Below are 72,089 nucleotides of genomic sequence, written 5' to 3' on the forward strand. Positions count from 1 at the left end.
ACGATAGGTAATGACATTTGTACTCTTATTGAAAATGTACTTTTTGTTGATGGTTTAAAGCATGGCTTATAATGTGACAAAGATTTTAGAGTTATATTTGATAAAAAAATAATTGCATAATTGAAAATGGTAGTGATAGAAAAGTTTTGTTGGTTGGAAATAGAGATAACAATGTATACACTACTGATTCAAAGGATTGTCCTACAAATAATGAATGTCTTTCGACTTTGCATGATAATTCTTGGCCTGACATAGAAGATTAGAACGGGCTAATATGCACTTATTTCAAATATCTCAAAAAAATTCATTAGTTGCGGGTCTTCTTAAATTTAAATTCGAAAAACATAAAATTTGTGAGGATTGTTAAAGGCTTAAGCAAACCAATTCCTCTTTCAAATTTAAGAATGTGATTTCTACATCTTCAACTATTACAAATACCCAGTTAGGAAGACTATGATTTTTCGAGATTTACTTGGGTTTCGATGATAAAACATAATAATGATGTCTTAAAAAGAGTTGCTAGTTTTGTAAAAAGAGTTTTTTTTAATTATTAGGAGTGTTAATGGAGGAGAATTTGACACTTTAGCATTTGAAAAAAATTTGTGAAGATAATGGTTTTTCTCATGACTTCTCGACTCCTCGACAAAATGGTGTGGTTGAAAAGAAAAATCATACTTTACACGAATTTGCTATATCAATGTTAAACGAGTATGATTTACCAAAATATTTTTTTTTGGACGGAATCGGTTAATACCGCTTTCAAATAGAGTTTTAATTAGACCCTCTTTAGATAAAACTCCTCATGAATTTGGCATAATCAAATCCCAAATATTGGGTATTTAAAAGTCTTTTATTTCGAAAAACTGGAAATAGAAAATTTTGGTTCTATTGGTATTTTTCTTCGTTATTCGTGTAAAGTTTATAGAGTTTTTAACGAGAGAACTTTAGTTATTGAGGAAATCTATGTATGTGTATTGTTGAGGAAATCTATGTATGTGTATTGGATGAATCTTGTAATAATATTGGTAATGAGTCTATTTATAGTGATGATTGAGAAAAAAACTCTGTAGTTTTACTTGTGAGTGACAAAATGAAAGAAACTGTTTAAAGTAAAGCAAAAGTAAACTGAGATTAGAAGGAGGATGAAGGTTCTTCATCAATGCTAAAAGAATGGAGGTATGTCTTATCTCATCTCAAGGACTATATTATTGGTGATCTCGAACAAGGTGTGAAAACTCGTCCTTCTATTAATTTTTTTTAATAATCTTACATTTGTTTCTCAAACTGAAGCAAAAAAATCTTAAGGATGCAAAAAAAATTATGAGTTTTGGATTTTAGCTGCACAACAACACTAAATCAACTTGAAATGAACAAAATTTGGGAATTAGTCCCAAGCCCTCTAGTATTTTCATTATTGGAACTGTTTTTAGAAATAAAATTGATGCAAATTGGAATGTCGTTGGAAATAAAACTAGACTTATAGCTCAAGGTTAATGTCGGGAGGGAAGGTATAGACTATGAAGAAACTTTTGCGCCCGTTGCTAGATTAGAAGCTATTAGAATGTTACTCGCTTTTAATTCTTACGAAAATTTTATATTGTATCAAATGGATGCGAAAAGTGCGTTCTTAAATGGTTATATTATGGAGGAAGTTTATGTAGAACAACCTCCCGTATTTGGAAATTTTTATTTTCCTCCGATGCATATAAGTTTTAAAAGGCTCTTGATGGCTTAAAACAAGCTCCAACTTGGTACGATAGACTTATTAATTTTCTTAGTGGTTATGATTTTAAAATGGGTAAACTCGACACTACTCTTATTGTTAAAATTAAAGAAATTGACAGGCTACTAATCCTTCTTTATATCAAGTGAGTTGATGAGTATGATGGGAGGGCTTAGTTTCTTTCTTGGAATTCAAATCAAACAACTCAAAACGGTATCTTCATAAATAAGAGAAATACACACTAAAGATTTACTCAAGAGATTCAAGTTCAACGAAGGTAAGATTGCAAAAACTCCAATGAGCACATCCACTAAGCTTGACAAGGATGAAAACGGTAAATGTATGGATATTAAATCTTATAAAGGTACGATTGGGTCGCCAGTAGACCCGATATTATGTTTAGTGTATGTTTTTTGTGCTAGGTTTCAATCTTGTCCCAGAGAATCTCATTTACATGCAATTAAAAGAATATTTAAATATTTGCTTGAGACTATTAATTTAGGAGCGTAGTATCATAGAAAGGTTGAGTTTAAATTGGTAGGATATTCTTATGCGGATTTTGCTAGAAAATTACTTGATCGTAAAAGTACCCATGGAACTCGTCAATTTCTTGGCAGTTCATTAGTTTCTTGGTTTAGTAAAAAGCAAAATTCGGTTGCCTTAGCTACTACCGAAGCGGAATATATTACGGTTGGCAGTTGTTGTGGTCAAATTCTTTGGATGAAACAAACTATTGGTGATTTTGGATTAAAATTTGATAGTGTGCCAATATTTTGTGATACTATTCTGCGGTCAATTTAACCAAAAATCATATTCATGGTTCTTAAAACTAAACATATTGACTTGGACATCATTGTATTAGAGAGCAGGTACAAAATTGACATATTATTCTTGATTTTGTAAGCTCTACTAATCAATTAGCTGATATTTTCACTAATCCAATAATTTTTTTCAAAAATAGGCTTGAGTTTGGTATTATTAGTTGTGATATATCTTGTTGAATTTTATAATCTTGTTTATAATTTTTGAAAGCATATTCTCATCGAGCCATTATGTCATTCTTAATTTATTATTTTTCAATTGTTCTTTTTTATGATTACAAAGCGGATGAAAATTAAGAAAGATATGTTCTAAGTTTGTTGCTTTGCAATTTATGAATCACTTCATTGTTTTGATGTTTCATAATTTAGTGAGGCATAAATACAGACAGAGAATATGCTCTTGAGTGAATTTCAAGTACGAAATTATTGATAATATATTAAAATGCATTGATATTATTATTTGGACATATGTATTATTTAGGTTTATGAATTTCCTACCATCTTTCTTGAAATCATCGTAAAAAAAAAAAAAGGCGATTGTTGGCTTTTGGCCCACAATCTAATTAATTGATATTTTGATGATAACAAGCCTACACTCCCGTAATCTAATTAATTATGTTTTGATGATAACAAACCTATACTTAATTATTAACAAACTATCTCTATTTTAAATTGTATATGTAAGGTTGAGAATACGATTTCAACCCCTTTTTCAATCACTCAAAACGAAGAAAAACGAAGGAGTTGCAGTCGAAACAAAATACCTGACGTGATAGTGTGACGGTAAAATTAACATCATGGACCAATCAAAATATGACATTTATTACAGGAGTATCAAATGGTGGAGTTTCAAATTACTTTTTAAAAAATAGAAATAAAATTACTTATACATCCTATATAATTTGAATTATAAAAAATATTGATAAAATAAAAAAAAAACCAAATTCAAATTGATTTTTATACTATATTATATTATTATATTTTAAAAAAACAAAATAAAATAAAACTTTAGTGATCTACTTTCATTTTTCTCCCCACCATAAATATAAAAAGATAATTTAATAGTTCACCTCTTTTTTTTTTTTTTTTTTTTTTTTTTTTTTTTTGGTATGGTACAGTATTAATAACTATTTTTGCCACTTCTCTTAAAACTCATTCTCTTCTCTATATTTTAACACATCATTTCCATAGTTTTTTTACTAGAGTACTAGAGTGTTCATGGTGACTCTCCGTCTTATTTGAGTGATCAAATTATGAATCTACTGTTTTTTTTAGAGAGTTGCGGTGTGTTACTGCAAAATTCAAATACTTGTACCAGTTTGATCATAAGTCGTGGAAATGATTGAGTTTGCTCTTGAATTCGTAAAAAGAGCAGTGTAGCGGTTGGGCTCTTATTCGAGGAAAGAGTAAAGTTTGTTCACGCTTTGAAGTAGGTGGTCGAGTTTGACTAACCTACTAAAAAACTATGGTATTATATTTTTTAACTCTTTCCTGTTTTATCTCGAAATTGTTCCGGTGATTTATTGCATGTTCTAAGTTTTTCATAATTGATTGGGGGTATTTATTGAACTATTCTAGTGTAATTATCATCTTCTACTCTGTTTTTTTTTTTATCCTTGTTAGAGAATTTTTTTTTTTTTTTTTTTTTTTTTTTTTTTTTTTTTTTTTTTATCGATTATACTTATAAAGGGTGGTGCGAGTGGTGATTGGGAAGGGATAGGAGATGAAGATGAGAAATATAATTCATGTCTCGACCTCGTTTACCTATCAAGGATTTTTCATTCCTTCTTTTATTCTTTGTTTAAATGAGATTTCATCTCGACCCTTTTCAACTATTAGGGTTTTTTCACTCTCTTCTCACTCTCATTCTGCCCCGTTCTAACTTTCAAGATGTGATTTTATCTCGACATAATTTATTTATTAGGTCTTTTCACATTCTCATTCCGCACTGTTCCACCTATAAAGTATTTTCATTCCCTCTTTTATTCTCTATTTAAATAAGATTTTATCTCGATCCTGTTAGCGGTCTTTTCACTCTATCTCCCATCTTTAGCTTATTTTCACTCTTTCCCATCAAAGTATTTTTACACTTTTATTTTGCTAGCAAGAGGTCTCCACAAGTTAAATGCTAGTCTTTAATAAATATCACAACCATAGTCCAACTCTATATTTCATTTTAGTGATCTAAATTTGAAGGGACAAAAAAAAAAAAAAAAAAAAAAAAAAAAAAAAAGAAAGAATAAAAACCCCAAATTGACCCATGAGAAAATTAAATTAATTAAGGGCACTTCACATTTCTTCCCGGCCCTCCATAGTAAAAGTAATTTCCCCAAACTCTATCATTTCGAGGTTGAATATTATAGCAATTTGGATTATTTGCCCAAACCTTCAAATCCGACAATGGAATCAACCTATTATCCAAATTCACAACCTTCATATTACGAAAATAAGCAGCTTTTCGGAACCCCTCACCAGCGAAATGCCCACTCCCCATTTCCGTCGCCGTGTGAAATCCCCACGACCTCTTATTCACCACCTCTCCGCCAAACTGTGTCTTCGTTGCGTGGCTTCGAAGGTGAGTGAACAAAAACGCCGGCCAGTACCCGATCACCACACCTGACCCGTATTCCAACCACCAATCCCCGTGCTTCGGATCCTTTGAACAACCACAAACAACAACCCCCAATTCAATTTGGACTCACAATCTTCAAGAAAACGCATGAAATTGAAATCGGTTACCTTCCAAACCAGTAAGCTGATATCGAATTGGGCGCCGTTGTAGGAGGAAGTTGGAGCAATTGCAGCTCCAAGGGTGATTCTACGGTTGGTTTGAACGAAGCCTGGACAGATTAAATTGTAGCAGCCTGTTGCTTGATATGCGTCGGACTGTTCATCCAAAAAGTTACCGTCATTTCATTTTTTATCTGATTTTGTTGCTAATTTTTGTGTTTTAGTGTTCTTACTGTCCAATAAGTGAAGAATCTTGGATTGTTGTCTCCATACATCTTCGGGTAGACCTGTAGAGAAAAGTTAGGCATAGAATTAAAATTTGTATGGATTAGAAGATTGAATCGGTTTAGAAAGTTACCTGCCACCCAGCTTCAATGCTGTTGAGATCATGTGGGAATGTACCGGAGACGAGCCATATCTGTGAGAGGCTGAACTCGAATCGATAGTTGACCCGCGGCTTCCATACAGTCATGCTTGCCTGGGCTCCGTAGTACTGTCCTCCACCTACAAACCCCACTGCATACTGCCACCAACAAAATTTACATTCATTTCCATCTGGGTTTCCCCAAAATCTTAAAATTTACAATGGAGGACTCTATATTTTGGAGAGAAAGACGTGAGATCCCACGTATGCTAGGAAGGAGAACATCGGTTAGGGAGAAGAACGAAACACCTTTTTCAAGGGTGTGGAAACCTCTTGCTAGCTGAGTCTTTTTAAAAATCTTGAGGGAAGCCCGAAAGGAAAAACCCCAAAGAGGATAATATCTGCTAGCGGTGAGCTTGGGCTGTTTGGTATAGAGCAAGACATCGGGCGATGTGCCAGCGAGGAGATTGAGCCCCAAAGTGGGTGGACAAAGGCAGTGTGTCAACAAGGACGCTCGGCCCCGAAGGGAGTAGATTGGGAGGTCCCACTTTGATTGGAGAAGGAAATGATTGCAAGGGGGTGGATTGTGAGATCCCACGTTTGTTGTTGGGAGGAAACGAAACACCCTTTATAAAGGTGTGGAAGCCTCCCATTAATAGACTTGCACCCGAAAAGGAAAAGTCGAAAGAGAACAGGCCCCGAAGGGGTAGATTGTGAGATCCCCACATTGGTTGGGAGAAGAACTAAACACCCTCTTTATAAGAGTGTTAAACTTCTTCCCCGAAAGGGAAAAGCCGAAAGAGAACAATATCGACTAGGTAGCTGAGTTTAATTTGGTTAAAGACTGACCTCATGGCCTTTGCTGGGAGAGTCTCCGCTGGCTTTTCTTCCAAATCTCTGAACCGAACTCGCTCTCAACATATCCTCTTCTGTCGTTCTTCTGATCGGAACTGTCCCCTCTGGGCAGAATTCTCCAGACATGCTCCATAATTGGAACATTTCCGTCTCCACCTCACCGGAATGGCTCTGGTTATACGGTCTCTCCGGCGGATCCTGAAACACCATTTCCACAATTAAAAACAAAACCCATTTCGAAAATTTAGCCTCAGATTCCTTGAACCTACCAATGGCTTCTTTCCTTTGAGCAATGGATGATCAAAAGCTAGCTGCCGATGAGTTTCAACACAATCTATAAAGTCACCATCCGGACTCTGCACCCAAATAAAAGCATCACAATCAAGCTCCAAAATTGAGGAGATTAAACAAGAGTTACAGACCTGAATGGTTTTGACAGGGAACTTGTTGATTCGGTTAAGATCAGCTTGAATAAGCTTCAATTTCTTCAACTGATTCTCCGACCGGAACGCCGCCGTATGGTTATTGGGATAGATTTTTTTGTCGGGACGACAAAACGATGAAACGACAAGAAGGGAAAAAACAAGAACAGGAAGAAGAGGACGGTGGAAAGTTTTAGAATCCATACTTAATCCGAAAAAAAAAACATGGGTCATTATCATTTGTGTTTGTCTTCTCCTTTTTCTTAGTATAATATATATATATAATATATATATTATATATATATATATATATATATATATATATATATGAGTATTAGAACAGGGGAGTGGGAATTAACTGTTTCATTCCTTTTGTGGCTTAAAGTTGGGTCCTCTCATCTGGCAGCTGTTTCAACAACAAACAAAATAAAAATAAAATAAAAAATAAATTAAAGGTTCATTCTTTTTTTCGTTTTTGTCGGCTGCGAATATATTTATGAAATTGTTTGGTTGAATTATTATTGAAGACAGGAAATACTTTAATTACATTAAAAATTATTCTTGTTACCTATACAAATACAGTATCTTTAGTATGAATGCAAACATGAAATGGATTCCTAAATTTGTGAAGAATAATTTTTTAGGACCAAAACAAGTATGGGTACCAAAAGTCAGGGGTGTACATGGTTCGGGTTGGGTCGGGTTGGGGGATTTTTTTGACCCAACCCAAAAGTTCGGGTTGGTTGGATTGGTAACCCAACCCAACCCAAAATTTTTCACAACCCAACCCAACCCAACCCTCTATTTTCGGGTTGGGTTGTCAATTTTTTTTTTAAGTTTTATTTATCCACAATCTATAATTAATTCGGATATAATCTTAAATAAAATATATTAAAAGTTGTCAAACAAACATAAATCAATCTATAATTATTGACAAAAAAAAAAAAAAAAAAAAATCAATAAAAAATAAGGAGCGAAAATTGTAACATATTAACATAGTTCAATATTGTCATAAAACTAAAGACAACTACATACCGACATTTTTTAGAATTGGTTAAAGTAACAAAAATACAACGGTAGATCATGAAAGGAACAAGTTAGTTATAGTTTATTCTAACGTGTTTTAAATAGAGTATGAAATGTTAGTTATAGTTTATTGTAACGTGTTTTAAAAAGAGTATGAAATATTAAGGTATTTTAAAATATATATATATATATATATATATATATAAAATTTATTTGGCTCGGGTCAACCCGAGCGTTTTGCCCATGAACCCAAAACCGAACCGATTCAGTTCGGGTTCAGAAAAATGAACCCAACCCTACCCGAAATGCTAATCCAACCCAACCCAACCCTTATAGTTTGGGTTAGGTTGGTCCGGGTTGTCGGGTTGCCGGGTTGAATGTACACCCCTGCCAAAAGGTCAATTTTGAATATTTGTTTTAGGTTTGTTTGAAAGCCTCCAAAGAAGGTGGTACTTGTTGTATAGTGGTTCCAATCAATCAAAGTTTGTGAATTATTACAAGAAGGATGGTGGCTTAGTAACCTTTGGTGGTAAAAGGTAAAATAATTGGTGAGGGTACGATAGGTAATGACATTTGTACTCTTATTGAAAATGTACTTTTTGTTGATGGTTTAAAGCATGGCTTATAATGTGACAAAGATTTTAGAGTTATATTTGATAAAAAAATAATTGCATAATTGAAAATGGTAGTGATAGAAAAGTTTTGTTGGTTGGAAATAGAGATAACAATGTATACACTACTGATTCAAAGGATTGTCCTACAAATAATGAATGTCTTTCGACTTTGCATGATAATTCTTGGCCTGACATAGAAGATTAGAACGGGCTAATATGCACTTATTTCAAATATCTCAAAAAAATTCATTAGTTGCGGGTCTTCTTAAATTTAAATTCGAAAAACATAAAATTTGTGAGGATTGTTAAAGGCTTAAGCAAACCAATTCCTCTTTCAAATTTAAGAATGTGATTTCTACATCTTCAACTATTACAAATACCCAGTTAGGAAGACTATGATTTTTCGAGATTTACTTGGGTTTCGATGATAAAACATAATAATGATGTCTTAAAAAGAGTTGCTAGTTTTGTAAAAAGAGTTTTTTTTAATTATTAGGAGTGTTAATGGAGGAGAATTTGACACTTTAGCATTTGAAAAAAATTTGTGAAGATAATGGTTTTTCTCATGACTTCTCGACTCCTCGACAAAATGGTGTGGTTGAAAAGAAAAATCATACTTTACACGAATTTGCTATATCAATGTTAAACGAGTATGATTTACCAAAATATTTTTTTTTGGACGGAATCGGTTAATACCGCTTTCAAATAGAGTTTTAATTAGACCCTCTTTAGATAAAACTCCTCATGAATTTGGCATAATCAAATCCCAAATATTGGGTATTTAAAAGTCTTTTATTTCGAAAAACTGGAAATAGAAAATTTTGGTTCTATTGGTATTTTTCTTCGTTATTCGTGTAAAGTTTATAGAGTTTTTAACGAGAGAACTTTAGTTATTGAGGAAATCTATGTATGTGTATTGTTGAGGAAATCTATGTATGTGTATTGGATGAATCTTGTAATAATATTGGTAATGAGTCTATTTATAGTGATGATTGAGAAAAAAACTCTGTAGTTTTACTTGTGAGTGACAAAATGAAAGAAACTGTTTAAAGTAAAGCAAAAGTAAACTGAGATTAGAAGGAGGATGAAGGTTCTTCATCAATGCTAAAAGAATGGAGGTATGTCTTATCTCATCTCAAGGACTATATTATTGGTGATCTCGAACAAGGTGTGAAAACTCGTCCTTCTATTAATTTTTTTTAATAATCTTACATTTGTTTCTCAAACTGAAGCAAAAAAATCTTAAGGATGCAAAAAAAATTATGAGTTTTGGATTTTAGCTGCACAACAACACTAAATCAACTTGAAATGAACAAAATTTGGGAATTAGTCCCAAGCCCTCTAGTATTTTCATTATTGGAACTGTTTTTAGAAATAAAATTGATGCAAATTGGAATGTCGTTGGAAATAAAACTAGACTTATAGCTCAAGGTTAATGTCGGGAGGGAAGGTATAGACTATGAAGAAACTTTTGCGCCCGTTGCTAGATTAGAAGCTATTAGAATGTTACTCGCTTTTAATTCTTACGAAAATTTTATATTGTATCAAATGGATGCGAAAAGTGCGTTCTTAAATGGTTATATTATGGAGGAAGTTTATGTAGAACAACCTCCCGTATTTGGAAATTTTTATTTTCCTCCGATGCATATAAGTTTTAAAAGGCTCTTGATGGCTTAAAACAAGCTCCAACTTGGTACGATAGACTTATTAATTTTCTTAGTGGTTATGATTTTAAAATGGGTAAACTCGACACTACTCTTATTGTTAAAATTAAAGAAATTGACAGGCTACTAATCCTTCTTTATATCAAGTGAGTTGATGAGTATGATGGGAGGGCTTAGTTTCTTTCTTGGAATTCAAATCAAACAACTCAAAACGGTATCTTCATAAATAAGAGAAATACACACTAAAGATTTACTCAAGAGATTCAAGTTCAACGAAGGTAAGATTGCAAAAACTCCAATGAGCACATCCACTAAGCTTGACAAGGATGAAAACGGTAAATGTATGGATATTAAATCTTATAAAGGTACGATTGGGTCGCCAGTAGACCCGATATTATGTTTAGTGTATGTTTTTTGTGCTAGGTTTCAATCTTGTCCCAGAGAATCTCATTTACATGCAATTAAAAGAATATTTAAATATTTGCTTGAGACTATTAATTTAGGAGCGTAGTATCATAGAAAGGTTGAGTTTAAATTGGTAGGATATTCTTATGCGGATTTTGCTAGAAAATTACTTGATCGTAAAAGTACCCATGGAACTCGTCAATTTCTTGGCAGTTCATTAGTTTCTTGGTTTAGTAAAAAGCAAAATTCGGTTGCCTTAGCTACTACCGAAGCGGAATATATTACGGTTGGCAGTTGTTGTGGTCAAATTCTTTGGATGAAACAAACTATTGGTGATTTTGGATTAAAATTTGATAGTGTGCCAATATTTTGTGATACTATTCTGCGGTCAATTTAACCAAAAATCATATTCATGGTTCTTAAAACTAAACATATTGACTTGGACATCATTGTATTAGAGAGCAGGTACAAAATTGACATATTATTCTTGATTTTGTAAGCTCTACTAATCAATTAGCTGATATTTTCACTAATCCAATAATTTTTTTCAAAAATAGGCTTGAGTTTGGTATTATTAGTTGTGATATATCTTGTTGAATTTTATAATCTTGTTTATAATTTTTGAAAGCATATTCTCATCGAGCCATTATGTCATTCTTAATTTATTATTTTTCAATTGTTCTTTTTTATGATTACAAAGCGGATGAAAATTAAGAAAGATATGTTCTAAGTTTGTTGCTTTGCAATTTATGAATCACTTCATTGTTTTGATGTTTCATAATTTAGTGAGGCATAAATACAGACAGAGAATATGCTCTTGAGTGAATTTCAAGTACGAAATTATTGATAATATATTAAAATGCATTGATATTATTATTTGGACATATGTATTATTTAGGTTTATGAATTTCCTACCATCTTTCTTGAAATCATCGTAAAAAAAAAAAAAGGCGATTGTTGGCTTTTGGCCCACAATCTAATTAATTGATATTTTGATGATAACAAGCCTACACTCCCGTAATCTAATTAATTATGTTTTGATGATAACAAACCTATACTTAATTATTAACAAACTATCTCTATTTTAAATTGTATATGTAAGGTTGAGAATACGATTTCAACCCCTTTTTCAATCACTCAAAACGAAGAAAAACGAAGGAGTTGCAGTCGAAACAAAATACCTGACGTGATAGTGTGACGGTAAAATTAACATCATGGACCAATCAAAATATGACATTTATTACAGGAGTATCAAATGGTGGAGTTTCAAATTACTTTTTAAAAAATAGAAATAAAATTACTTATACATCCTATATAATTTGAATTATAAAAAATATTGATAAAATAAAAAAAAAACCAAATTCAAATTGATTTTTATACTATATTATATTATTATATTTTAAAAAAACAAAATAAAATAAAACTTTAGTGATCTACTTTCATTTTTCTCCCCACCATAAATATAAAAAGATAATTTAATAGTTCACCTTTTTTTTTTTTTTTTTTTTTTTTTTTTTTTTTTTTTTTTTTTTTTTTTTTGGTATGGTACAGTATTAATAACTATTTTTGCCACTTCTCTTAAAACTCATTCTCTTCTCTATATTTTAACACATCATTTCCATAGTTTTTTTACTAGAGTACTAGAGTGTTCATGGTGACTCTCCGTCTTATTTGAGTGATCAAATTATGAATCTACTGTTTTTTTTAGAGAGTTGCGGTGTGTTACTGCAAAATTCAAATACTTGTACCAGTTTGATCATAAGTCGTGGAAATGATTGAGTTTGCTCTTGAATTCGTAAAAAGAGCAGTGTAGCGGTTGGGCTCTTATTCGAGGAAAGAGTAAAGTTTGTTCACGCTTTGAAGTAGGTGGTCGAGTTTGACTAACCTACTAAAAAACTATGGTATTATATTTTTTAACTCTTTCCTGTTTTATCTCGAAATTGTTCCGGTGATTTATTGCATGTTCTAAGTTTTTCATAATTGATTGGGGGTATTTATTGAACTATTCTAGTGTAATTATCATCTTCTACTCTGTTTTTTTTTTTATCCTTGTTAGAGAATTTTTTTTTTTTTTTTTTTTTTTTTTTTTTTTTTTTTTTTTTTTTTTTATCGATTATACTTATAAAGGGTGGTGCGAGTGGTGATTGGGAAGGGATAGGAGATGAAGATGAGAAATATAATTCATGTCTCGACCTCGTTTACCTATCAAGGATTTTTCATTCCTTCTTTTATTCTTTGTTTAAATGAGATTTCATCTCGACCCTTTTCAACTATTAGGGTTTTTTCACTCTCTTCTCACTCTCATTCTGCCCCGTTCTAACTTTCAAGATGTGATTTTATCTCGACATAATTTATTTATTAGGTCTTTTCACATTCTCATTCCGCACTGTTCCACCTATAAAGTATTTTCATTCCCTCTTTTATTCTCTATTTAAATAAGATTTTATCTCGATCCTGTTAGCGGTCTTTTCACTCTATCTCCCATCTTTAGCTTATTTTCACTCTTTCCCATCAAAGTATTTTTACACTTTTATTTTGCTAGCAAGAGGTCTCCACAAGTTAAATGCTAGTCTTTAATAAATATCACAACCATAGTCCAACTCTATATTTCATTTTAGTGATCTAAATTTGAAGGGACAAAAAAAAAAAAAAAAAATAAAAAAATAAAAAAAAAAAAATAAAAACCCCAAATTGACCCATGAGAAAATTAAATTAATTAAGGGCACTTCACATTTCTTCCCGGCCCTCCATAGTAAAAGTAATTTCCCCAAACTCTATCATTTCGAGGTTGAATATTATAGCAATTTGGATTATTTGCCCAAACCTTCAAATCCGACAATGGAATCAACCTATTATCCAAATTCACAACCTTCATATTACGAAAATAAGCAGCTTTTCGGAACCCCTCACCGGCGAAATGCCCACTCCCCATTTCCGTCGCCGTGTGAAATCCCCACGACCTCTTATTCACCACCTCTCCGCCAAACTGTGTCTTCGTTGCGTGGCTTCGAAGGTGAGTGAACAAAAACGCCGGCCAGTACCCGATCACCACACCTGACCCGTATTCCAACCACCAATCCCCGTGCTTCGGATCCTTTGAACAACCACAAACAACAACCCCCAATTCAATTTGGACTCACAATCTTCAAGAAAACGCATGAAATTGAAATCGGTTACCTTCCAAACCAGTAAGCTGATATCGAATTGGGCGCCGTTGTAGGAGGAAGTTGGAGCAATTGCAGCTCCAAGGGCGATTCTACGGTTGGTTTGAACGAAGCCTGGACAGATTAAATTGTAGCAGCCTGTTGCTTGATATGCGTCGGACTGTTCATCCAAAATGTTACCGTCATTTCATTTTTTATCTGATTTTGTTGCTAATTTTTGTGTTTTAGTGTTCTTACTGTCCAATAAGTGAAGAATCTTGGATTGTTGTCTCCATACATCTTCGGGTAGACCTGTAGAGAAAAGTTAGGCATAGAATTAAAATTTGTATGGATTAGAAGATTGAATCGGTTTAGAAAGTTACCTGCCACCCAGCTTCAATGCTGTTGAGATCATGTGGGAATGTACCGGAGACGAGCCATATCTGTGAGAGGCTGAACTCGAATCGATAGTTGACCCGCGGCTTCCATACAGTCATGCTTGCCTGGGCTCCGTAGTACTGTCCTCCACCTACAAACCCCACTGCATACTGCCACCAACAAAATTTACATTCATTTCCATATGGGTTTCCCCAAAATCTTAAAATTTACAATGGAGGACTCTATATTTTGGAGAGAAAGACGTGAGATTCCACATATGCTAGGAAGGAGAACATCGGTTAGGGAGAAGAACGAAACACCTTTTTCAAGGGTGTGGAAACCTCTTGCTAGCTGAGTCTTTTTAAAAATCTTGAGGGAAGCCCGAAAGGAAAAACCCCAAAGAGGATAATATCTGCTAGCGGTGAGCTTGGGCTGTTTGGTATAGAGCAAGACATCGGGCGATGTGCCAGCGAGGAGATTGAGCCCCAAAGTGGGTGGACAAAGGCAGTGTGTCAACAAGGACGCTCGGCCCCGAAGGGAGTAGATTGGGAGGTCCCACTTTGATTGGAGAAGGAAATGATTGCAAGGGGGTGGATTGTGAGATCCCACGTTTGTTGTTGGGAGGAAACGAAACACCCTTTATAAAGGTGTGGAAGCCTCCCATTAATAGACTTGCACCCGAAAAGGAAAAGTCGAAAGAGAACAGGCCCCGAAGGGGTAGATTGTGAGATCCCCACATTGGTTGGGAGAAGAACTAAACACCCTCTTTATAAGAGTGTTAAACTTCTTCCCCGAAAGGGAAAAGCCGAAAGAGAACAATATCGACTAGGTAGCTGAGTTTAATTTGGTTAAAGACTGACCTCATGGCCTTTGCTGGGAGAGTCTCTGCTGGCTTTTCTTCCAAATCTCTGAACCGAACTCGCTCTCAACATATCCTCTTCTGTCGTTCTTCTGATCGGAACTGTCCCCTCTGGGCAGAATTCTCCAGACATGCTCCATAATTGGAACATTTCCGTCTCCACCTCACCGGAATGGCTCTGGTTATACGGTCTCTCCGGCGGATCCTGAAACACCATTTCCACAATTAAAAACAAAACCCATTTCGAAAATTTAGCCTCAGATTCCTTGAACCTACCAATGGCTTCTTTCCTTTGAGCAATGGATGATCAAAAGCTAGCTGCCGATGAGTTTCAACACAATCTATAAAGTCACCATCCGGACTCTGCACCCAAATAAAAGCATCACAATCAAGCTCCAAAATTGAGGAGATTAAACAAGAGTTACAGACCTGAATGGTTTTGACAGGGAACTTGTTGATTCGGTTAAGATCAGCTTGAATAAGCTTCAATTTCTTCAACTGATTCTCCGACCGGAACGCCGCCGTATGGTTATTGGGATAGATTTTTTTGTCGGGACGACAAAACGATGAAACGACAAGAAGGGAAAAAACAAGAACAGGAAGAAGAGGACGGTGGAAAGTTTTAGAATCCATACTTAATCCGAAAAAAAAAACATGGGTCATTATCATTTGTGTTTGTCTTCTTCTTTTTCTTAGTATAATATATATATGTAATATATATATATTATATATATATATATATATATATATATATGAGTATTAGAACAGGGGAGTGGGAATTAACTGTTTCATTCTTTTTGTGGCTTAAAGTTGGGTCCTCTCATCTGGCAGCTGTTTCAACAACAAACAAAATAAAAATAAAATAAAAAATAAATTAAAGGTTCATTCTTTTTTTGGTTTTTGTCGGCTAGGAATATATTTATGAAATTGTTTGGTTGAATTATTATTGAAGACAGGAAATACTTTAATTACATTAAAAATTATTCTTGTTACCTATATAAATACAGTATCTTTAGTATGAATGCAAACATGAAATGGATTCCTAAATTTGTGAAGAATAATTTTTTAGGACCAAAACAAGTATGGGTACCAAAAGTCAGGGGTGTACATGGTTCGGGTTGGGTCGGGTTGGGGGATTTTTTTGACCCAACCCAAAAGTTCGGGTTGGTTGGATTGGTAACCCAACCCAACCCAAAATTTTTCACAACCCAACCCAACCCAACCCTCTATTTTCGGGTTGGGTTGTCAATTTTTTTTTTTAAGTTTTATTTATCCACGATCTATAATTAATTCGGATATAATCTTAAATAAAATATATTAAAAGTTGTCAAACAAACATAAATCAATCTATAATTATTGACAAAAAAAAAAAAAAAAAAAAAAAAAAAAATCAATAAAAAATAAGGAGCGAAAATTGTAACATATTAACATAGTTCAATATTGTCATAAAACTAAAGACAACTACATACCGACATTTTTTAGAATTGGTTAAAGTAACAAAAATACAACGGTAGATCATGAAAGGAACAAGTTAGTTATAGTTTATTCTAACGTGTTTTAAATAGAGTATGAAAAGTTAGTTATAGTTTATTGTAACGTGTTTTAAAAAGAGTATGAAATATTAAGGTATTTTAAAAAAAAAAAATATATATATATATATATATATATAAATAAAATTTATTTGGCTCGGGTCAACCCGAGCGTTTTGCCCATGAACCCAAAACCGAACCGATTCAGTTCGGGTTCAGAAAAATGAACCCAACCCTACCCGAAATGCTAATCCAACCCAACCCAACCCTTATAGTTTGGGTTAGGTTGGTCCGGGTTGTCGGGTTGTCGGGTTGAATGTACACCCCTCCCAAAAGGTCAATTTTGAATATTTGTTTTAGGTTTGTTTGAAAGCCTCCAAAGAAGGTGGTACTTGTTGTATAGTGGTTCCAATCAATCAAAGTTTGTGAATTATTACAAGAAGGATGGTGGCTTAGTAACCTTTGGTGGTAAAAGGTAAAATAATTGGTGAGGGTACGATAGGTAATGACATTTGTACTCTTATTGAAAATGTACTTTTTGTTGATGGTTTAAAGCATGGCTTATAATGTGACAAAGATTTTAGAGTTATATTTGATAAAAAAATAATTGCATAATTGAAAATGGTAGTGATAGAAAAGTTTTGTTGGTTGGAAATAGAGATAACAATGTATACACTACTGATTCAAAGAATTGTCCTACAAATAATGAATGTCTTTCGACTTTGCATAATAATTCTTGGCCTGACATAGAAGATTAGAACGGGCTAATATGCACTTATTTCAAATATCTCAAAAAAATTCATTAGTTGTGGGTCTTCTTAAATTTAAATTCGAAAAACATAAAATTTGTGAGGATTGTTAAAGGCTTAAGCAAACCAATTTCTCTTTCAAATTTAAGAATGTGATTTCTACATCTTCAACTATTACAAATACCCAGTTAGGAAGGGAATGACTATGATTTTTCGAGATTTACTTGGGTTTCGATGATAAAACATAATAATGATGTCTTAAAAAGATTTGCTAGTTTTGTAAAAAGAGTTTTTTTTAATTATTAGGAGTGTTAATGGAGGAGAATTTGACACTTTAGCATTTGAAAAAAATTTGTGAAGATAATGGTTTTTCTCATGACTCCTCGACAAAATGGTGTGGTTGAAAAGAAAAATCATACTTTACACGAATTTGCTATATCAATTTTAAACTAGTATGATTACCCAAAATATTTTTTTTTTCGACGGAATCGGTTAATACCGCTTTCAAATAGAGTTTTAATTAGACCCTCTTTAGATAAAACTCCTTATGAATTTGGCATAATCAAATCCCAAATATTGGGTATTTAAAAGTCTTTTATTTCGAAAAATTGGAAATAGAAAATTTTGGTTCTATTGGTATTTTTCTTCGTTATTCGTGTAAAGTTTATAGAGTTTTTAACGAGAGAACTTTAGTTATTGAGGAAATCTATGTATGTGTATTGTTGAGGAAATCTATGTATGTGTATTGGATGAATCTTGTAATAATATTGGTAATGAGTCTATTTATAGTGATGATTGAGAAAAAAACTCTGTAGTTTTACTTGTGAGTGACAAAATGAAAGAAACTGTTTAAAGTAAAGCAAAAGTAAACTGAGATTAGAAGGAGGATGAAGGTTCTTCATCAATGCTAAAAGAATGGAGGTATGTCTTATCTCATCTCAAGGACTATATTATTGGTGATCTCGAACAAGGTGTGAAAACTCGTCCTTCTATTAATTTTTTTTAATAATCTTACATTTGTTTCTCAAACTGAAGCAAAAAAATCTTAAGGATGCAAAAAAATTATGAGTTTTGGATTTTAGCTGCACAACAACACTAAATCAACTTGAAATGAACAAAATTTGGGAATTAGTTCCAAGGCCCTCTAGTATTTTCATTATTGGAACTGTTTTTAGAAATAAAATTGATGCAAATTGGAATGTCGTTGGAAATAAAGCTAGACTTATAGCTCAAGGTTAATGTCGGGAGAGAAGGTATAGACTATGAAGAAACTTTTGCGCCCGTTGCTAGATTAGAAGCTATTAGAATCTTACTCGCTTTTAATTCTTACGAAAATTTTATATTGTATCAAATGGATGCGAAAAGTGCGTTCTTAAATGGTTATATTATGGAGGAAGTTTATGTAGAACAACCTCCTGTATTTGGAAATTTTTATTTTCCTCCGATGCATATAAGTTTTAAAAGGCTCTTGATGGCTTAAAACAAGCTCCAACTTGGTACGATAGACTTATTAATTTTCTTAGTGGGAATGATTTTAAAATGGATAAACTCGACACTACTCTTATCGTTAAAATTAAAGAAATTGAGAGGCTACTAATCCTTCTTTATATCATGTGAGTTGATGAGTATGATGGGAGGGCTTAGTTTCTTTCTTGGAATTCAAATCAAACAACTCAAAACGGTATCTTCATAAATAAGAGAAATACACACTAAAAAGATTTACTCAAGAGATTCAAGTTCAACGAAGGTAAGATTGCAAAAACTCCAATGAGCACATCCACTAAGCTTGACAAGGATGAAAACGGTAAATGTGTGGATATTAAATCTTATATAAGTACGATTGGGTCGCCAGTAGACCCGATATTATGTTTAGTGTATGTTTTTGTGCTAGGTTTCAATCTTGTCCCAGAGAATCTCATTTACATGCAATTAAAAGAATATTTAAATATTTGCTTGAGACTATTAATTTAGGAGCGTAGTATCATAGAAAGGTTGAGTTTAAATTGGTAGGATATTCTTATGCGGATTTTGCTAGAAAATTACTTGATCGTAAAAGTACCCGTGGAACTCCTCAATTTCTTGGCAGTTCATTAGTTTCTTGGTTTAGTAAAAAGCAAAATTCGGTTGCCTTAGCTACTACTGAAGCGGAATATATTACGGTTGGCAGTTGTTGTGGTCAAATTCTTTGGATGAAACAAACTATTGGTGATTTTGGATTAAAATTTGATAGTGTGCCAATATTTTGTGATACTATTCTGCGGTCAATTTAACCAAAAATCATATTCATGGTTCTTAAAACTAAACATATTGACTTGGACATCATTGTATTAGAGAGCAGGTACAAAATTGACATATTATTCTTGATTTTGTAAGCTCTACTAATCAATTAGCTGATATTTTCACTAATCCAATAAATTTTTTCAAAAATAGGCTTGAGTTTGGTATTATTGGTTGTGATATATCTTGTTGAATTTTATAATCTTGTTTATAATTTTTGAAAGCATACTCTCATCGAGCCATTATGTCATTCTTAATTTATTATTTTTCAATTGTTCTTTTTTATGATTACAAAGCTGATGAAAATTAAGAAAGATATGTTCTAATAGTTCACCTTTCTTTCTTTCTTTTTTTTTTTTTTTGTATGGTACAATATTAATAACTATTTTTGCCACTTCTCTTAAACTCATTCTCTTCTCTATATTTTAACACATCATTTCCAATAGTTTTTTTACTAGAGTACAAGAGTGTTCATGGTGACTCTCCGTCTTATTTGAGTTATCAAATTATGAATCTACTGTTTTTTTTAGAGAGTTGCGGTGTGTTACTGCAAAATTGAAATACTTGTACCAGTTTGATCATAAGTCGTGGAAATGATTGAGTTTGCTCTTGAATTCGTAAAAAGAGCAGTGTAACGGTTGGACTCTTATTCGAGGAAAGAGTAAAGTTTGTTCCCGCTTTGAAGTAGGTGGTCGAGTTTGACTAACCTACTAAAAAACTATAGTGTTATATTTTTTAACTCTTTCCTGTTTTATCTCGAAATTGTTCCGGTGATTTATTGCATGTTCTAAGTTTTTCATAATTGCTTAGGAGTATTTATTGAACTATTCTAGTGTAATTATCATCTTCTACTTTTTTTTTTTTTTATTCGAGTGAGAGAATTTTTTTTTTATCTATTATACTTATAAAGGGTGGTGCAAAGTGGTGATTGGAAAGGGATAGGAGATGAAGATGAGAAATATAATTCATGTCTCGACCTCGTTTACCTATCAAGGATTTTTCATTCCTTCTTTTATTCTTTGTTTAAATAAGATTTCATCTTGACCCTTTTCAACTATTAGGGTTTTTTCACTCTCTTCTCACTCTCATTCTGCCCCGTTCTAACTATCAAGATGTGATTTTATCTCGACATAATTTATTTATTAGGTCTTTTCACATTCTCATTCCGCACTGTTCCACCTATAAAGTATTTTCATTCCCTCTTTTATTCTCTATTTAAATGGGATTTTATCTCGATCCTGTTAGCGGTCTTTTCACTCTATCTCCTATCTTTAGCTTATTTTCACTCTCTCCCATCAAAATATTTTTACACTTTTATTTTGCTAGCAAGAGGTCTCCACAAGTTAAATGCTAGTCTTTAATAAATATCACAACCATAGTCCAACTCTATATTTCTTTCATAAAAAATTTACAATGGTCCCTTGTTCTTTAATTTTGGTGATCTAAATTTGAAAGGACAAAAAAAAAAAAAATAAAAAAAAAAAAATAAAAAATAAAAATAAAATAAAATTAAAAAAAATAATAAAAACCCCAAATTGACCCACGAGAAAATTAAATTAATTAAGGGCACTTCACATTTCTTCCCGGCCCTCCATAGTAAAAGTAATTTCTCCAAACTCTATCATTTCGAGGTTGAATATTATAGCAATTTGGATTATTTGCCCAAACCTTCAAATCCGACAATGGAATCAACCTATTATCCAAATTCACAACCTTCATATTACGAAAATAAGCAGCTTTTCGGAACCCCTCGCCGGCGAAATGCCCACTCCCCATTTCCGTCGCCGTGTGAAATCCCCACGACCTCTTATTCACTACCTCTCCGCCAAACTGTGTCTTCGTTGCGTGGCTTCGAAGGTGAGTGAACAAAAATGCCGGCCAGTACACGATCACCACACCCGACCCGTATTCCAACCACCAATCCCCGTGCTTCGGATCCTTTGAACAACCACAAACAACAACCCCCAATTCAATTTGGACTCACAATCTTCAAGAAAATGCATGAAATTGAAATCGGTTACCTTCCAAACCAGTAAGCTGATATCGAATTATGCGCCGTTGTAGGAGGAAGTTGGAGAAATTGCAGCTCCAAGGGTGATTCTACGGTTGGTTTGAACGAAGTCTGGACAGATTAAATTGTAGCAGCCTGTTGCTTGATATACGTCGGACTGTTCATCCAAAAAGTTACCGTCATTTCATTTTCAATCTTATTTGGTTGCTAATTTTTGTGTTTTAGTGTTCTTACTGTCCAATAAGTGAAGAATCTTGGATTGTTGTCTCCATACATCTTCGGGTAGACCTGTAGAGAAAAGTTAGGCATAGAATTAAAATTTGTATGGATTAGAAGATTGAATCGGTTTAGAAAGTTACCTGCCACCCAGCTTCAATGCTGTTGAGATCATGTGGGAATGTACCGGAGACGAGCCATATCTGTGAGAGGCTGAACTCGAATGGATAGTTGACCCGCGACTTCCATACGGTCATGCTTGCCTAGGCTCCGTAGTACTGGCACCAAAGAAGTTTTCTACATGCCCATACCATGCGATATTCAAGCACAAAAGATGTTCTCTATGCGCGTTTACCACACGTCTGGCGGAGGTACAGTCGTGGGATGCGTGTCGTTGGTTAGTGAATAGGTCGTATAGAATTTTGAGCACACGGATCGAACTACAGTTCTTTGGTACTGTATGAGTTATAGAGGGTAGACTCGGTCGTGTGCGGTTTATCGAGTAAAGTGGTGTCTCACAACACGTCCTCGTTGACTGGTTGACCCATCATTCCTTCCACGTTTTGATACATTTCAACTTTTTGCTAATACTCTTCTCTCTCGTCGCCAGCAGCTATGTATCCACGGTCGATTTTCAAACGGTCAATTGTTCTAGATTTCGTTGAGTGACGCATTTCAATTTATTTTTTTGGATTGCTTTTTATCTTCCAATTGTTAACTAGAAATGACTTGGTTTCTTCACGAAAAATAAAGATCTCGAATCAACTAATTCGATGCCATTTTTTTGTAATTTCTAGAAAGATAGAGACCATAATAATTGAATTCAAATTTTGGAAAAAATATATTTTCTTATCGAAATTATAAATCTCTCGAATCTAATTCTGAAACAAATCATGGTTGAGTTTCAATACAAAACTTGTAAGAATCCTTTCCTGGAACATCGTAGTCAAATCGAACAATCCTACAACAAAAATTGACACTCATTGATCCTTTTACTAGGACTAGAGATAAATCTTTTGCCAATTTTTTCATTAAAGTGTCTGATTGGCCTCCTCTTTACTTTCTTCTTTTTCCTCCTTCCACAAAAATCGAAATTCTCCCTTCCTCTCTCTTCTTTGTTTTCTATACACGCCATCCCAGATCCCTCCAATTATAAGGTAGAAAAAATTACTTTTTTGTCCCGGTGGATTTTTATCTAAATTTTTCTTAATTTGATAAATATTGAATTTTGGTTCCAAGGTTCCCTAAGGCTTCTCAAGCATTTTTTTTTTTCCTTCTACACTTGAGATTCACCCTCTTTGTCAATAATAAAATCCAAAAATTTCCAAATTTAAGGTATTAAAGTAAGAGTTATGTATGTATTTGCGGCTCTAGTGTTACCATTCAAATCCGTCAAGAATGAATGAAGCGGAGGCAAGCATTTCTTTTTTTCTAATTTAGTTTCTTGAAATTAAGTTCTAAACTTTTACTAGGTTCATATTGGGGGAATTTCACCCAAGATTCACACAGGAAGCTAGAGTTCATTACGATCTATAGGCAGTATTTCATTGAATTTAAAGAAATGGTAAATTTCTTAAGTTTTAAATTCTGGACCGACTTTGCACTTTATTATTTCTTTTTGTGACTAAAATAAACTTAAGGTAAAATACCTATGTGTACCCTGTTAGACGAACACGACTCTCCACAATGGTATGATATTGTCCACTTTGAGCATAAGCTCTCATGGCTTTGCTTTGGGCTTCCCCAAAAGGCCTCATACCAATGGAGTTAGCATTCCTCACTTATAAACCAATTAGTCGATGTGGGACTTCCATCATCCAACACCTCCCCTCGAACAAAGTGCGCCTCCCCTTAATCGAGGCTCGACTCCTTTGGAGTCTTAGTCATTTTTGACTGCCTTCGAGGAGGGGCTTGACTCCTTTTCTTTAGGAGTTCTTTGTTCGATATTTGAGGATTTGAGGATTTACCAATTTATTGGCACGACTAAGTTTAGGGCATGGCTCTGATACCATGTTAGACGAACACGACTCTCCACAATGGTATGATATTGTCCACTTTGAGCATAAGCTCTCATGGCTTTGCTTTGGGCTTCCCCAAAAGGCCTCATACCAATGGAGTTAGCATTTAAGCCATGAGAGCTTATGCTCAAAGTGGACAATATCATACCATTGTGGAGAGTCGTGTTCGTCTAACATGGTATCAGAGCCATGCCCTAAACTTAGTCGTGCCAATAAATTGGTAAATCCTCAAATCCTCAAATATCGAACAAAGAACTCCTAAAGAAAAGGAGTCAAGCCCCTCCTCGAAGGCAGTCAAAAATGACTAAGACTCCAAAGGAGTCGAGCCTCGATTAAGGGGAGGCGCACTTTGTTCGAGGGGAGGTGTTGGATGATGGAAGTCCCACATCGACTAATTTAGGGAATGATCATGGGTTTATAAGTGAGGAATGCTAACTCCATTGGGATGAGGCCTTTTGGGAAGCCCAAAGCAAAGCCATGAGAGCTTATGCTCAAAGTGGACAATATCATACCATTGTGGAGAGTCGTGTTCGTCTAACATGGTATCAAGATATGCTTCAGAAGTTCAACATGTTAGAGTGCAAGCAAGTTTCAACACCGATGGAGATAAATGCCAAGATTTGTGCACATGAAGGCAAAGAGTTAAACGATGAAACAACGTACCGACAACTAGTAGGTAGTCTTATCTACCTAACTTTAACTCGACCTGATATCTCTTATGCAGTTGGGGTTATGAGTCGATACATGCAAAGTCCAAAGAAGTCTCATCTGGATGCAGCTCGACGGATCTTGAGATATATCAAAGGTACAATCGACTATGGTCTTTTGTACAAAAGAAGCAAAGACTGCAAGCTAGTTGGATACTGTGATGCTGACTATGCAGGAGACCACGATACTCGGAGGTCAACCACTGGGTATGTGTTCAAGTTTGGTTCGGGAACAATTTCTTGGTGTAGCAAGAGACAACCAACAGTATCATTATCAACTACAGAAGCAGAGTATAGAGCAGCGGCTGGAGCAGCTCAGGAAAGTACATGGCTGAAACTCTTGATGGAAGATTTGCACCAGAAAATTGACTATCCAATATCACTTCTTTGCGACAACCAATCTGCGATTCGCCTTGCAGAAAATCCAGTGTTTCATGCTAGAACAAAGCATGTGGAGGTGCACTACCATTTCATTAGAGAGAAGGTCCTAAAGGAAGAAATCGAGATGCAGCAGATCAAGACAGATGACCAAGTGGCAGACTTGTTTACAAAAGGGCTGAGTACTGGCAAACATGAGAGTTTTCGCTGTCAGCTCAACATGGTGCAGCGAATGAGGACTAGTGCTGAGGGGGAGTGTTGAAATATCATCACTAGCCCAATAGAGTCAAGCCCAATTATTGTATGAGCTCAGTATATTTATTTTAGTAGAGATTTTAGGAGAGAGAGATCTAGATATTTTAGGAGAAATATTCAAATTTGTTAGGTCTAGATTCAAATCGGTTAGGTCTAGATTTAGATGGGTTAAATATAGATTGCTTACTCTTAGTATAAATACCTCTCCACCCTACCTAGGTTATTCATCCAAAAAAAATCCAAAAACAATAAAAAGAAGAAGTATTCTACAGAGTGTCTTGTATTCTCTTCTCGATTGGTGTTAATAAAGAGTGCGAGTGTTTCCCACAGTGAGTTGTGTTCAACATTTGGTATCAGAGCGAGGTTAGTGTAGGTTATCTGATCTCTTGGAATCCTTAGTATGCTCTGTGGTTGCAGCTCTGTCTGATCTTCCACATCAGAAACGATTTCTTGAGATTAGTGGTGAGTGAGTTTCTTTTGTGTCGTGAGAAGTCTGTGACTCTGCAAGTCTTGTGTCAAAAGAACTTGTTTGGTATTACTGAGGTATGGCCAACACGATGGGTGATTTCCAAATCGTTGGAGGAATTAAGAAACTCAACAACAACAACTACAACACATGGGCAACATGCATGATGTCCTATTTACAAGGACAGGATCTTTGGGAGATCGTTGGCGGGTGCGAAACTACGCCGCCAGAGGATGATTCCAGTGGCGCCTTGCGCAAATGGAGAATCAAAGCAGGCAAAGCAATGTTTGCCATGAAGACCACAATCGGAGAAGAGATGTTAGAACATATTTGGGATGACAAGACACCGAAAGAAGCATGGGACACGTTCGTGATGTTGTTCTCAAAGAAGAACGATACGAGGCTACAACTTCTGGAGAATGAGTTGTTGTCAATTACACAACGTGATATGACAATTGCTCAGTACTTCCACAAGGTCAAATCAATCTGTCGGGAGATTACTGAACTAGACCCAAAGTCCGCCATTGTAGAATCTCGAATGAAGAGGATTATAATCCACGGATTACGACCGGAATATCGAAGCTTCATTACTGCTGTACAAGGATGGCCCACTCAACCAACACTTGTAGAGTTCGAAAATTTGTTAGCCAGCCAAGAAGCCATGGCTAAACAAATGGGAGGCTTCACATTGAAGGGTGAAGAAGAAGCACTCTACACGAGTGAAAGTCGGAGCAATAATAGGCCGTCTACCAAATGTGGATACAATGGTGACAAAAGAAGCCACCAAGGGATTGCACAACCTGAGAGAGCTCAGAAGAACGACAACAAGAGTTTCCAAAGAACGAGATTTGGTGGTATTTGCTATAATTGCGGGAAAAATGGCCATATGTCTAGAGATTGTTGGTCCAGGAAAAAGTCCATTGAAAACAATGTGGCAATATCCAAAAAGAAGATAGAAGATGAATGGGATGCAGAGGTACTATGTCCCATAGAAGAAGACGAGCTAGCACTCATGGCGACAATGGAAGACCATATCAACTATGAGAATGACTGGATCGTTGATTCAGGATGTTCAAATCACATGACTGGCGATCAGAGAAAATTGCAAGACAAGAAAGAGTACAAAGGAAGTCGTATGGTACGTACAGCAAATAACACACAGTTATCAATTGCTCAAATCGGCAATACGACAATCATGCCTGGCAATAAGTCTGATACAGTGTCGCTACATAATGTTTACCATGTACCAGGTATAAAGAAGAACTTGTTGTCAGTGTCACAACTAACAACATCAGGAAGCTATGTCTTATTTGGGCCAGAAGATGTAAAAGTTTATCAAGATGTTAAGATAATAGGAAAGCCGACAATAGAAGGACGAAGAGTGGAGTCTGTCTACGTCCTATCTGCAGAGTCTGCCTATGTTGACAAGACCCGAAAGAATGAGACGACAGATCTATGGCATGCAAGATTGGGACATATTAGCTACCATAAGTTGAAGCTGATTATGGAGAAATCTATGCTCAAAGGTCTACCTCAACTTGAAGTCAAAACAGACGTTGTCTGCGCTGGATGTCAATATGGTAAAGCTCATCAATTACCATACAAAGAGTCAAGTTTCAAAGCAAAGAAACCATTAGAGTTAATTCACTCTGATTTGTTCGGCCCAGTCAAACAAGCATCGATCAGCGGAATGCGGTATATGGTGACATTTATTGACGATTACTCAAGATATGTGTGGATTTTCTTTATGAAAGAAAAGTCTGACACGTTCTCAAAGTTTCAAGAATTCAAGATGATGGTCGAAGGAGAAGTAGGAGCGAAGATTCGTTGTCTACGTTCAGACAATGGCGGAGAATACACGTCAGATGAGTTCGATCAATATTTACACGAGTGTGGGATACGACGTCAATTTACATGTGCCAACACGCCACAACAAAATGGTGTAGCAGAAAGAAAGAATCGACACCTTGCAGAAACCTGTCGAAGCATGTTACACGCAAAGAACGTTCCAGGAAGATTTTGGGCTGAAGCTATGCGAACTGCTGCCCATGTGATCAACAAGCTTCCTCAACCAAAGCTAGGGTTCGTCTCACCATTTGAGATACTATGGGATATGAAACCTACAATTAGTTACTTCCGAGTATTTGGCTGTGTTTGCTATGTATTTGTGCCTGACCATCTACGTAGCAAGTTTGACAAGAAAGCAGTCAAGTGTGTATTTGTTGGATACGACAATCAAAGAAAAGGATGGAGGTGCTGTGATCCAACAAGTGGAAAATACTATACATCAAGAGATGTAGTTTTTGATGAAGCATCTACATGGTGGTCCTCGGAGAAGAAAGTCTTACCAGATTCAAACATCGAAGGAATTCTACAACAGAAGCTGGGGGAGCAAACTACACAAATTCAATCAAATGTCGATGCACCTGAAAATCCAAGTGACATTGATATTGACAAGCAAGAGGTGACTCAATCAAGCGAATCTGATAAAAATGAAACGACACATCAACAACTTAGGCGATCAAATAGAATTCGAAGGCCAAATCCTAAGTATGCAAATGCAGCTATTGTAGAAGATAGAGTTTACGAACCAGAGACATATGAAGAAGCATCACAAAACTCGATTTGGCAGAAAGCGATGGAGGAAGAAATTATAGCCTTGGAGCAGAATCAAACTTGGGAACTAGTGCCAAGACTAGGAGATGTCAAACCCATCTCTTGCAAGTGGGTCTACAAAATAAAGCGTCGACCGGATGGATCAATCGAGAGATACAAGGCTCGACTCGTGGCTCGAGGATTTTCTCAACAATATGGACTAGACTATGATGAAACATTCAGTCCAGTGGCAAAGATTACTACCGTACGAGTCCTGCTAGCACTCGCAGCAAGTAAAGATTGGAAACTTTGGCAAATGGATGTGAAGAATGCCTTCTTGCAGGGAGAGTTAGACAGGGAGATTTATATGAACCAACCAAAGGGATTTGAGAGTGCAGCTAATCCTAATTATGTATGCAAGCTTAGAAAAGCTCTTTATGGACTGAAACAAGCACCGAGAGCTTGGTATGGTAAAATTGCTGAATTTCTTACCCAAAGTGGTTATTCAGTTGCGCATGCAGACTCAAGCCTATTCATCAAAGAAAGAGAAGGAAATTTAACAATTGTGTTGGTCTACGTGGACGATTTGATTATCACCGGGGACGATGAAAGAGAAATTTATCAAACAAGAGAAAATTTATCAGTACGCTTTCAGATGAAAGAGCTAGGAGAGCTTAAACACTTCTTAGGCCTAGAAGTTGATCGCACAGATGAAGGACTGTTTCTCTGCCAACAAAAGTATACAAAAGATATGCTTCAGAAAGAATGCAATGTCCAGCATTCGATAGTCGGTGAGCGGTCAAGATTAGACTACGGTGTCGAACTTAAGGTGAAATCAAAAAGCTTATAATTCAGACAAAGCCCAAATACCTGGATTTGTAACCAACACAGGTTGTTGTTGTCTTCATTTGTACAGGACACTATAATGATGGGCGCAGACAATTACCAAACCGAACCTGAAATTGCTGCTCTGCTAGCAGAGGGAAAAGTTCCTATAGGGATTGGACGAAACACGAAAATCAAGTAAGTAAACAAAAACATTTAGAAACTTGTTAAACAACATAGATCTACATTGATGGTGGCTGGTCTGTCTCAGGAACTGTATAATCGATAAGAACGCGAAAATCGGGAAAGATGTTATCATTATGAATAAAGAGGTAAGCATATCCAACCCAGCTCAACAATATGCATTCAATCCTGAAAACCCCAGAGCATTGTGTATGCCCTTAATCTGTATCTCTGTCAATTTCAGGGCGTTCAAGAAGCAGATCGGCCTGAACAGGGATTCTACATTCGGTCGGGAATCACCATTATACTGGAAAAGGCAACGATCGGTGATGGCACAGTTATATGAACAGATCAAATACCTCGGTTTGGAAGACATGTTAGAGAAGGAAAAATGGTGTGAAGTTTTCAGGAGACTGCCTGGGGTGTGGCAGGTGAAGAATGGCGTTTGCAGCATTGTGGCTGAGAGAACAAGGAGAAGAAGGAAAGCATCCACGTGAGATTATTGCATCGACAATCTGCAAAACACCAACTGCTGCTTAAGAGCAGAGTCCTAAAGATAAGCTTAGAATCAGACTGGTTTTATCGACATACCTGACATTTGTCGATCTTGGTTGGCGGTAGGAATCGAGGAGATGTATAGAAAGGTGTCTTGGGGTCATAGAATTCAAACTTAGGAAACTGCAAGAAAGTGAGGATTTGATAATCAATACCAACTCAAGTGAAGCAATTGAATACATTGCTTGAAGCAGAGAACTATGGCATTCAGTTAATTCCACAGTTCAGATTCTTAAGATCCCGATCGCAAGAAACGAAACGCACCTCCTCCGTGAGGGCCAAGTTTGCATCGTAGAAGGTCTTTATTGTTCCAATGTCCTCCCAATAGTCTCTAAATATATATGCCTTTAGAATAAGACAGCAAAAAGGAAGAAAGAAACAGAAGTTACACTCACACATGATATCAATGTGACATATGAGGGATTCAGATAGGTTTTATGCCTGACTCGATTCCATGTGACCGCTTTGTATAAAGGATCATTACCCCAAAATTATCCATGATTCCAAAACACGGGTGTTTCAAGTTTCTTCTATGTCGATTTTCGTAGGTTCTGACAAATCTAAGTAATGTCGAAACGTTAAGAGTTAATCGAAAGTGATCTTACTTGGACATTATGCTCCTTCACAGCTGCAGGAATGATTTCAGAACCGAAGTCATTAGATGTAGGATATCTCCCCTTCAAAAGGCCTCATACCAATGGAGTTAGCATTCCTCACTTATAAACCAATTAGTCGATGTGGGACTTCCATCATCCAACATACCCGTACGAAGTTACAAAATTTAGAAAAAATTAGATTGGTAATAGAAACCTCATCGTATTTCTAAAATATTGAATGTTGGCAAAAAGGGAGAAGGCACGCGTTAGACGACGTTGGCAGTAGTGAGTCTCAAGCTGAGTACGACAAGTGGCAAATGCTGAGCGGAGAGAATTGCTCAGATACTAATTGTGACATGCATGTAGGTTAACCCGATCCCTGAACCTGGATTCAATCAAAAGCTTGCGTGTGCAACTCGTTAACCTTCAACCCTAACAAAAAATGCAACCTGAACCCGATCCAATGACTCAATGACTAACCGAGATCTACAAAAAAACCTCCATGCATGAAATTGCATGTGAAAAGCCTTTCCCGACGTGTGTAAGCGCATGTGAGTCTCATTTTGTTCGTTTCACCTCCGGTTGTCAGTTTTTTGTCTTGACTTTGATATTAACATAATTATGCTTGAATTAGGATCTACGAGAGAAATTTCATAAATTCATGAGCTCCAAACACGTGAAATAGGTTGCTCAAGAAGGTAAACATCATTCAAGTAAGTAACCACATAGACTTTAGGCAAGTAATACTTGTAGAGATCGCTAGGACATGGTAGCATGCGAGCATTCCTTAACATAGGTGGTCAAAAATACATGTTAAGGACATCAGAAAAGTTTTCTTTTTTTTTTTTTTTTTCTTTTTTTTTAAGTATGTATTGTATGTATGTCTTTTATGTATTATATGCATGATTAAAATACAAATTGAGCAATATGGATGAGTATGTTATGCACGATGGAAGAAATTACCGAAATGCCCCTATGATAAAATTTCGTATGAATGTCGCTTTCTATGCTTTCCATTGCATAGGAAATTAGAATTGGTAAGAGCGACTTGTGCTTCGCAAGCACTAGAGAATTTTGATAAGATTAGGACGCAATAGCGTGTGCAGAATCTTGATAAGGTCAATAGATTTCTAGTGGACTGAATATGATAAGAATCAAGAATGTCTGTCTCCTCAGCCACTTAAACATTTCAAAGTTGGGTGGAAAACTTTATAATTTTTAGTTTCATAATGTTTGGAATGGTCAAATGGTCAAATTGACTTTGTCTTTCATGGAGATTTAAGGGGATCGGGATTAAATCATGGCCACAAATGTCATTTGTGGGGAGTATAAATACCAAGAAATTGTTATGTAAAAATAAAATTTGTGGATGAATGAAATTGATATCTCAAATTTAGACGTTTCCTTAGAAATCGGAACATCATATTTGTCATTTCTAAGTTTCAAGCAATTCTTGTGGTAGAATTGCATCCGAGCCATTCAATCAAGCCTTGATTAAGTTTGATTGTGGAGTGACTCGGTTTAGAACAAGATTTCCAAATCTTGCTTCTAGATCTTCGATCGTAAGAGGTCATCTAATTCTAGCCTTATCTCTTGGTTGATCCGAATTTTGTATAAGGAGGTATTAATTACTTTGATTCGGGTGTTCTTGCTTCAACAAAAGCATGATTTGTTGGATTGAAGATTAGGGTTGCCTTATCAAAATACCGTAGGATAGTGAGCGGTGATAAAAAATCTAGACCTGTGTTAACCCAAAGATGTGATTAGAGGCCCCTAATAAAATAGTAGATCTCCACGACTCCAAAGAATGATCAAGGTAACTATCTAGGCTATGAGATGCGTGATAAAGTATTGAGGAGGACATACCTTCGTGATAAAGCATCTGCAACAATGTTCTCCTTACCTTGTTTATATTTTATGACATAAGGGAATGTTTCAATAAATTCTAACCACTTAGCATGTCGCCTGTTGAGTTTATTTTGTACTCTCAAATGCTTTAAACTTTCATGATCCGTATGAATAATGAACTCCTTAGGCCAAAGATACTGTTGCTAGGTTTGCAATGCACGAACCAAAGCATAAAGCTCTTTGTCATAAGTTGGATACCTCAAAGATCACCAGTCAACTTCTCACTAAAGAACATTAAAGGTCTTTGATTTTGCATTAATACAGCACCTATCCCTACTCCACTAGCATCACATTCAATTTCAAAAGTAGACTCAAAATTAGGTAATGCAAGCAAGGGAGCAGAACTCAATTTTTCTTTCAAAGTATTAAAAGCAAGTTCTTGATCTTTTTTCCGTATAAAGGATACATTTTTCTTAACAAGTTCATTCAAGGGTGAAGCAATTGTACTAAAATTCTTAATGAACCTACGGTAGAAACTTGCAAGACCATGAAAACTTCTTACCTCACTTACATTTTTAGGTGTAGGCCAATCTTTTATAGCCTTCACTTTCTCCTCATCAACCTCAACACCATTAGATGAAACTACAAACCCAAGAAAGTTCACTTTTTCCATGCAAAAGCTACATTTCTTTAAATTTACGTACAAACATTCATTTCTTAAAGTAGTCAAAACATTGCGTACATGGGTAATATGATCATCTAAAGATTTAGAGTAAACAAGGATGTCATCAAAATAAACAACCACAAACTTACCTAAGTATTCTCGTAAGACATGGTTCATTAGTCTCATGAATGTACTAGGTGCATTAGTTAATCCAAAAGGCATAACCAACCATTCATAAAGACCATACTTGGTTTTAAAAGTTGTTTTCCACTCATCCCCAATATGCATGCGAATTTGATGATAACCCGATTTTAAATCAATCTTAGTAAAAAGACTACATCCATGCAATTCATCAAGTATATCATCTAATCTGAGAATTGATGCCTATACTTTATATTTATCTTGTTTATAGCCCTACAATCAACACACATACGCCAAGAGCCATCTTTCTTAGGTACAAGAATAATTGGAACAGAACAAGGACTCAAACTTTCACGTACATACCCTTTAGCAAGGAGTTCACTTACTTTCCTTTGTATCTCTTCAGCCTCCTTTGGATTAGTCCTATAAGCTGGTCGGTTTGGAATCGGCGCGCCAGGAATGAAGTCAATCTTGTGTTCAATCCCTCTAAGTGGTAGCAAACTACTAGGCATCTCCTTGGAAAATAAATCTTCAAACTCTTGCAAAAGCACAACAAAATCACTAGGCAAAGAAGGGTTAAGCATGTTAGTAAAGTAACAAGACCCCTTGCACATAAGTATAAGAATAGTCTGGTTAGAGAGCAAAACATTCCTAGCCTCACTTGATCTAACATACAAACTTATTGATTTGGCTTTTCTCTCTTTTTTTCCTCTAGGCTGAGTGTTACTCTCTTGCTTTTCACTCAAGCTCTTTTTTTCACTTGATTCTTTTTCAATCTCTACTTTTGCATCAGCCTCTTGCCTTTTCTTTTCAAGTTTGCAATGATCAATAAATACATCTTTTGGAGACAATGGAATAAGAGTAGTTTTTCTACCGTTGTGAGTAAAAGAGCATCAATTTGCATACCCATCATACATTACCCGACGATCAAATTGCCAAGGCCTCCCCAGTAGTAAATCTCCAACATGCATGGATACAACTTCACATAAAACATCATCAACATATTTTCCAATAGTAAAAGAAACAAGAGCTTGTTGAGTTACCCATACTTCCCCATGATCATTCAAAGCTTGTAGGGTCGTGGATGTAGTTGTGTCTTTAAATTAAGTCTTTTGACTAGAATGGAACTCCCAACATTGGTGCAACTACCGCTATCAATGACAACACTACAAGGTACAGATTGAACAAGACACCGAGTTTGAATTAGACTCCTTAATGTGGGTGTTTAGAGCTCGTCGAGTAACCAAAGATATATGTGTAGGGTCCTCTTCACTAAACTCCTGACTCTCATCAGTTTTCTCATTTATGTCGTCATGTGCCTCGTCATTCGTAACAATTTCTCCCTCCATGATGGTCATAATTCTTGCATTTGGGCAATCTCTACTATAGTGTCCTACCCCTTGACATCTCTAACACTTTAAATCTCTATTTTGAACATTAGACTTTTCTATTTTTTTTTTCCTGTCCTAGAACTCTCCCCTTTCTCAAATTTTGCTTGAGGCTTCTCATTAATCTCTTGATTTCCATGCTTATAATAAATGTTCTTACTATCCTTTTTCCATGTAGAAGTAGAATTGGGAAAAGTTTTATAAGAATACACCTTCGTTGGATTTGCCTCTCGATCTTAATTGCAATGTGCAACAACTCCTCATTATTAGAATAAGGCTGTAGATCAGTCTTGTCTGCAATCTCTGTGTTTAACCCATTAAGAAACCGCGCCATGAGAGCCTCTATGTCCTCATCAAGATCAAGTCGATCCATCAATGTATCCATCTCCTTGTAATAATCTTCCACAGATTTGCGTCCTTGTTTCAATGCTTGAAGCTTTTGCGCCATGCCCCGTTGAAAATATTGTGGAACAAAACGCTTCCTCATAGACTCTTTGAACTCGTACTATGAATCAATTGGTGCTTCAAGGTTTCTTCTCCTACTTGACATCAATTTATCCCACCAAATTTGAGCATATTGTTTGAATTGAGCAATGCATAACAGTACCTTCTTTTCATCACTAAAATTATGACAGTTGAACACCGACTCCACTGTTTTCTCCCATTCAAGGTACTCCTCTGATCGGTTTTGCCATAAAACTTGGGAAGTTTTAATTTGATGCTCCCCACATTACGATCAATTCTATCATCACAAGGAACTCGTTGTTGTAAATTATGATACCTTCTTCCATGGTCTCTCTCTCGCATCAAGCCATGACCAACCGCATGTGGATTATCCTCGTTGTGATCAGAATTGTTGCCCTCATACGTATCGGTTGAGGGCGTAGGTAGTGGAATCCTCTGTCGAGCTTGATTTTGAATCTCCAATCTTCCTATTCGATCAGTCAACTCTTCTATTCCTCAAATTAGTCTTTCCATGGTTCGTTGTTGTGCTTCTCTCAATCGTGCATCAGTAAAATCAGTATTGTCGTCTGGATTTTCCATGCTACAAAAGAAAGTTAAAAGAAAAAAAAGGACCTCACAAGTGCTCCTCACGTGTATTCACTCGTAAATGTGGTTCACTCGTGTTTAGCACTCAACACTCGAATCAATGTGTCACTCCCTTACAAACTCACCCTCACAATTGAGCACACACAAATCACACTCCAAAAAAATAATTGGGATGTGAGACAAGCTATGTTATAGAGCTAAGTGCAATTCAAAGTGAATAGACGGCAACTCAACACATAAACAAGGTATTAAAGGAGCAATCCGAATAACGACAACGAAACGAATTAAAGAAAGAAAATGATTAAGGACTAATTTAGACGTAGTAACATATGAGAGTTACATATAATAATCAAGAGGAAAAAAGAAAGACATTTAACATCAATGAGCTTTCTTTCTTTCAATGGTTTTTTATTTCTTCTGAGTGGCAAAATCTAATCAATTTATCAACAAGAAAATTGATTTAGAAGATCTTACCGAAGAATAAAGTGTTGATAAGATCCAGATCTAACACTTTAAAGAACATAAGAAATGTTTTTTTTTTTTTTTTTGTTATATATTTTTGTGATAGAATATGAACATTCTACCCAAACTGGAAAAAAAAAATTATAAGAGAATTAAAAGAGATAAGCGCAATGAAACATATATCCGATCTTGAGCCTGAACCTCTGACACCAAATGATATGGAAATCAACCCAAGGGAAAGTATGGAACGGATTACCTTGATGATCAAGATTAAGAGTAAAGAAAACTCGTTTCTAAACTCGAGATTCGAATCACTCCACAAGAGGTTTGATCAATACCACTTGAATGACTCTAGCATGCAAGTTCTAAACACTAATTTGCAAAGAAAGTGTAATACCCGAATTTTTAGATAAATAAATAAAAAAATAAAAATAACAACATAGGGGCAAAAGGGTCATTTTGCCCCTACTCTTACCCAAGGGGTCTAGTTGTTTGGGGTCTAGGAAGAAAGAGAAAATAAAAGAAAAGAAAAGAAAAAGAGAGAGAAAGGAGAAAGGGAAGAAGTTAGGGTTTTGGGAGAGAGGAAGAGCAGAGATGATAATCGCCGTTTGAAGATCGAAACTAAGGTAAGAAACTTCGTAGCAATACTTCTCTCGGTGCTAGGAAAGGAGTTTGGGTGGTGGATTCACTCATTCCGGCAAGAAAATTCGAGAACGGACAAAGTAAGGTTCCGAACTTTTTGTTTCGATTTTATCTAGATCTGAGGAGTTTCATGAGCGTTAGATCTGAAGTTTTTGAGGTATGTGACTGAAATAAGATTCTCACAGGTTTCTTGAAGTTCTTGGACGAGAATCGGACGAAAATCAAAGTTTAGTCGGACTTCGGGTAAACCGATGGAAAATAGAATATGTGAGTTTTTCTGTATATTTGGACGGCCTTAACTCATCCTGTGTTCAAGAAAAAAAATAAAGGAAAAATATATTGTAGAAGTAGAATATGAGATCTACAATTTTTGTGAAGAAACTTTGTTGATATGGATTACGGATTGAAAGATAAGAAAATCGGAAGAAAATAGATCGAAAACGCCAAAAACTTACGTTTCTGAAAAATTTGGAAAAACGCAGGAGGAGAGAGAGGAGGCCTCGCCGCCACGCGTCGGACGGCTTACAGAGGAGCGCGGCAGGACCGACGAGCGACACGTGGCGACCGCAAGTTGGAAAGGCGTGTCCCACTGGCTAGTCTACACGCGTCAGGGCGCGAATTCAGGTCAACCCGAGTCTGATCCGGCGCTCTGCACGCGACCCGGGAACCACGCGAATCGAACTGATTCGGCCTGGCCCGTGATTGCGCAGGAAGTCGGGCGCGTAGAACACCCTCCAGAGCGCGTGCAGGTGCGTGGGTGATCTTTTTCCCTCCGTTTGCTTGTTTTTCGCCCCGATTTCAACTCTGATCCTATTTTTATGTGAATTAGGACCTATCAAGGAAATTCCAGAATTTTTGAAACCTTTTCCGGCAAATAATTCGAGATTGGGAAGGCACGCGTTAACCAAGTAAGTAGCCATTTGGATTCCCACGAGCAATACTTGTAGGAACCGCTAGGAACAAGCATGCATGCTACCACCTAAGAAATTAGCTAGCCGGTCTTAGCATATTATTATAGAAACTGCGAATATGAGATGATTATGGAAAGTTAGATACAAGATGTGTATTAAATCTGTTTTGATTGGGACTCTGATAATGTATGTATGCATGAGGAGGTTGGGAAACTTGTGAAATCTGCGCTCCGGGTAAGATGGACGTTATCTTCCCGTTGAGCATGTTTGATAATTTTGCATGAACTGCTGCGTGGAAACTCTATTGTATGATGATTACTTATATTATCTTTCTTGATGAATAGGAAGAAATTATGAGCTTAGATTAGGATGCTTATGACTAAGTAGGCTAGACGAGACCCTAGATTGGGGGACCTCTAGAATACCGTGCAATTAGACCCGCAAAATGATTACCGGCGGAACCAGAACCCAGAATTCCAAACCCGATAGGTTTGTGACACTAGGCACGAGAATCCTAGAGAAACACGAATCTAAGTCTAAGGCACCAAGTTCCACCCTAAAAAGAATAATAGGTCACCACGGTAACTGTAGGTAGCCCACTAGAGTTGAGCACTGAAGCTAGTGTCATCAGAACCTCCACTTCCCTCTCTCCTCCGATATCGTACCGTCGAGACAGAGCTCCGGCACGGTGATCGTTGAGCTTAGCAGATGCCCAGACCTAGTGGTGATAGCTAAGGGGTCTTCTAAACAGGACTCCTGGGCCGTAGGAACCCATCCCTGTGCGTGGGACGTGGAGCCACCTAGGATGACTCAGTAGCTGACCGGCACACAGGTGGGTCGCACCCCGTTTAGTGGATGTATGGTCCCATGAGAGGGTCGTCAGCTAACCTCCATGGATGATGTTCAGACAGAGTCACGTTTTCAGATCCAGCCATACAATCCCCCTCAGATTTACTTATGAGGTCGCACCTCACCTCAGGACACTGATCATTTCACTGCTTAAGACGGGTAAGCCTCCTAAGATACAGAAAAGAGAGAGTCGCAGCTTAGATCACTCTCCTTAGAAACTCGAGAAAGACAGTGGTTACCCACCAAGAGAAGGATGCGAAAAGAGCCTACAAGTAGGCTGCTTATTGAGTATTTTTATACTCACCCCTTTCTCCTTTTTTTTTTTAGGTACTAGTCGATACGGGGAGGTGTTCGAGAGCTGCAATATCATAGAGGGGTGTCGTTCGAAGCGTCAGTCCTTTGTCAGTCTTTTATAGTCTTTTGTATTTTTCTTCATAATTGTATTTTCCATTTGAAATATTTGATTTTAATTTTGTATTTAATTTTGGTGACGTTGACTCCTATTTCTTTTTTTAAATTTTATCAATTTTTTCATCTCCAATTTTATCTTATTTCTTTTTATTTGTTTTCGATTTCATCTTTTTAGTCACGATTCGGTATTTTTGAAACCTCGAAAATCGGATCGTGACAGAAAGTTTCTCTCAACAAAGCTAAAATAGAAATTTTATTCTTAATTCCAAAAATATGATGTCTAATCAAAGAAAATAAGCCTTTATATAGCCTTTACAACCTTAACCTAGGTGATACATAACTCCCAAATTAAATGGGCTAGTAAATGAGAAATACCCATAACTTCCATAATAAAATGGCTAGTTAACGGTGGAATATAGTAATCTACGTGGGTTACAATGTAACCTTAACTCCCATATTTAAAACTAGCTTAAATATGACAAACAAAGAGTTAAACTATAATTAAATAATGAAATTAATAAAATGTGCTTATTAGTCATACTTGGTCTAGTTTCATAAATTCAGCAGAGTTCATTAAATGCAACTTAAAGTGCATTTAATTCATCTTTTTCTTGAAGCTCAACTTTGCATAACATATAAGGGAGGTCTCCAACGTCTTCTAGAATTTTGTTTGATGAGCTCGCCATAGCTTGAATATAACTGTATAAGGTTTGTTGTAGCTTCTTGGCTCTCGTCCTTGTAATTGAACCTTGAGGTATGTAAATTTCGTGGTTGTGGTTCATATCACTTCCATTTTCGATCAATTACAACCTAAAATGGACTAATGACTCCATAAAAATACAGACCTTTCTTCACTCATTAAAGCCCATACACATTAGGCCAATTACAATAATTGTATCAAATGGAAGCATAAAAAAAATGTCAAAACCATAAACATCCACTTTATCAACCACAAAATTTCATTCATGAAATGGTACCCACCATGCTAAAATTAATGTAAATAAAGTGCCTAAAACTTGCTCTGATACCAATTGATGAGGTTAATATAACACATGCGAAAGCAATTTGTTTCTTAGGCACTCTAAGTACATCAATCATAGTAAATTAGTTAGCATTTTCAAAAGCATTAAAACTTAATGAGTTTGAATACTAACCTTTTGTAGTTCAAATTTCTTTTTCCTCACGAACTGGTATTGAACCACCACTATTAGTGTCTTCCCTACTATTCTCCGGCCTTAGAACGGGATTTTGGAATCCGGTGAGTGACTAAACTTGATAGGAATTCAATATATGAAAAGAGAGAGTTTTGAGAGAATTTCTCAAAGTTTTTCAAGCATTCTTGAAATGTACCTTGGTCACTCTATTTATAGAGTCATATTTGTATGTTCATGCAAATTTGAGATTACCAAATTTTGACACTCAAAATTTCACTCAAATTTGTGGGTTTATTTGGCAAACATGCAAGTTTGGTCAAACAAAAATTTCACACTCAAAATTTCACTCAAATTTATGGGTTTATTTCGCAACCATATGCAAGTTTGGTCAAACAAAAATTTGACACTTAAAATTCCACTAAAATTTGTGGAATTATGAGCAAACATGCAAGTTTGTTAAAACATGTATTGACACTCAATATTCCACTAACTCAAACATAAATTTTTCCATTAAATTCAACATTTTGATGTTCTCTATTTTAATTCAACAATTAATTTCAAATCAAAATAATATTAAACGATTAATTAAACAATTTAATTAATATTTAACATTAAATGAAATGCCAATCCCAATCAATTCTGGCACATATTGATTATGAATCCCTATTCATAATTAAAATATTTAACACTTATTTAAATATCTCAAAATCTCTCATTTTGTCTAATTCGTAATTAAATCAAAATGCGGTTAAATATATCGTATATATTTACCGCATATTTCCTAATTTGAGCTCGAACACTTCAAACTCACTCGCCACACTATTCTAAGGTTTAGTCCGATATGAGCTACCAAGGGGGCCTAATGGACCTACAGATCATGGGCACCAACGATCCGAGGTTAATTGGCTAAACTCATTAACCTTTTAACCAATATTCGTTAACTACGAGGACACTCCACTATAGACTAGTAGTTGCACTCCCTCACTATAGATATATTTCTGTCCATTTTATATAACCATGATTAGTAAGTCGATCCTTCACAGGTTGTTCGTAACTAGAGCTGGGTCAATTTACCGTTTTTACCCCTAAAGTTACTTCTTGTTCCTTAAGTCCCACTGATCCTCTAATGAACAATTGGTTTGTGGTCCAACCACCAAACTGAATCCCTCTCAGGCCAATAAGAGGGTGGGGCCCCTTGTTCAAGACCTGGAGTCAGTACTTAAGGGAACAACCTCTCTACAATCCCTAAAAGCGGGTAGGAGTGAATTCTATCTTGCACCCTATGTCCCCAGCTATTCATCCAGTCTTACCCTTGAAATGGGAGGCTTATTGAGTCAGCGAACTCGGGTCACTCTCACCCATGCAAATCTAAGGATAATTCCAAATAAACAGAAGTTCATAGTTAGCTCAGGATTAAGATTGAGTTACCTAGGTCATCGAATGAAAGAATCAGTCTCAACAGTAAACGACATTATAAAGTGAAAGTGATTTTCTTCATGGTCCAATATTATGCAATACTCATTGCATAGGACGCCCCCACTCACATGTCTCGACATGTACAATTTAGTGATCACATTGTTTATATCATATACAAAAGTGGGCCGCATCCATAGTGTCCTCAGGATAAGGTACTCAGCCTTATCCATGTATTATAGATCATTTTGACTATATACTTGAACTTGATCCACTCTTATGTCTCTACATATAGTTCAAGTAATCATACTATAGCCAGAGTATTCCTAGTTTATTGGATTTAGATTAATGATCGTAAATTTCACTTTATTCAATAACGATCTTTACTGAATAAACATCAATAATAACTTTATAGAATATGTTTTTGTTTATCAACTATGAGTTTTAGGACATAAAACCCAACAATAGGTCCATTAGGTCCCTCTGCTAGCTGATATCAGACTAAACCACAGAACAGTGTGACGAGTGAGTTCGAAGTGTTCGAATTCAAATTAGGGAATATGCGCTACATATATATGATATATTTAACCGCATTTTTGTTTTATTTACGAATTAAACAAAAAGAGAGAATCTGATATATTTAAATAAGATTTAAATATTTTAATCAAATATGTGTCGAAATTGATTGTGATTGGCATTTGAATTAATATTAAATATTAATTAGATAGTTTAATTAATCATTTAATATTACTTTAATTTGAAATTAATTATTCAAATTAATTGTTGAATCACTTCATTTAATGGAAAAATGGATGTTTGAGTTAAGTGGAATTTTGAGGTGTCAAAATTTGGTTTAACCAAACTTGCATGCTTGCCAAATAAACCCCACAAATTTGAGTAGAATTTTAAGTATCAAAATTTGGTTAACTAAAACTTGGATGCTTGCCACATAACCCAAACATTTGAGTGGAATTTTGAGTGTCAAAATTTGGTGATCTCAAATTTGCATGAACATGCAAACATGACTCTATAAATAGAGTGATCAAGGTACATGGAACTTCTCCCATAGAAAAAACCTTGAGAAAAACTCTCATAAACTCTCTCTTTATATATACTAAATCCCTCCCAAGTTTAGTCACTCACCGGAATCCACAATCCCGTTCTAAGGCAGGAGAATAGTGGAGAAGACACTAGTGGTGGTTCGATACCGGTTCGTGAGGAAAAAGAAATTTTACCTACAAAAGGTTAGTACTTAAAGACCTTGAGTTTTAATACTCATGAACATGCTAGTTATTTACTATAATTGTTGTTCTAAGAGTGCCTAAGTTTCAAATTGCTTCCGCATGTGTTATATTAACTCCATCATTTCGTTTTTTAGTGAACAGGTCGGGTAGGATTTTGAGCACGCGGATCGAACTCCAGTTCTTTGGTACTGTTTGAGTTACAGATGGTAGACTGGGTCGTGTGCGGTTTAGCGAGTAAAGTGGTGTCTCACAACACGTCCTCGTTGACTTGTAGAGATCGCTAGGACATGATAACATGCGAGCATTCCTTAACTTAGGTGGTCAAAAATACATGTTAACGACCTCAGAAAAGCTTTTTTTTTTTTTTTTTTTTTTTATGAATATGTATTGTATGTATGTCTTTTATGTATTATATGCATGATTCAAATACAAATGGAGCAATATGGATGAGTATGTTATGCATGATGGAAGAAATTACCGAAATGCCCCTATGATAATTTTGTATGAATGTTGTTTTCTATGCTTTCCATTGCGTAGGAAATTAGAATTGTTTAGAGCGACATGTGCTTCGCAAGCACTAGAGAATCTTGATAAGATTAGGATGCGATAGCGTTTGCAGAATCTTGATAAGGTCCATAGATTTCTAGTGGACTAAATATGATAAGAATCAAGAATGTCTGTCTCCTTAGCCACTTAAACATATCAAAGTTGGGTGGAAAACTTTATTATTTTTAATTTCATAATGTTTCGAATTGTCAAATGGTCAAATTGACTTCGTCTTTCGTGGAGATTTAAGGGGATCGGGATTAAACCATGGCCACAAACGTCATTTATGGGGAGTATAAATACCAAGAAATTGTTATGTAAAAATAAAATTCGTGGATGAATGAAATTGAGATCTCAAATTTAGACGTTTCCTTAGAAATCGGAACATCATATTTGTCATTTTTAAGTTTCAAGCAATTCTTGTGGTAGAATTGCATCCGAGCCATTCAATCAAGCCTTGTTTAAGTTTGATTGCGGAATGACTCGATTTAGAACAAGGTTTCCAAATCTTGCTTCTAGATCTTCGATCATAAGAGGTCATCTAATTCTAGCCTTATCTCTTGGTTGATTCGAATTTTGTATAAGCAGGTGTTAATTACTTTGATTTGGGTGTTCTTGCTTCAACAAAAGCATGATTCGTTGGATTGAGTATTAGGGTTGTCTTATCAAAATACCGTAGGATAGTGAGCGGTGATAAAAAATCTAGACCTGTGTTTACCCAAAGATGTGATTAGAGACCCCTAATAAAATAGTAGATCTCCACGACTCCAAAGAATGACCAAGGTAACTATCTTGGCTATGAGATGCGTGAATGCTATGCTATCTTTAGACCCTCCAATCCCTTTCCACTACAATATTAGTACTATTGAGCTAAGCACATGCTAGTTAGGGTAGTTTGAACTTCTGTTCCTCTGAATGGCCAGTGGTCTCTTGAATATGGCCACTAAATTGTTAACATGTTCCTTAAAAAGGGAGTGTGGGATAACATGAGATAGCCTAATTGTTGGCTAATGCAGAAGTATCAAATCCCTCAAATATAGGGGACTCTCTAGCCCTAAGGAAGAAACCAACAAACCTCTTTTCTAAGATGTTCATACTAGAAATCACCGTCTTGTCTGATTACAGTTTTATGAGGACGTGCCTCAACTTAGGTATTCGATCCCTCACTGCATAAGCAAAGCAAGTTTCCATGGTCAAAGAATAGAAAGATGGTACAAATAAGCAAGAAAAGGTAGCATCTAGGCCGTTACTTCAACTTCCTTTTACACTTTGGTACAAGTACCGTCGAGCCAGGCCTAGGCCAATTAGGATTGTGTGAACGATAGTTCATTTTGATTATCTTGCATAGTAGATCCGTCAAAAGAGGGGTCGTAGGATTACGAGGGTAATGTTAATAGTTGACAAGCATAAGGGATCACTTTCCTAACCATGGGTGACTAGATTGTCCTGTGGGTAGGGTTCGCCAACGAACCTCCCATGGATGATGAGAGCAGCCTAGCACTTACCATGCTATCCGAATTAAAATTTGGGCATGTATCTTTGGTGCAATGCATATCTTTGTTCATTTCATACATTACATAACCATTTCTTATCATTACATAAGGTGAATGTACTCTATGCTACCATACTTTCATAATATGTCACATTCACAATAGCATAATAAGTAAACATGAAATTACAAAACGTAACATTTGTCATCATAACAACACGTCATAACATAATATGCAAATATAGAAATCACAAAGGACGACACAAGCAAGGGCCACAGGGCATCCGCCACTCGTGCTTCAAACAATTCTTCGAACCAAAACAATAGTGAAGAAACTTACCAAGGTAGCTAAGTTGAAGTCTCTAAGTCGTACTTGGAGCTAGTTCAATTTTTCCCTTTGAAATCCAAGTAAACCTATGCGAGTTCACGACACTTAATTAGCACAAATCAAGCAAAATGAAATACGGATGGAAATCCAGAATACTGCTAACAAAATAGAAAATAAAAATAAAAGAAAAATACAAGAAGAAAAAGAAAGAAAAAGGACATTGTAAAGCCAAACAGTTAACCGAAAAGAATAGAATAGAATAGAAAAGAAAAAAAAGAAAGAAATACGGTAAGAAAATTTAATAGAGTAAATGGTGAACATAATTAAAATTAATAAAGAGTGAAGTAGATGAAAAAGAGGAAATTTAATAGAGAAAAAATTAAGGATTTGGTGAACATTAAAAGATAAAACCGAAGAAATATCATGTCAAGAAACAACATCAAATTCTTTCTAGTTACAATATCTTCCCTAAAACCGTAACAATAGAAAATAACATATTTAATGAAAATGGAATTATATATATATATATAACCCTCCAAGACTCCGCTCATAGAGTGATATGTGGAAATCAACCCAAGGGTAGTAAGATTCGAATTACCTTGTTGATTGAATATCTCAAGACAAGAACATTGTTTGAGATTCGAATCACTCCACAAGCAAGATCGATCATGTCTAGCTTGAATGATTCTTGTTGATCAAATATCTCAAGGCAAGAACACTTGATTGAGATTCGAATCACACCACAAGCAACATTGATCATGTCGAGCTTGAATGATTCTACATGCAACCTAAACTACATAGAATTGCAAAGAAACTTAGTCATTGGCTAAAGAAAGCACAAATACTCTTTTTACTATATTTTCCAAGTCTACTTACAAATCCAACATGTATGGCTTTATATAGCCTAAAAAATGAAACTATTAAACGCATTCCAAGAGTTGTAACATTCATACTTAATGGTCATATGATATGAATCCAACAACTGATCACTTCCATGTACCCGAACGGGCAATTACAAGAAGCAATACAAAGAAGATTCAAGTATCAAATCAAGAAAATAATGGAGTGGCTGACATTGGAAAGTGATTAGAAGACTTGCCATTGGTAGTTGAACTACTAATTAAGACAATTTATGAATGCCTTATTTTCTTCAATTTGTATTTAATAGCATTTATTAGTGATTTGTAGTTAGTGGTTGAACTTTATTATGTTAGGGTTATCTTTTCGGCCTATTTAAAGGCATATAATATTCATGTTCGGGATGAATTGTTGAATACAGACAAAACCTTTGCGTTTTCTTGATACCCTTTTGATGTTATTCTTTTTCAAACTTTGCTTTAGGTTTGATGTTTAAACCGATTCATTGAATTAGTTTTGATCAAGCTAATTCTGTAGTGAATTGTCTTGGTATCTAAGAGTGACCATCATAGATTCCAAGTTCGATCTAAGAGTCATTCATCTTCTAACCAGCTCTTGGTTGGAATCAATCCGTTAAGTTAGCTTTCTCTGTGAACGTTTTACAAGGATTCTAGAAGGACCTCTAGCTTTGCAAATTCCAGCATTGTAGGCGCTTATCATTTGGTATCAGAGCATTTGGTCGACGTTCTTTGGCCGCTCTAGAGGTGAAATATCTTTATTGTTATTTTTTTTCTATCAATTTTTTTCCTCTCTCAGATTATCGAGAAAAAAAAAAAGCCAGCCTTTACATTCTTGACCTAGTACCAAAAGCCCACCTTTGAGTGTGAAACACGAGTGTCCCTAAGTGAAATTTTTGTGAGAAGGAGTACCACCAGTACTAGATCTTAATACAACCATTCTTCAAACAATTCAAGGTATGATGAAAATGATGATGGAAGATGTTAAAAAGGGTGCAACAACAAAGACAAGAACGAACATTACAAGAAGATGAAGGTATAGTAGTACAAGAAAGACAAGTTGAAGGAAGATGGAGAGGAAGAAATAACCATGCAACTATTATGCAACCTAGAAGGATGGAAAGAATACATGAAGATAGAGATGGAGGAGTTAAACTCAAAATCCCACCATTTTGTGGAACGGCAGATTCTGAGGCATACTTGCAATGGGAAAGAAAGATAGAGCATGTGTTTGATTGCAACACCCATAGTGAAAATAAGAAGATGAGACTTGCTATTGCCGAATTTACCAATCATGCTGGTGATTGGTATCAACATCTCAAATCCGAAAGAAGAAGAAAAGAGGAGGATCCAATAGAGACTTGGGAAGAACTTAAAGAAGCCATGAGAAAAAGGTATGTTCCAAAACATTAGGAAAGAAATTTGAAAACTAAATTGCAAGGTTTGAGGCAAGGAACAAAAAGTGTGGCGGAATATTATCAAGAGATGGAGACTATGATGGAAAGAGCAAATGTTAGAGAAGAAGAAGAAGATACCATGTCTAGATTCCTTGGAGGTTTGAATCGAGAAATTGCTCATCTTGTTGACAGAAATCCACTACCATATCTGGAAGACATGTATCATTATGCTCTCAAAATTGAAGACCAATTGAAGGAAGAAAAAGAGCATTAAAAAAGGTACACATCACGAACTAACACCTTTTCAAATTCTAAAACTTGGAACAAGGATAGTTTTGTGAATAGAAATGAATCGATGTCACCAAAAGAAAAGTTTGTGACTTCTAAAAGAATGGAGGCTGAGAGTTCCAATGGTAAAAAGAATGAAGCTTCAAAGACGGTAAAGGAGAAGTCTAGTTCTATTCAATGTTGGAAGTGCAAAGGGTTTGGACACATGAGCAAAGAGTGTATTAATGAAAAAGTTATGGTGATAAGAAATGGTATACTTGATTCAGATGATGAATGTGAGGATCATGATTCACAGCTTGTGGAAGAAATCGCAGCATATGATGATGAGTATGTTGAAGAAGGTAATTCCATATCTTTGATCACAAGAAGGGTACTCAATGTTCAAATCAAGGAAGAGAAATTTGAAGATCAAAGGGAAAACTTGTTCCACACAATATGTTTGATCAAAGGAAACCCATGTCGCTTGGTGATTGATAGTGGAAGTTGCACAAATGTGGTAAGCATCTTCCTTGTAAAAAGACTTCAACTTTCTGTCCATCCACATCCAAAACCGTACAAACTTCAATGGTTGACAAACAAGGAAGAAATTAAGGTGAACTCCCAAGCTCTTATTTTTTTTACTCTTGGAAGATATAAAGATGAAGTTCTTTGTGATGTCGTAACAATGCATGCGGGGGACATCTTGTTCAGCCGACCTTGGCAATATGATAGAAAGGTAACATTTGATGGTTTGACGAACAAGTATACTTTACTTTGTGTGGGAAGAAAGTTACTTTACTTCCGTTGTCTCCATATGAAGTACATTGTGACCATTTGAAATTGGAGAAGAAAAGAAAAGAATATGAAGAACAACTGTTGTGAGAAGAAACTAAGGTAAAAGAGAGAGATAAGAGTGAAGAAAAAAAAAGAAGAAGAGAAAAGTGAGGGGCAAAGGAGGAGTGAAAACAAAGAAAGAAAAAAGGAGGTGAGAAAAAAAATATATTAGTAAGAAAAAAAAACAATATTCAGTTCTTGTCCAAAAAGAACGAAGAATTTGATTTGACGACAAATCCTTTTAAAGAAAGGGGGATGATATGAATCCAACAACTGATCACTTTCATGTACCCGAACGAGCAATTACAAGAAGCAATACAAAGAAGATTCAAGTATCAAATTAAGAAAATAATGGAGTGGCTGACATTGGAAAGTGATTAGAAGACTTGCCATTGTTAGTTGAATTACCAATTAAGACAATTTATGAATGCCTTATTTTCTTCGATTTGTATTTAATAGCATTTATTAGTAGTTTGTATGAATGTCTTATTTTCTTCAATTTGTATTTCATAGCATTTATTAGTGATTTGTAGTTGGTGGTTGAACTTTATTATGTTAGGGTTAGTGAACAGGTATGGTAGGATTTTGAGCACGCGGATTGAACTCCAGTTCTTTGGTACTGTTTGAGTTATAGAGGGTAGACTGGGTCGTGTGCGGTTTAGCAAGTAAAGTGGTGTCTCACAACACGTCCTCGTTGACTGGTTTACCCGTCATTCCTACCACGTTGTGGTATCTCACAAGATGTCCCTCCAAGACTCCGCTCATAGAGTCTCTAATGCTCACATGAAGTCTAACACATGGACAATTGTAAAATTTAGAGAATTGAAATTGAAATTGATGTCATGGTTCATATAGGTTGACTTGAATATAAAGGACAAAATCAAACTTTCTCAATGATAGATTGATAGAACGATAGCGTTAGGATACGTTTCTGTAACGATATGACTAAGGTACGTTTTTGTGATCAATTAGGGAACGATATGACCATGAAGTGTTTACGATACAATATGGTTATGATACGACGCCTGAATTACAGATATATATATATATATACACACATTGTGATATGATATGAAAATGATATGAAATATGTTATGGTACGACACAAGTGATAAGTGACATGTTTATGATATGATATGTTGTGATGGTATATGTTATAGTATGATAGGTATGAAATGTTACATCTTTCCATGTAAAGTTATGTGATGGATTATGTGATGTTTATCCATGTATGCGTGATACATACATGACATATGTTACGGAGGGAAGGAGAAAGGAAATGAAATAAATGTTATCTTATGAATAAAAATCATGGGACCTCGTGCATGTATGTATGTCATGTGTATCGGGATACTTCCCTGTTATGTTATGTTAGTACGGACGCATACCTTCGATATTTATGTTCGACATGTTATCATGAAGACCTTTTCTTTTATGAGGGTCCAGTGACGTGTATTGTGTTGTGCCCAACAAAGTCCGGCCTAAGGGGCACGTATACCAATCCGTCTGATGGGTCCATGTATGCATACATGGACCGTGTGTAGAAAAGTACCATGCATCCAACTCTGCCAAAAATTGAAAAAAGCCTAAGGTCATGCTATGGTTTAAACGATAGGTCACAGTCATATATTGTGTGTGATTGCATTACTAACCAAATAATATAACTTTACACGATATAAGGTGTTTGCCTCACTAGTTGTGTTCGTATATCCCAACACCATTTTCGCCTTTATAAAAAAATTTAACAATAACCTCTTGTAATTAAATATTATTTTTTATTTAATTTTGGTGTTGTTTATCTTCCTTTAAATTTATATTTTATCGAATTTTCATGTTTTAGTTTATTTTACTTTTCATTTTTTGTTTGCTTTTTCATATTTTTAGTTTTGGTCCGAGATCCAAATTCTTGAAAACCGGACATCAAGAAACATTGTGGAACTACAATATAATATGTGAAACTTTTAATAAGATATATGGAAATTCAAGGATTGTGCCTACCATCCTATTTTAAAATCGATGTGAAGATGGCAGAAACATGAGCGTTTAATACCTATTTTAGATTTTATTATTCTAAACTTTCTCTAAGATTGATCAGTCAAAATCATTATTTTTTTTAGTTTTAATATAAAAACGATATTATAATTTTGAAAACTTGTATTCATATACAAATTGATTTTTTTTTTTTTTTTTTTGCTTCATAATTTAAAATTTTGGAGAACAACAATACACTTCATTATCAAATACATTTCATACAAAAAAAAAAAAAAAAAAACAAAAAAAAAAAAAAGTAAAAAAAACAAAAAAAAACAAAAAAAAAAAAACAACCTTTTTGTGTTATCCCATTATTTTTCATTCCTTCCTCAAGGATAATTCCACCCAAACGAGATAATAAAGCTTCTCTATCTTTTATAGATCCACTTGTGAATCAATTCATCAACATTAGCAAGAAAATTTCTCAAGTAAATTCCATCATTTTAAGCCGTCCAAAGATAAGTTCCTACTGTTCCATGTTTGCACCTATCACGGAGCCATAAGTGCTGCGTTTCAGGCCAAAAGCTTTCAAAAGAGACATATGCATGTGGCGTCTCTAATTTGCACCAATAGAGGGTTGTTCCCCAAAAGTTAACCTTCAAGTTCCATTGGTAATCATCTCCATAATTAAGCAAACGATGATACCCCAAGTCATCGTCTTTAGACTGACAATGCACAAGCAACCCAAATTTGCTTAGCCCGTTAACCACATGAATGTAATATCTAGAAGGTCCTGGTGGTGGTAACGCGACCCTTGGAACCTGAGCCCCTACTAAAGCCACGTGAAAAGAAAGAAAACGACAATACTCTTTATCATTTCCTAATCAACCTTTAGCCCCAACTAAAGCCTTTGTAATGGTACAAGGTGGGGAAGAACATGGTGAGTGTTGGTCTGCTTGCATCCATGGGAGTGTTAACTGGTGAACCCGTCCCACAGGCCATGAAGTAACCTATGGTGAGGGGGTGCTACCCCTCGGTACATGCCACTTAAACAAGTTACTCACATGATCAACGGCCTCTCATAGGACGGATCTTACGTGTAGGGTAACTACTACTTAGCCTCGTGATTAATGTCCTAAAACACGACGTGTCCACAATGCAGTGTAGTCGATCTACCACTGAGTAACAAGCCTTGGACACAGGATTGTCAGGTGTATGGCTAGTGCCGTAAATCCTAGGGGGAGTGTCTTGGAGAATAAATCAATAACAGAATAAATACCTAGAAAGTACCAAGAACAAGAGAAAGATCTAGGTCTAGAACATTGATCAAGACCCTAGTTCTAAGTACAAGAACCAAGAACCAAGAACCATGATACTAAGGCCATTAAAGGATGACCAAGGTTTTAGAATCCAAAGACAAAGGTCCTTAGAATAAATCACGATAGGAACCCCAAGTCAAGAACAAGTGAGCCTAAGTACTTACAATAAGAGACAAGAACAAGACAAGAAAGAGTGTGGTATCCTAGCATATCAACGACACGATTGAGAGCCTACAAGCAGGCTACATACTAAGTCTTTGTACTCATTCCTTATTCTCCATTTCTTTTTCAGGTAAGGAGCTGGTCGAAGTCGGGAGTGGACTCTTGGGCATGTGCCATAGAATAAACTCACCCGTCGTCCTCAACAATTTTGTTTTAAAATGTTTTGAGTTCGTTTCATATTTTGTGTTTTAAATATTGTCGTGCTGTAAATTACTTATGTGCACACACTATTTTGTTATAATATTGTCTCACCCTCTGATCGCCCTTATGATTCCATTGGTCTTAGACCTCTAAAGGTGTTCAATCCTAAGTCTCGACCCACCAATCTACGTGCTTACCCTAGACTTAACTCGATTATGTTGCTTATTCTTAAAAGGGAGGGATCACACAATCATTCACCAAGAGTCACACATGCTCAATAATGGGGCGATAACATCCATCCAACACCAAGAGTGCTGATAAATAAACATCTCATCCGCTGTCATAGCATGATTACTTACACCAGTAGTAAAGTATATCAAGACAGTATACTGGGTAAGACATGAAATTTCAACACTAGCAAGTCTGTTTTCACTCTTAGTAAGTTTGCTAGGTAGTTGTTAATCAAGAATAGCTACCTAGGATTAATTTTACTAGCATGCATTCATAAGCAAGCGAATTGTACAAGTACTGCTTCGTAGATTTTCATGATGTTACTTACAGATTTGTTGTCTGCCTTCTCGAGCAGGATTACAGGACAAAAAGAAAGTCCATACACGCTCTCACGTGCTTTTCTACCACCAAAGAAGTCTTCTACGTGCGCAGGTACAGATGCAGGACGAGTGTCGTTTGTTAGTGAACAGGTCGTTTGTTAGCAAGTAAAGTGGTGTCTCACAACACGTCCTCGTTGACTGGTTGACCCGTCATTCCTTCCACGTTGTGATACATTTCAACTTTTTGCTAATACTCTTCTCTCTTGTCGCCAGCAGCTTTGTATCCACGGTCGATTCTTCCAACGTTCAATTTTTCTAGATTTCGCTGAGCGACGCATTTCAATCTATTTTTTTTATTGCTTTTTATCTTCCAATCGTTAACTAGAAATGAGTCTGTTTCTTCACGAAAAATAAAGATCTCGAATCAACCAATTCGATGCCATTTTTTTTAATTTTTAGGAAGATAGAGACCATAATAATTGAGTTCAAATTTTGTTAAAAATATATTTTCTTATCGAAATTATAAATCTCTCAAATCTAATTCTGAAACAAATCATGGTCGAGTTTCAACACGGAACGTGTTGGAACATCGTAGTCAAATCGAATGATCCTACAACAAAAATTGACACTCATCGATCCTCTTACTTGGACTAGAGATAAATCTTTTGTCAAAATTTTCATTAAAGTGTCCGATTGGCGTCCTCTTTACTTTCTTGTTTTTCCTCCTTCCACAAAAACCCAAATTCTCCCTTCCTCTCTCTTCTTTGTTTTCTATACACGCCATGGGAGACCCCTCAAATTATTAGGTAGAAAAAATTGATGTTTATCCATGTGATGTTTATCCATATATGCGTGATACATACATGAAATATGTTATGGAGGGAATGAGAAAGGAAATGAAATAAATGTTATCTTATGAATAAAAATCATGGGACCTCGTGCATGTATGTATGTCATGTGTATCGTGATACTTCCCCGTTATGTTATGCTAGTACGGATGCATACCTTTGATATTTATGTTCGACATGTTATCATGAAGACCTTTTCTTTTATGAGGGTCCAGTGACATGTATTGTGTTGTGCCTGACAAAGCTCGGCCTAAGGGGCACGTATACAAATCCATCTGATGGGTCCATGTATGCGTACGTGGGCCGTGTGTAGAAAAGTACCATGCATCCAACTCTAACAAGAATTGAAAAAAGACACTAGTGGTGGTTCGAAACCGGTTCGTGAGGAAAAAGGAATTTGAACTAGAAAAGGTTAGTACTTAAAGACCTTTAGTTTTCATACATATGAACATGCTAGTTATTTACTATAATTGATGTTCTAAGAGTGCCTAAGATCCAAATTGCTTTCGCATGTGTTATATTAACTCCATCAATTGGTATCAGAGCATGTTTTAGGCACTTTATTTACATTAATTTGAGCATGGTGGATACCATTTCATGAATTTAATTTTGTTGTTGCTAAAGTGGATGTTTTAGGAAGTATATCAACACGCCCTATGGTCTCCACCACTAGGTTGCACCGTGAGGTTCCCATGTTCCGCCTACATGTTGCCCTAGAGCAACTACCCATTCGGAGGGTCGTAACATGGGAGTCGAAACAACGCAAACTCCAGAAATGGATAGGATTTCTTAGGTCCATTCCCAACTTTGGCTTTTTTATTCGATAGCGTTGTTGGGACCGATCTCTGAGATCTGAAATTGATGGGTCACATTTACGAAGAATTACTAAGAGTTAGTATATTCTTGACAAAAATAGCGATAACTAAAACACTATAGGAACAAGAGTTATTCTGGGATTAGTGTTTAAGACAAATAACTAATAGAATTTTCTTTATATCACATGACAAACTCAATAGTACAATTACTCGCTTCTGAGAAATTAAACGGCGACAATTACGCAACTTTGAAATCAAACCTAAACACAATACTTGTAATTGATGATTTAAGGTTTGTTTTAACTGAGGAATGTCCTCCAAACCCCACCTCAAATGCAAACAAAACAGTTTGGGATGCATATGACAGATGGACAAAGGCAAATGACAAAGCCCAAGTGTACATTTTAGCCAGCCTATCTGATGTTTTGGCTAAGAAACACGATGTCATGGGTACTGCTAAAGAGGTTAGGAAATCTCTGAAATGGATGTTTGGACAACCGTCCTTCTCCCTTAGACATGACGCCATAAAATACATTTACAACTGTCGTATGAAAGAAGGGACCTCAGTTAGAGAACATGTCCTGGACATCATGGTCCATTTCAATGTGGCAGAAGAAAATGGAGATGTCATTGATGAGAAGAGTCAAGTCAGTTTTATCATGGAGTCTCTTCCGAAGAGCTTCTTCCAGTTCCGCACAAATGTGATGATGAACAAGATAGAATATAACTTGACTGCTCTTCTCAATGAGCTACAAACTTACCAGTCCCTCTTAACGAACAAGGGACAAAGAGGAGAAGCAAATGTTGCTATCACTAAGAAATTACTACGAGGATCGTCCTCCAAAAATAAGTTCGGACCTTCAACTTCTAAAAGTGTTTTGATAAAGAAGAAGGGTAAGGGGAAAAATAAGATTCCTACTGACCGCAAACACAAGGTTCAAAAAGCAGATAAATGAAAATGTTTCCATTGCAACGAAAACGGGCACTAGAAGAGAAACTGCCCAAAATACCTTGCAGAGAAAAAAGCCAAAAAAACACAACAAGGTAAATATGATTTACTCGTTGTAGAAATATGTTTAGTAGAGTATGATAACGTAACTTAGATACTAGATTCAGGGGCCACTAATCATATTTGTTCTTTTTTCCAGGAAACTAGCTCTTGGTGAATGCTTGCGGACGGCGAGATAACACAGAGGGTTGGAACAGGAGAGGTTGTCTCAGCAAGATCAATAGGAAATTTAAAATTGTTTTTTGGAGATAGATTCATGATATTAGATAATGTACTTTTTGTTCATGGAATGAAAAGAAATCTTATATCTATCTCTTGTTTATTAGAACAATTGTATAAAGTATCTTTTGAAATCAATGAAGTGTTTATTTGTAATGAGGTATTCATATTTGTTCTGCATAACTAGAAAACAACTTATATATTTTAAAACCGAGCAAAACAAAAGCTATTTTAAATACCGAGATGTTAAAACTAGCTGAAACTCAAAATAAACGACAAAAGATTTATTCTAAGACCTATCTTTGGCACTTAAGACTAGGCCACATTAATCTCAATAGGATTGAGAGATTGGTCAAAAGAGGACTTCTAAATGAGTTAGAAGACAACTCTTTACCTCCATGTGAGTCTTGTCTTGAGGGTAAAATAACTAAACGATCATTTTCCTAAAAAGGTTATAGAGCCAAAGAAACCTTAGAACTCGTGCATACAGATCTCTGTGGTCCAATGAATGTCAAAGCACGAGGAGGGTATGAATATTTCATCAGTTTTATTGACGATTATTCAAGGTATGGCTATCTTTACCTAATGCATCACAAGTCCGAAGCTCTTGAAAAATTCAGAGAGTATAAGACTGAGGTTGAGAATCTATAAGGTAAAACTATTAAAACACTTCGATCAAATTGAGGTGGAGAGTATACTTAAGATTTCAGGACTATATGATAGAACATGGAATAACGTCTCAACTCTCAGCCCCTGGTATGCCTCAACAGAATGGTGTATCAGAAAGGAGAAATAGAACTTTGTTAGACATGGCTCGGTCTATGACGAGTTTTGCTTAATTACCTGATTCATTTTGGGGATATGCAGTGGAGACTACTACATACATTTTGAACATGGTTTCTTCTAAGAGGGTTTCAGAAACATCTTATGAGTTATGGAAAGGGCGAAAAGGTAGTTTACGTCACTTCAGGATTTGGGGATGCCTAGCACATGTGTTGTTGCAAAACCCCAAGAAATTAGAACGTCGTTCATGTTGAGTTTTATGTCCTAAAACTCATAGTTTGTAAACAAAAACATATTCTATAAAGTTATTATTCTTGTTTATTCAGTAAAGATTGTTATTGAATAAAGTGAACTTTACGATCATTAATCTAAATCCAATAAACTAAGAACACTCTGGCTATAGTATGATTACTTGAACTATATGTAGAGACATAAGAGTGGATCAAGTTCAAGTATATAGTCAAAATGATCTATAGTATAAGGATAAGGCTGAGTACCTTATTCTGGGGACACTATGGATGCAGCCCACTTTTGTATATGATATAAACAATGTGATGACTAAATTGTACATGTGGAAACATGTGAGTGGGGGCGTCCTATGCAATGAGCATTGCATAAGATTGGACCTCGAAGAAAATCACTCTCACTTTATAATGCCGTTTACTGTTGAGACTGATTTTCTTTTCATTCGATAACTTAGGTAACTCGATTTTAATCCTGAGCTAACCATGAACTCCTGTTTATTCGAAATTATCCTTAGATTTGCATGGGTGAGAGTGGCTCTTGTTCGCCGACTCAATAGTCCTCCCATTTAAGGGGTAAGACTGGGTGAATGGCTGGGGACATGGGGTGCAAGATGGAATTCACTCCTACCCACTTTTAGGGATGAAAGAGAGGTAGTTCCCTTAAGCACTGACTCCAGGTCTTGAACAAGGGGCCCCACCCTCTCATTGGCCTGAGAGGGATTCGGTTTACTGGTTGGACCACAAACCAATTGTTCATTAGAGGATCAGTGAGACATAAGGAACAAGAAGAAACTTTAGGCGTAAAACGGTAAATTGACCCAGCTCTAGTTACGAACAACCTATGAAGGATTGACTTACTAATCATGGTTATATCAAATGGACAGAAATATATCTATAGTGGGGGGAGTGCAACTACTAGGCCATAGTGGAGTGTCCTAGTAGTTAACGAATGTTGGTTAACAAAGCTAATGAGTTTAACCGGTTAATCTTGGATCGTTGGAGCCCATGAAATATAGGTGATGGTGTTAATATAACACATGCAGAAGCAATTTGGATCTTAGGCACTCTAAGTACATCAATTATAGTAAATTAGCTAGCATGTTCAAAAGCATTAAAACTTATTGAGTTTGAATACTAACCTTTTGTAGTTCAAATTCATTTTTCCTCACGAACCGGTTTTGAACCACCATTAATGTCTTCCCTACTATTCTCCAGCCTTAGAACGGGATTGTGAAATCCGGTGAGTGACTAAACTTGATAGGAATTTGATATATGAAAAGAGAGAGTTTTGAGAGAATTCTCAAAGTTTTTCAAGCATTCTTTCCATATACCTTGATCACTCTATTTATAGAGTCATATTTGCATGTTCATTACCCAATTTTGACACTCAAAATTCCACTCAAATTTGCGGGGTTTATTTGGCAAACATGCAAATTTGGTCAAACCAAATTTTGACACTCAAAATTCCACTCAAATTTGTGGAATTATGGGCAAACATGCAAGTTCGTTAAACCATATATTGACACTCAACTTCCACTAACTCAAACATGGATTTTTCCATTAAAGTCAACATTTTGACTTTCTCTATTTTAATTCAACCACTAATTTCAAATCAAAATAATATTATAGGATTAATTAAATAATTTAATTAATATTTTACATTAAATGAAATGCCAATCCCAATCAATTACGGCACATATTGATTATGAAGGATTCATAATTAAAATATTTAAATCATATTTAAATATCTCAAATTCTCTCATTTTGTTTAATTCGTAATTAAATCAAAATGCGGTTAAATATATCGCATATATTTAGCTCATTTCCCTAATTTGAGTTCGAACACTTCAAACTCACTCGCCACACTATTCTAAGGTTTAGTTCGATATGAGCTAGTAAGGGGGCCTAATGGACCTACAGATCATGGGCTCCAACGATCCGAGATTAACTGGCTAAACTCATCAACCTTTTAACCAACATTCGTTAACTAAGAGGACACTCCACCATAGACTAGTAGTTGCACTCCCCTCACTATAGATATATTTCTGTCCATTTGATATAACCATGATTAGTAAGTCGATCCTTCACAGGTTGTTCGTAACTAGAGCTGTGTCAATTTACCGTTTTTACCCGTAAAGTTACTTCTTGTTCCTTAAGTCCCACTGATCCTCTAATGAACAATTTGTTTGTGGTCCAACCACCAAACCGAATCCCTCTCAGGCCAATGAGAGGGTGAGGCCCGTTGTTCAAGATCAGGGGTCATTACTTTAGGGAATAACCTCTCTACTATCCCTAAAAGCGGGTAGAGTGAATTCTATCTTGCACCCTATGTCCCCAACTATTCACCTAGTCTTACCCTTAAAATAGGAGGCTTATTGAGTCGGCGAACTCGAGCCACTCTCACCCATGCAAATCTAAGGATAATTCCGAATAAACAGGAGTTCATAGTTAGCTCAAGATTAAGATCGAGTTACCTAGGTTATCAAATGAAAAAATAAGTCTCAACTGTAAACGATATTATAAAGTGAGAGTGATTTTCTTCATGGTCCGATCTTATGCAATACTCATTGCATAGGACGCCCCCACTCACATGTCTCGACATGTACAATTCAGTGATCACATTGTTTATATCATACACAAAAGTGGGCCGCATCCATAGTGTCCCCAGGATAAGGTAGTCAGCCTTATCCATGTAATATAGATCATTTTGACTATATACTTGAATTTGATTCACTCTTATGTCTCTCCAGATAGTTCAAGTAATCATACTATAGCCAGAGTATTCTTAGTTTATTGGATTTAGATTAATGATCGTAAAATTCACTTTATTCAATAACGATCTTTACCGAATAAATATCAATAATAACTTTATAGAATATGTTTTTGTTTACCAACTATGAGTTTTATGACATAAAACCCAACAATAGGTTCATTAGATCCCTCCGCTAGCTCATATCGGACTAAACCATAGAACAGTGTGACGAGTGAGTTCGAATTCAAATTAGGGAATATACGCTACATATCTACGATATATTTAACCGTATTTTTGTTTTATTTACGAATTAAACAAAAAGAGAGAATCTAAGATATTTAAATAAGATTTAAATATTTTAATCAAATATGTGTCGGAATTGATTGGATTGGCATTTGAATTAATATTAAATATTAATTAAATAGTTTAATTAATCATTTAATATTACTTTAATTTGAAATTAATTGTTGAATTAAAATGAAGAAAATAAAAACGTTGACTTCATTTAATGGAAAAATCCATGTTTGAGTTAGTGGAATCTTGAGGTGTCAAAATTTGGTTTAACCAAACTTCCATGCTTGCCAAATAAACCCCACAAATTTGAGTGGAATTTTTAGCGTCAAAATTTGGTTAACTCAAACTTGGATGCTTGCCACATAATCCTAAACATTTGAGTGGAATTTTGTGTCAAAATTTGGTGATCTCAAATTTGCATGAACATACAAACTTGACTTTATAAATAGAGTCATCAAAGGTACATGGAACTTCTCCCTTGGAAAAACCGTGAGAAAAACTCTCATAAACTCTCTCTTCATATATACTAAATCCCTCCCAATTTTAGTCACTCACAGGATTCCACAATCCTGTTCTAAGGCCGGAGAATAGTGGAGAAGACACTAGTGGTGGTTCGAACCCGGTTCGTGAGAAAAAAGGAATTTGAACTACAAAAGGTTAGTACTTAAAGACCTTGAGTTTTAATACTCATGAACATGCTAGTTATTTACTATAATTGATGTTCTAAGAGTGCCTAAGATCAAAATTGCTTCCGCATGTGTTATATTAACTCAATCATTTTGTTGGTTAGTGAACAGGTCGGGTAGGATTTTGAGCACGCGGATCGAACTCCAGTTCTTTGGTACTGTTTGAGTTATAGAGGGTAGACAGGGTTGTGTGCGGTTTAGTGAGTAAAGTGGTGCCTCACAACACGTCCTCGTTGACTGGTTGACCCGTCATTCCTGCCACGTTGTGATACATTTCAACTTTTTGCTAATACGTCTCTCTCTCGTCGCCAGCAGCTGTGTATCCACGGTTGATTCTTCCAACGTTCAATTTTTCTAGATTTCGCTGAGCGATGCATTTCTATCTATCTTTTTGGATTGCTTTTTATCTTCCCACCGTTAACTAAAAATGACTTGGTTTCTTCATGAAAAATAAAGATATTGAATCATCCAATTCTATGCTTTTTTTTTTTTTTAATTTTTAGGAAGATAGAGACCATAATAATTGAGTTCAAATTTTGGAAAAAATATATTTTCTTATCGAAATTATAAATCTCTCGAATCTAATTTTGATACAAATCACGGTCGAGTTTCAACAAGAAACTTGTAAGAATCCGTTCCTGGAACATCGTAGTCAAATCGAACGATCCTACAACCAAAACTGACACTCATCGATCCTCTTATTAGGACTAGAGATAAATCTTTTGCCAAATTTTTCATTAAAGTGTTCCATTCGCGTCCTCTTTACTTCCTTGTTTTGTCCTCTTTACTTCCTTGTTTTTCCGCCTTCCACAAAAACCCAAATTCTCCCTTCCTCTCTCTTCTTTGTTTTCTATACAAGCCATCCCAGACCCCTCAAATTATAAGTAGAAAAAATTACCTTTTTGTTCCCGTGGATTTTTATCTAAATTTTTCTTATTTAGATAAATAGACCTTCTTCTCCCGGTGGATTTTTATCTAAACTTTTCTTAATTGGATAAATAGACCTTCTTCTCATCCGGCCGCTCTACTTACTTACCTCTAAAATAGCCAAAAATAGCCCTCAAAATAGAGTAAAGCATAAAAAAAAAAAAAAAAAAAATCAAACGTCTTTAGAGTTTTCTTCCATTCAAAAAGAGAGAGAATTATCCCGCTTTGAACAAACAAGAGGCATGCTTACTGGTCTTATCGATGATTGGATGTCCCAAAGGTGCTCTGCAAGAAACCTAGGGAGGGGGAGATGACTGAGACTGAACCTTCTTTCCCTAGGTAAATAAGTAAATAAGTTGTTAATCTTCTGTCCTTTACTTTACGGTCTGGAATCCGTTCTTTCACTCTTTTACTCGCGGTAAATAGGCTTCTGTACCTGCGGGATAGGGATAGAGAAAGAGCAAAAACCCGAGGAATTGAATTTTTGTTTCAAGGTTTTTTTTTTTTTTTTTTTTTTTTTTTTTTCCTTCTGCACTTGAGATTCACCCTCTATGTCAATAATAAAATCCAAAATTTTCCAAATTTAAGGTATTAAAGTAAGAGTTATGTATCTGTTGCGGCTCGGGTGTTACCATTCAAATCGGTCAAGAATGAATGAAGCGTAGGCAAGCATTTCATTTTTTCTAATTTCATTTCATATTGGGGGAATTTCACCCAAGATTCGTAGAGGAAGCTAGAGTTCATTACGATCTAAGGGCAATATTTCATTGAATTTAAAGAAATGGTAAATTTCCTAAGTTTTAGATTTTTGACCGAATTTGCACTTTATTATTTCTTTTTGTGGCTAAAATAAACTTAAGAGAAAATACCTATGTGTACCCCTAAGAAGTTACAAAATTTAGAAGAATTTAGATAGGTAATAGAAACCTCATCGTATTTCTAAAATAATGAATGTTGGCAAAAAGGGAGAACGCACGCGTTAGACGACGTTGGCAGTAGTGAGTCTGAAGCTCAGTAGGACCTGTGGCAAATGTTGAGCTGAGAGAATCGTATAGCTACTAATTGTGACATGCATGTAGGTTAACCCGATCCCTGAACCTGGATTCGATCAAAAGCTTGTGTGTGCAACTCGTTAACCTTCGACCCTAACAAAAAATGCAACCTTAACCCGATCCAATGACTCAATGAGTAACCGAGATCTACAAAAAAACTTCCATGCGTGAAAGTGCTCGTGAAAAGCCTTTCCCGACGTGTGTAAGCGCATGTGAGTCTCATTTTGTTCGTTCGACCTCCGTTTGTCAGTTTTTTGTTTTGACTTCGATATTAACATAATTATGCTTGAATTAGGATCGACGAGAGAAATTCCATAAATTCTTGAGCTCTAAACACGTGGAATAGCTGGCTCAAGAAGGTAAACGTCATTCAAGTAAGTAACCACATAGACTTTAGGCAAGTAATACTTGTAGAGATCGCTATGACATGATAGCATGCGAGCATTCCTTAACTTAGGTGGTCAAAAATACATGTTAACTGTTGGATCGATATGACACCACTAGAGGGGGTGAATACGATTTCAATCATGTAATTATTAATTTTTTTTAATAACAATAAAACTTATACCATGCAACAAAACATAACAATAATTTAGAATAAATAGGAAAAGGGTTAGAAAATATAACACCTTAGTTTTATAGTGGTTCGGTCAAATTCGACCTACTCCACTCCCTAAGCGCCTCTTGGGAATTTGAATAAAACTTTTTGACTCTTCCCTCGAATCAGAGCCGAACCGCTACACCGCTCTTTTTACGATGGCAAGAGCAAACTCAATCTTTTTCACGGCTCAGGATCAAACCGGTACACCACTCTTTTTACGAGTTCAAGAGCAAACTCAATCCTTTCCACGGCTCAGGATCAAACCGGTACACCGCTCTTTTTACGAGTTCAAGAGCAAACTCAATCCTTTCCACGGCTCATGATCAAACCGATACAATTTTCTCAAAACTTATAGAAACACACCACAACTCTCTAAAGTAATAGATTTACAATTTTCTCACAATACAATAGACATCTCCCTCAGGAATAAGATAAACAAGAAATAAAATTGGAAACTTGGAGAGAGCAACAATGGAGGATTTTTTTAAAAAAAAATTAGATCGGGGAAACTATGGAGCTTATGTATTGTGACATGTTCTGTGTGTTGTGTTCTGAAAAATACGAAGAGATGATGAGTTTAAATAGCGATCAAGTTGTAAAAATAGAAATTGATACGGACCACTAAAACGTGAACCGAAACGTGGACCACGAAAAATAATATTTATTTATTTTTAAATTTATTGTAAAAAATTATAGATCACATGTTTCATTTAAATATATATATCTATATATATATATAATATAACATGTAACGCCCCTAATTTTCTCTAAGTGATGTCACTCATGCATACATAACTCATTAAGCGGAAGCTCATCATAAATAACCTTGAAAGAGTCTTTCATAAAGATTCATGAATCCAAAACAAAACCTAACTCTGAAAATAAACCTTCACTAAGTGAATTCAAAATAAATCCAAATAAAACAATACTCAATGCTATAACTTAAAACAGTCTAATAAACGTAAACTCCTAGAAATATCCCATCTCTAATTCCCATGGTGACCTCAGCTCCGCCGTCAACCGTACATTGGCGCCTTGCCTTTACCTGAAAAATGTAGGTAGCACGTGGCTTGAGTATTTTATGAAATACTCAGTAATCACCCCACTATTGGGATTAGGAATGCAAACACATGCAACATATGAGCGGGAACTAACTTTTCATAGCCTTGGACGCTTTTCTATTCCGGGTAGGGTTGGATGTGTGGTACTCCTTCACACATGGCCGATGTATGTGTACATGGACCCACCAGGCGGGCTCATATACGTACCTCCTGGGTCTAGCTTGGTCGGGCATAATGTATTACACATCGCCGGACACCATAGAACAGAAAAGGGCCCACATGATATCATGGCGAACATAAATATCGTAATTCATTCTTTCATATCATAAAGGGGAAGAATCCCGATGCACGTGACATACATATATGCATGAGGTCCCTTAACATATCTAACATGGCATTACATAAGCAGTGCTAACATCGCATTTACGTTTCTTAAATCACATGGCATCTCACATGACTTACATTACATGGCATATTACATAAACATCTCATGACATGACTCGATAATTCTACGTGTATCTATGGCATCGATCAACATATTCATGGCATATAATACTAACATCTCATTCATGACTTCACATAACATAAACAGTCAACAGTCAACATAATTCATACATCACATAACATACACAATCTACCGTCAACACAATCTATACATCACATAATCATATCACATAAATATGATGCATGCAGGGGCCACAGGGCACGCACCATCATACAACACGTAGTAAGCTAACTCCAACAGTAAGGTCACTTACCTCGATGGTCTTGGTTGAAGTCACTCACAACGAGCTAATCTCAGCTGTTAAGTAGGTCCTATGATAACCACGTAAAAACTTACAACCTTTCTGTAATAGCCCAATAAACAAATAAAAAAAATAGTTAAAATAATAATAATATTAATTAATTAATTAATTACTTAAAATTAAAATTAAAATTAAAAAAAAAAATCTTTCCCCACCTCTCTCCACTAACCTCTCTCCACTAACCTCTCATCTCTCCCCCGCAATTATCTCTCCTCCACCAATCTTACGCCCACTGCAAAAAAAAAAAAAAAAAGAAAGAAAGAAACAGAAAAACAACACAAAATAAGGTTTATAGTTATGGTGATGGTGATAAGAAATTAATTTAGGATCAAATCTTCTTTCCTATCTTAACCATCTGTAATCATCAGATCCCATATACAATTATTAGATTTTTGTTAGCATTTTAATTATACAAAATAAGGTTATAAGTTAATTATACAAAATAAGGTTATAAGTTAGATTCAATAAAATTTTAGGTGGCAAATCTATAAACTATAAACTAAAAGATCGTAGTCTATACTTAAAATTGATCAGTAATATCTGTTTACACAATTGAAAAACCTATTTAAAGAATGAAAAAGATTAGGGAGAGAGGGAGGGAGATTGAAGAAAGATTTGTTAAACAGTATTTAACAAAAGTAAATATCAGACGGGCAGTGAGCTCCTTTCAATTTTAAAACCTATTTACAAAATGAAAAAGATTAGAGAGAGGAAACCAATTTACAAAATGAAAAAGATTAGAGAGAGGGGGAAGGAGAGTAAGGAAAGATTTGTTAAACAGTATTTAACACTAATAGGAAATATCAGACAGAGCTCCTTTCAATTTTTGTGTAACAGAAAACATTAATTTTCATCAGAGGACAGTGAGCTTCTTTAAATTTTGTCCAACACAAAATATCAGAATTTTAAGATGGCCAATGTAAATTAGAGTAATAATTTTATAGAGATAAAACTTGAAACTGATGTCATGAGGCCATATAGGTTGACTCGGATTTCAAAGGACGGAATCGAACTTTCATTAAAGATATATTTGTGACAACGACTTAAACTATCCAAGTAAGTGACCTTACTATCGGCATGGTTATTTTTTATGTTGACACGTGTCCTATGGTTCTGCACGTGTCATATATATTGATATGTGTGAATTGTCTGTGGATCGATATGCTTCCTATATGTTATGTTATGTTATATAATATGTGGATTGTATGATAATAATTATGGTACGATGTGCTCTAGGAGATGTTTGAGATAGGATACGAGAAGGATGCACAAAACAAAATGTAACGATAGGAGTAAGATACGTTCATGAAACGTTAAGGTTAGGCTACATACCGGAGTGCTATGGATAGGAGAGATTGATGAAAGAATACGGTTAGGTTATGGGTAGAAAGGGATAGGTTTGTGATAGATTGATAGAATGATGACGTTAGGATACGTGCTGGTGATGATATGACTAAGGTACGTCATGTAATGATATGTCTATGATAGGTATAAGAACGTTAAGGCTATGGTAAGTTAGAGAACGATATGACTATGAAGTGTTTACGTTATGACTTGGTTATGATATGATACATTGTATGCTAGATTATTGTGCTTAAGTATGAAATCATATGAACGTGAATGTACGTTATTTATGCTGCTTAGTTGATGTGATATGAATGCATGTGACGATGTGTGGCCCTTGTACGATTATGGCTTGTTGTATGAGTATTGAAATGTAACTGAATGAATTGTATGACATGAAATATGGTAAATTGCATGATACATAACCCCGCTAGGAATATGTATGATATGTAACGAAATGAGAATGACATGTAAGCATGAAAATGTGACACGGGGTTATGTTCATTAAATGATGACTGTAGGACTAGTGGGACCTCATGCATATTGTGTGATCATGCATTTGGGGGGATACCCCTATCCCATCACGAGGGTACGGACGCGTACATCCAAATGGCAGGACAACGGACGCGTACATCCTTGTACGATTATGGCTTGTTGTATGAGTATTGTGATGGTTTTAGTTTTAACGGGTCCCGGTGGGCCCCCAGAGCATGCCCATCGGCTAGGGACAGTGGCCCAGCGGTGTGCGAACTAGCTGGTGAGCCCATACTCGCACGTATGGGCTGCGTGTAGAGTATATGGTACACGTCCACAATTATCTTTTAGGATTACACCGTAGGGAAAACGAAACGAAACGAAACAAAACAAAACGAAACGAAATGAAACGAAACAAAACAAAACGAAATGAAATGAAACGAAACGAAAGATAGGTCCCATCATTTCATTGCATGTGATTGTTGCATTTAACCCCAATAGTGAGGTCACTTAATGAGTATTTCTTTAAATACTCAAGCCATGTGCTACTACATTTTTCAGGTTAACGCAAGGCATCCCTGTACGGCTGACGACGGCATCGCAACTCGAGATCATGGCACATGCATAGGATAGTGGCATTTATTTTCTTAGACTTAGGATAGAATAGGATGTTTTAAACTTAAACGCTTATTTATTTTATTTCGAGTCTTTTGTTGTGCCATTTTAAAGATGTTTTTGAAACATGTAAGTCCATGGCTGTGTTTTAAGTTAAAGGTTATGTTTCATGGAATTTAAATGAAGTCTTCCGCATTCAATGTTTATGGTATGTATACAGTAGCGACCTTAAATTAAGTAGAAAATTTTGGGTCGTTACAGTTGGTATCAGAGCTCTAGGTTATAGATCTTGTAGACTAGCCTACGATGTAGGCTTGACATGTTCCATGGTCCCACCGTTGATGCCCCGTCTCCGTCAGGTATGTCTTGCTTAAGATAAAAAAAAATGAAATGTCGTTGATTGTGTATGTTGTTATTGCTTTGTCATTATAAAATATAACTCATAATTGGACATTTACACCATTGATTGTATTATAATTTACTGCATTATTGTTGCCTTAATTCTATATTTATTAGAATGTAGAATATGTTATGTTTTACCTTGCATGGAATATGAATGTAAATTGTTGTATTGATGATGTTTAGATTTACTAAGATTGTTGCTAGCTTTAATTTTAGTAAGCTACTAAATGTTAGTGTATGCGTGAAAATGATTTTGCTAAGCAAGATCATATGTTTTAGTTAGACGTCTTAAACATAGATAAACTACACAGTCTTATGACCATAGAGATGGGGAGGATGGTACCAATGTATACGGAAGAGTAAGTAGTTTTAGATGAAATAAAATGACCTAAGAAGCTTGATAGATGTCAATATCCTATAGTATACTATAGATATTAAAAGTGGTAGTGTCTGAAAGAAAATTTTATAACTTTAAAGTATGTAAAGATGAAATTAAAAGTATCAGTAAAAAAAAAAAAAATTGAGTTAAGACCATAAAAGTTTAAAACATGTATACTTAAATTGATTGGTGAATGATATAAGTGCCTTTAATGGAAGCTGAGCTTTGGAAGTACTGACATGTAAAAAATAAAAAAAAATAATTATAATAAAAAAAAAAACTTTCCTGCCTTAATACGAGCTGAAAATTAAAAAAATAAAAAATAAAAAATAAATAATAATAATAATAATAATAATAATACAACCAATTAGGGAAGTTGTGAGGTGATTTAAAAGTATCGAGCCACAGTTTGGACGAGACATCACGATCATGGTAAAAATTTTAGAGGTATATGGAGAGGGACTACGGTATGAGATATGAGATTGTCAAGATACCTTAAATTGAAGAAACCATGATTTAAGATGAACTTGGGTGGGGGACACACGAGGATTAGAGTGGGACATTGTCTCTAAATCAACTAGAAGTTTTGTGGTAATTCTCCTTAGGGTATACGAATGCACCCAGGAAGCTCAACATAAACAAATTGTTGTAGAAAATTACCAATCAATTTTTCCTAGCAATGTCAACCTAGTTAAAAGGTATTACTATAGTTAAAGTTTTAAAACTGTCATTTTAAGTTTGATTTCCAAGTATCCCAAGTTTTATGGCATCGGAGGATATCCACCATGCTTATATAATACCAATTTTTAGAAGAGAATTTTGTTAAGCCCATTCTTGATATTACAAAGGCGTTGAAAGGGTTGTGATGTCTTTCCGTTATGGTTATACGAGTATTAGTTTTGGGCTATACTAGATAAGGTATACCAAGAGAAAAGCCTAGTTGACAATGTTTCCTATGGAAGTTACCAAATCCTCAAACTCTAGCTTGACCACAAATCAAATATAGGAAGTCGTTCCTAGATCCATGTGATTTACTAGTGCATTCTATTTGCATTGGGATAGGGTGGAGTTCCTAACCAGTTTCATGTCATGATTTTGACTCCAAAAATTTACTAGAATTGGGGTAGGTAGCCAAAAGAGAAGAAGTATTACAAATTTCTTGATTTTGTATGGGAAAATAGGCAAATTTGTATATGGAATAAATCTGCAAAGATGAGACATTAATGATGAACCAAATCAAGTGGACACAAACAATAATGAGGAAAGGAAAACAATTCTTTCTTTCTTTTTAATTATTAAAAATATAGAGAACTAACAATTTTAATTGAAAACATTCTTCTGGTGAATTCCCAGGGAACTCCTATAGTAAATGGACTATACAGAATTGTGGTCAGTCAAATATTGCAAATCCCCGGTATCTATTACTGGTCAGAATTGGACTGTAACGAAATTCGGTCTATATCAGCACCGTAATATTTTATTGGAGAGGAAGATTAAAATTAGAGATAGATCGAGAAGCAAAGATATGAGCGCGTGTGAGTAGGAAACAGAAAATATCTCTCCTAGTTCTACCATCAGCTATGGGTGCAAATCTCCAGAGAAATTCTCGAGAATGTTTCTAACCCGAAATTTTTCTTTGTATTTCTTTAATAATAGGGAGAGAGAGAAAAAAAAATTGGTTCAAAAGAAAATGCCATTGGATATTTAAAAATGAGATTTTGAGAATGTATGGACAGAAACGTCAATGAGTGAACCTTTAGCTAGGATTAGAGAATTTGATTTGGAGAACAATGTAAAGCATAAACTAAAACTAGTAAAACTATTAGATTGAAATTTTTTTTTTTGAGAAACTATTCAGATTGAGTAAGTTTGCCAACCTTATTGTATACACGAACATTTATTTCAATGAAGTACCTGAGCCACAAACCTTAGATGAATTATGTTGTCCATGAAATTTTAGAAGAAGACTCAATATGGCATGATAAAGTTATGTATGAAATTTGGTGACCATGATAACGGGCTAAACCAAATGTAGGTGTAAAATGACTAAAATACCCTATAATTACGTACCACTAGTTTATGACCAAAGTGACCTCTAAATGACATGAAATTTGATGAGGAGCCTTATGACACGGTGTAAAGGGATTACACAAAGTTATAAGGCCATTGCAATATGGTGAATAATTAAACCAAGATTTGGGGGTAAATGACCATAAGACCCTTTTGGAGTATGAATTAAGATTTAAAATACATAACTATCTGACAAAAACCTTATAAGAAATCAAAGATTTTATGAATACAAAGTGATAGGCTTATGAAAGTTTTATGCATGCAAATAAATGTTTATGACTCATACGGATTAGGGTATACTTGTTAAGAATTTTTACTTAGTGGTACTTGAAGACTTGACACAGAACTCTTAGAATAGGGACTCGAGTTATTCCAAGATTAAAGCACTTTCCGGGACGAAAGTTTCTTTTAGAGGGATATGATGTAATAGCCCAAAAATAAATAAAGAAATAAACAAATAAAAAAATAGTTAAAATAATAATAATAATTAATTAATTAATTAATTAAAATTAAAATTAAAATTAAAAAAAAAAAAAAAAAAAAAAAAAAAAAAAAAAAAAAATCTTTCACCACCTCTCCCCCACTAATCTCTAATCCCTCCCCACAATTATCTCTCCTCCACCCATCTTATGCCAAATGCAAAATCCCTCCCCCACAATTATCTCTCTTCCACCCATCTTATGCCAAATGCAAAAAAAAAAAAAAAAAAAGACAGAAAAACAACCATGGTCAGATCTGAGAAGAAGTACAATCCTATGGCAGATTTTAGAGAAGAAGTAATGGCTATTGCAGATTTAGAGATTTTTGTCAGTTATTACGGTAAAATCCTATCTTATATTTCCTTTTACTTTATAGTTATGGTGATAAGAAATTAATTTAGGATCAAATCTTCTTTCCTATCTTAACAGTCTGTAATAATCCGATCCCATATACAATTATTAGATTTTTGTTAGCATTTTAATTATACAAAATAAGGTTATAAGTTAATTATACAAAATAAGGTTATAAGTTAATTATACAAAATAAAGTTATAAGTTAATTATACAAAATAAGATTATAAGTTAGATTCAATAAAATTTTAGGTGGCAAATCTATAAACTAAAAGATCCTAGCCTGTACTTAAAATTGGTCAGTACACAATTGAAAAACATATTTACAGAATGAAAAAGATTAGGGAGAGAGGGAGGGAGATTGAGGAAAGATTTGTTAAACAGTATTTAACAATAAAAGGAAATATACAGTGAGCTCCTTTCAATTTTAAAACCTATTTACAAAATGAAAAAGATTAGAGGGAGAGGGAGGGAGAGTAAGGAAAGATTTGTTAAACAGTATTTAACAATAAAAGGAAATATACAGTGAGCTCCTTTCAATTTTAAAACCTATTTACAAAATGAAAAAGATTAGAGGGAGAGGGAGGGAGAGTAAGGAAAGATTTGTTAAACAGTATTTAACAATAATAGGAAATATAGTGAGCTACTTTCAATTTTTGTGTAACAAAAAACATTCAGAATTTGCTACTTTCAATTTTTGTGTAACAAAAAACATTCAGAATTTTCATCAGAGGACAGTGAGCTTCTTTAAATTTTGTCCAACACAAAATATCAGAATTTTAAGATGGCCAATGTAAATTAGAGTAATAATTTTATAGAGATAAAACTTGAAACTGATGTCATGAGGTCATATAGGTTGACTCGGATTTCAAAGGACGGAATTGAACTTTCATTAAAGATATATTTGTGACAACGACTTAAGCTATCCAAGTAAGTGACCTTACTATTGGCATAGTTATTTTTTATGTTAACACGTGCCCTGTGGTTCTGCACGTGTCATATATATTGACCTCGGATCTAATCTGTCTTTAACGTTTAGGAACTATACTGATCTCGGATGGTAAAACTAAGGGCAGAAACAGCTTCGAAAGGGCCAAAAACCTTGGAATCGATATATTATAGTGATACCTTGCTGCTAAGCCTAGTTGCCGAGCCGGCCAACTAAGCCGCCAATTCGAGCTGCGAGAATTGACGGAACCGAGCTGATTTCGTACACGTGCGAGCCAACCTGCACTGTGTACGCATATGAAGCTGCCGGAGCTGCTGGGTGTGCGTCTGCGGCTCGACCCTATTCCAAAAACCTTGCCTTCCTTACTCGACAAGGGACAGAACTCTAGTTTCCGCCTCCCCGATTCCGGCGATGCGCCGACAATCCCACAACGTCCTCAACACCAAT

At 35.5% G+C, this 72,089-nt stretch overlaps 5 protein-coding genes, 1 long non-coding RNA gene and 1 pseudogene across 6 annotated transcripts; 3 read left to right on the forward strand and 4 right to left on the reverse strand.

Moving 5' to 3' along the window:
- Nucleotides 1-4,765: 4,765 nt before the first annotated feature.
- On the reverse strand, nt 4,766-7,119 carry LOC147791221 (protein neprosin-like). The gene is made up of 7 exons (XM_087126989.1): nt 6,916-7,119; nt 6,763-6,849; nt 6,488-6,691; nt 5,633-5,797; nt 5,508-5,561; nt 5,284-5,430; nt 4,766-5,200 (listed from the first exon to the last, which is right to left on the reverse strand). Exons 1-7 carry the CDS (start codon nt 7,117-7,119, stop codon nt 4,823-4,825), a joined length of 1,239 nt encoding a protein of 412 aa, XP_086983115.1. The 3' UTR covers nt 4,766-4,822.
- Nucleotides 7,120-13,269: 6,150 nt separating this feature from the next.
- On the reverse strand, nt 13,270-15,637 carry LOC111785761 (protein neprosin-like). Its single transcript, XM_023666152.2, has 7 exons — nt 15,434-15,637; nt 15,281-15,367; nt 15,006-15,209; nt 14,151-14,315; nt 14,026-14,079; nt 13,802-13,948; nt 13,270-13,718 (listed from the first exon to the last, which is right to left on the reverse strand). The coding sequence occupies exons 1-7, from the start codon at nt 15,635-15,637 to the stop codon at nt 13,341-13,343; spliced, it is 1,239 nt and encodes a 412-aa protein (XP_023521920.2). The 3' UTR covers nt 13,270-13,340.
- Nucleotides 15,638-21,098: 5,461 nt separating this feature from the next.
- Nucleotides 21,099-22,100, reverse strand: LOC111798232 (protein neprosin-like; annotated as a pseudogene).
- Nucleotides 22,101-24,404: 2,304 nt separating this feature from the next.
- Nucleotides 24,405-25,151, forward strand: LOC147791222 (secreted RxLR effector protein 161-like). Its single transcript, XM_087126990.1, has one exon. The coding sequence runs from the start codon at nt 24,405-24,407 to the stop codon at nt 25,149-25,151; it is 747 nt and encodes a 248-aa protein (XP_086983116.1).
- A 231-nt stretch (nt 25,152-25,382) lies between these two features.
- On the forward strand, nt 25,383-29,055 carry LOC147791223 (uncharacterized). The gene is made up of 2 exons (XM_087126991.1): nt 25,383-26,657; nt 27,870-29,055. The coding sequence occupies exons 1-2, from the start codon at nt 25,690-25,692 to the stop codon at nt 29,053-29,055; spliced, it is 2,154 nt and encodes a 717-aa protein (XP_086983117.1). The 5' UTR covers nt 25,383-25,689.
- LOC147791224 (glucose-1-phosphate adenylyltransferase large subunit 1-like) lies at nt 28,968-29,706 on the forward strand. The gene is made up of 4 exons (XM_087126800.1): nt 28,968-29,034; nt 29,122-29,228; nt 29,302-29,362; nt 29,458-29,706. Exons 2-4 carry the CDS (start codon nt 29,131-29,133, stop codon nt 29,557-29,559), a joined length of 261 nt encoding a protein of 86 aa, XP_086982926.1. The 5' UTR covers nt 28,968-29,034; nt 29,122-29,130; the 3' UTR covers nt 29,560-29,706.
- LOC147791225 (uncharacterized) lies at nt 29,694-30,455 on the reverse strand. The gene is made up of 4 exons (XR_015422395.1): nt 30,374-30,455; nt 30,033-30,113; nt 29,805-29,891; nt 29,694-29,728 (listed from the first exon to the last, which is right to left on the reverse strand). It is a non-coding gene; the product is annotated as an uncharacterized LOC147791225 (long non-coding RNA).
- Between the last annotated feature and the right edge of the window lie 41,634 nt (nt 30,456-72,089).

Source organism: Cucurbita pepo, chromosome 9 (assembly GCF_057944985.1).
Source record: "Cucurbita pepo subsp. pepo isolate OVF chromosome 9, ASM5794498v1, whole genome shotgun sequence".
Taxonomy (NCBI): domain Eukaryota; kingdom Viridiplantae; phylum Streptophyta; class Magnoliopsida; order Cucurbitales; family Cucurbitaceae; genus Cucurbita; species Cucurbita pepo.

Coding starts and splice junctions, on each gene's coding strand:
- LOC147791221 (XM_087126989.1), bottom strand. CDS start 7,119: ATGGATTCTAAAACTTTCCACCGTCCTCTTCTTCCTGTTCTTGTTTTT. Junction 6,692..6,762: donor TCAAAGGAAAGAAGCCATTG/GTAGGTTCAAGG, acceptor ATGGTGTTTCAG/GATCCGCCGGAGAGACCGTA. Junction 5,798..6,487: donor CTCCCAGCAAAGGCCATGAG/GTCAGTCTTTAA, acceptor TGTTGGTGGCAG/TATGCAGTGGGGTTTGTAGG.
- LOC111785761 (XM_023666152.2), bottom strand. CDS start 15,637: ATGGATTCTAAAACTTTCCACCGTCCTCTTCTTCCTGTTCTTGTTTTT. Junction 15,210..15,280: donor TCAAAGGAAAGAAGCCATTG/GTAGGTTCAAGG, acceptor ATGGTGTTTCAG/GATCCGCCGGAGAGACCGTA. Junction 13,719..13,801: donor TCAGCTTACTGGTTTGGAAG/GTAACCGATTTC, acceptor GGTTGTTCAAAG/GATCCGAAGCACGGGGATTG.
- LOC147791222 (XM_087126990.1), top strand. CDS start 24,405: ATGGAGATAAATGCCAAGATTTGTGCACATGAAGGCAAAGAGTTAAAC.
- LOC147791223 (XM_087126991.1), top strand. CDS start 25,690: ATGGCCAACACGATGGGTGATTTCCAAATCGTTGGAGGAATTAAGAAA. Junction 26,658..27,869: donor GACCATATCAACTATGAGAA/TGACTGGATCGT, acceptor ATGGAGGTGCTG/TGATCCAACAAGTGGAAAAT.
- LOC147791224 (XM_087126800.1), top strand. CDS start 29,131: ATGATGGGCGCAGACAATTACCAAACCGAACCTGAAATTGCTGCTCTG. Junction 29,229..29,301: donor GGACGAAACACGAAAATCAA/GTAAGTAAACAA, acceptor GGTCTGTCTCAG/GAACTGTATAATCGATAAGA. Junction 29,363..29,457: donor TTATCATTATGAATAAAGAG/GTAAGCATATCC, acceptor TGTCAATTTCAG/GGCGTTCAAGAAGCAGATCG.